The sequence below is a fragment of the Chiloscyllium punctatum genome, chromosome 19, assembly GCF_047496795.1.
Source record: "Chiloscyllium punctatum isolate Juve2018m chromosome 19, sChiPun1.3, whole genome shotgun sequence".
Taxonomy (NCBI): domain Eukaryota; kingdom Metazoa; phylum Chordata; class Chondrichthyes; order Orectolobiformes; family Hemiscylliidae; genus Chiloscyllium; species Chiloscyllium punctatum.
Genome location: NC_092757.1, coordinates 31,813,479 through 31,881,009, shown reverse-complemented (window position 1 = coordinate 31,881,009; position 67,531 = coordinate 31,813,479). Strand labels below are relative to the sequence as shown.

At 43.9% G+C, this 67,531-nt stretch overlaps 1 protein-coding gene across 1 annotated transcript; it reads right to left on the bottom strand.

Annotated features, from left to right (window-relative positions):
• Positions 1-20,236: 20,236 nt before the first annotated feature.
• Positions 20,237-34,015, bottom strand: LOC140491268 (NACHT, LRR and PYD domains-containing protein 3-like). Its single transcript, XM_072589239.1, has 3 exons — positions 32,109-34,015; positions 26,418-26,755; positions 20,237-24,435 (listed from the first exon to the last, which is right to left on the bottom strand). Exons 2-3 carry the CDS (start codon positions 26,500-26,502, stop codon positions 23,126-23,128), a joined length of 1,395 nt encoding a protein of 464 aa, XP_072445340.1. The 5' UTR covers positions 26,503-26,755; positions 32,109-34,015; the 3' UTR covers positions 20,237-23,125.
• Between the last annotated feature and the right edge of the window lie 33,516 nt (positions 34,016-67,531).

Genomic DNA, 67,531 nt, shown 5'->3' with positions numbered 1-67,531 from the left:
AGATCCTTATCCTCAGAATTCTCAAATGACAGAATCACATTGAACAGAAGAGGCCCTTTGGACCATTGTGTTTGTCCCACCAAAATGACACTAAATCTACATCAGTTCCAATTATATAGCACTTGGCCCATAGCCTTGAATGTTATGACATTTCAAGTGCTCTTCCAAGTACTTTCATGAGGTTTCCGATTTCAATTGCAGGCCCCTCGCCAACCACTAGGTGGGAAGAATTTTCCTCATGTCCCCTCTAAACCTCCTGCCTTTCAGCTTAAAATTATAGTATCCTGTTATAGACCCTTTGACTAAGGGGAACAACTGCTTTCTATTCACCCTGTCGATGGTCTTCATAGATACTCCGATCTCTGTTCTTAGTGAAGCAACCCGAGCTTATACAGCCTCCCTCTTCACAGCTAAATTGCTACAGCCTAAGCAACACTCTGCTGAACCTCCTTTGCACTCCCTCCAATGCAAACACATCCTTCCCATGCTGCAGTGACCAGAACTACACACAATAGTCCAACTATGGCCTAAACAAAGTCCAACAGCACTTCCCTGCTCTTATAACCGACGTTTTGACTAGTAAAGGCACATATCCTCTACGCCTTCTTAACTACCCTATTAGCCAGACCTGCCACCTTCGGGTGACCATCCTCCAAGGTGGACTTCGGGACAGGCAGCAGAGGAAAGTGGCCGAGCAGAGGCTAATAGCTAAGTTCGGTACCCATAGGGAGGGCCTCAACCAGGACCGTGGGCTCATGTCACATTACAGGTGATCACCATTGCGCTACACACACACACAGATATTCCTACACACACACACAGACACACACACACACATTCTCTCACATACACATGGACACAGGTACACACAGACGCGCACACGACACCCACACACACCCTTATAGACACACCCACTCCCACACTCACATGCACCCCCTCGCAGACTTAAGACAATCTGCACTCACTACACACATACACATTCTCACACTCACAACCCCCACCCCAGACAGACAGACACACACACACACAGACAGACAAAGACCCACATGCACACATATATTTTGTGGGGTGAATTTGTACTTGCAGAGTTACATTGCAATTTGCTCAAAAACTGCATACATTGATGTAGAACTCTGAGCTCAAAACTGAATGAATTTATGTAAAACTCTGATCTTACTTTTTAGATTGGAATCAATCTAAACATCAGGTCATAGACAGAGAACACAGGGGGCTAACACTTTCAACATATTGTCTAGCTATCAACATTGTTAACAGCTAACCCGAGAATGCAACTTTAAAAAAAAGGTTTTGTGATTTACACATGAAAGAAGTGAAACTATCACTTTATTCTAACAGATGAAAGGCTTAACAGACAATCAATTTTTCAATGTATAATTTCAGTTACATCACACTGTAAATTTTTGCTATAAATTCTGTGTTACGATTGAGCCCTCCACAATCACCTGATGAAGGAGCAACGCTCCGAAAGCTGGTGTGCTTCCAATTAAACCTGTTGGACTATAACCTGGTGTTGTGTGATTTTTAATTTTATTCTAATTGCAGTAGTAATGTTTTCCTTAATTAAATATACCATTCCCTCTCCTCTCTTACTATCCCTCCTTTAACACCTAAAGCCTGAAATGTTGAGCTGCCTCTCTTGTCAATTCCTCAGCCAAGCTTCTGTAGTAGCTTTGACATCCCAAACCCACATTCCCATACATGCGCTGAGCTTATCAGCCTTACCTGAGAGTTAAATCATTCTCTGACCACTCATGTCTGTCTTTTTGAATTAACTTGTTCTTTTCTGATTCAGAACCATCCTCATATTTCTGTCTATGTACTGTTACTTAGAAGCTCCCACCTCACCACTCAAAATGTTGACAGGATCCGAAACTAGAACTAGCAAGTCTCCCCAGTCGGATATTGGTCCGTTTCCAGTTCAGGTGAAACCCATCCTTTATGAACAGATCTTTTATGTCTCAGAAGAGATCCCAACGATCCAAGAAACTGAATCCCTGCACATTGCACCACCTTTTCAGCCATTGATTTATCAATCCTATCCTTCCCTCAAGCGAAACCCCAAAAACGCAGAAATTCTGTGCCGTCCACAGTTCGGAAATAAGCCCTTCATCAGGAATGTGACTTGTTTTCAATAGATTCCAGTATCTGCAGTAATCTGCTCCTACATTTTCCCCTGTATCAGCTTTTATTTCTCCCTGTCTCACAATTATCCATCCCCTTTATATCTGCGTCTCTTCTCTCTCTCTCTGGGCTCTATCGCCACCTATTGCAGGAGTGAGAGCCACTAACTGCACATTTTTTCCGAGATACTTTCAGTCCTGATGAAGGGTCACTGAATCTGAAACGTTACCTTTGTTTTAACTCCACAGAAGCTGCCAAACCCGCCGAGTTTCTCCAGCAATTTCTCTTTTCATCCACATTCACTTCCAGATGACGTCCCCACGCGGGACCGCACTTCTATTGGCTATAAGCACGAGATTGACAGATGTTCTGATCAATCAGAGCTGGATGTGAGTAAAGGCCCGCCCTCAGGGCTCACGCGGGGTCTCGAGGCGCGGCCGTTTAACCGACTCTGCGCGAGTTTATTTTTAAATCTTTCCAGTGAAGGTGAGAAAACAGCGATGATACTAATCAGTAAATTGTTAATGTGCGGATACACTGAGGAGGAAAGGTTTTCTATCCAATTACCTGTCCAAATGATGTTGGCACTCGGGGTTAACAGGACACCAGATCAGGATGAGATCCATCCAAGGATCCTGATTGAAGTGAGAGGGGGCACTGGCCACAACATTACAGTCTCCTCTGGACTGAGATGAGGTGTCAGGAGACTGGAGGGTTATCAACATTATGACCTTGTTCTGTGAAGATTTGTAAATTAATCCTGGAATTGACAGCCTTGTCAGTTTAACACTGGTGTTGGGAGAGCTTCTGGAAACAACTATTGTGATAAAACTGATAATCACATGGATAAAGGTGGGTTGGTTTAAAAATGTCAAGGGGAAATTGTGTAAACTATCTTGCTAAAGTTTTCTGATGACTTAACAGAATGGGTCGATGAGGGCAATGTTACTGATGAGATTAACATGGATTTCCAGAAGATAGCATACAACAAATTGTGCGGAAGATTATAAATTATGGTACAAGAGGCACGGGCAACATGGATACAACATTAACTGAGTGATAGGAAAGAGAGAGTCAATGGTCAGTGGATATTTTTTGGCTGGAGGAAGGTTTGGAGTGGAGTTCCCAACGGGTCAATATTGGGACCGGCATATTCCAGTCAGGAGAAAGGATAAGGATAGCAAGGTAAGGGCACCATGGACAAAGAGGGAGGTTGTGAATTTACTCAAAAAGAAAAAAATAGCAAATTGAAGGTTTAGGAAGCTAAAATTGGACAAGGACTGTAAAGAATATAAAGAAAGCAGGAAAGAATTCAAGCAGGGAATTAGTCGAGCAAGAAGGGACCATGAAATTGACAAATAGGTTTAAAGAGAATTCCAAGGCATTCTAGGCATACATTAAAAAATAAAAACAAGAGGATAATGAGGGAGAAGGTAGGACCATTTGAGAATAAAGGAGTAACTTGTGCTTGGAGGCTTGCAAAATCCTAAATGAGTACTTTGTGTCAGTATTGACCCAGAAGAAGGATTTAGAGGATAGTGAGATTAGTGTGGAGCATGCTAATATGCAAGGGCATTTTGAGATCAAGAAAGAAGCGTTATTGGGTTTTTTGAAGACCATTAAGGTTGATAAGTCGCAAGGGCTTGATGCTATCTACACCAGGTTTTTGAGTGAGGCAAGAAAGAAGATTACTGGGACCTTGACCAAGTCATTTGTATCTTCACTAGCCACTGGAGAGGTACTGTAGGACTGGCAAGCATCTAATGTTGTTCCTCTGTTCCAGACTGCAATTAGGGATAATCCAGGAAATTATACACTAGTGAGTCTTTCATCAGTCATTGGGAAGCTATTGACAGAATTCTCCAGGATCAGATTTAAGCATATTTGGAAAAGCACTGCCTAATTAGGGACAGTGAGCATGGTTTTGTGTAGGGCATGTCGTGTCATACTAACTTGGTTGAATTGTTTGAGGAGGTGATCGATGAGGGTAGAGCGGGTGGATATTGTCTCCATGGATTTTAGTAAGGCTTTTGACAAGGTCCCTGATGGTAGGCTCATCCAGAAGGGTATAATGCATGGGATCCACAGTAATGGATGGATTCAGAATTGGTTTGCCCATAGAAGGCAGAGAGTAGTTGTGGAAGGGTGTTTTTCAGGCTGGAGAATGGTGACTAGTGGTGTTCTGCAGGGAATCAGACTGGGGCCTCTGCTTTTGTAACAGATATAAATGACTTGGATGAAGTTGTAGATGGGTGGGTTAGTGAGTTTGTAGATGATGCAAAGATCAGTAGAGTTGTGGATATCGTAGAAGGTTGTGAGAGGATGGAGCGGCATATAGATCAGATATGGTCGGAGAAGTGGCAGAGGGCGTTTAATTTGTCTAAGTGTGAGGTGCTCCTCTTTAGGAGATCAAATGTTAAGGAAAAGTATACAGTTAAGGGCAGAACCCTGAACATATCGATGTACAGTGGGATATTAGGGTTCAAGTTTGTAGCTCCCTGAAAGTGGCCACACATGTAGATCGGGTGTTAAGAAGGTGTGTGTCATACTTCCAGTATTGGTCAGGACATTGAGTCCAAGAGTCAGGATGTCATGTTGCAGCTTTATATTATGTTGGTTAAGCCATACTTAGAATATTGCATTTGGTTTGAAGTTAAAAATCACACAACACCAGGATATAGTCCAACAGGTTTATTTCGAAGCACTAGCCTTCGCAGTGCTTTCAATGGTCATGGAATATAAAATCGTAAGACACAGAATTTATAGCAAAAGTTGACAGTGTGATGTAACTGAAATGATATATTGAAAAAGACCTGTGTCTTATAATCTTATACACCACAACCACCTGATGGAGGAGCAGCACTCCAAAAGCTAGTGCTTCCAAATAAACCTGTTCGATTATAACTTGGTGTTGTCTGATTTTTAACTTTCTCTTCCATCATTGTATAATTTGCTCTAGAAATAGACTTGCCTTACCTATGAGATAGAATGCTTTCTCGCATAACTCATGAACTGCCTTATCTGGAGACTGTCGCTAATGAGCATGTGAATACAGAGTATTGACACAAGTCCTGAGAATAATGCACCATTAATACCCACTCTTGGCAAGGTCTCAACTCTGCTGCATGCAAGTGTAAGTCGGCCATCTAGTGGCTAATTTGTGGTACTGAGTCTAGTTAAGCAAATTGTCGTTGGGCCATTTATAAATCCCCACTGAACTGGAGCTTTTCGGCGCAGTCGCGATCCATTTGTTTTATGGACTGGCTGCTACCCATGACATATTATGAGATGTAATAAGCTTGGTCAATTTCCAAGGTCTGCATCTGAGATTTTCTTCAACACCGTCCGATGAAGGAAAGCATGCCGTACGCCTTCTTGATCACCTGGTCGACCTGCATTGCCACCTTCAGGGCCTGAACACTCTGTACGTCAATTTTCCCAAGGGCATTTCCATTTACCGTGTAGTTTGCTCTCAAATTGGATCTTCCAAATTGCATCATCTCACATTTTGCCCAGATTGAACTACATCTGCCATTTCTCTGCCCAACTCTCCAATCTATTTATATTCTGCTGCATTCTCTGACAGTCTCCTTCATCATCTGCTAACTCACCAATCTCAGTGTCATCTGCAAATCAGACCACCTGTACATCACTCCGGATCATTGATGTATATAACAAACAACAGTGGTCTCAACACAGATCCCTGTGGAACACCACTAGTCACAGTTCTCCATTTTGAGAAACTCCCTTCACTGTTCCTCTGTCTCCTGTTGCCCAGCCAGATCTCCATCATCTAGCTAATACACCCTGGAGCCCCAGCAACTTCACTTTCTCCATCAGCCTACCTTGGGGAACCTTATCAAATGTCTTACTGAAGTCCATGAGTATGACATCTGCAGCCCTTCCCTCATCAATCAACTTTGTCACTTTATTTTTAGATTAGATTAGATTTCTCAAAGAATTGTCTTCAGTTTTAAATAAAAAGCCAAGCATTAAAACCCCTGTTACTCTTTCTTTCGTCAAAGCTTCCAATGGAAGTATTTCAAAATACAAACTATATTGCACCACTATTACTTTAACTTGAAGTAGTTAAAACTCTCTTTGCTCAAGGTTTTTTTGAAAAGGAACAAGCATTTGGAAAGGTCTTGGACATAAAGATGCAGGTTAGACGGAGATCTAAATGAAGACAGAATATACTCAAAATGAATTTCAGTTCTGGTGAGAATCCAGAAGTCACTCAGGAAGGGCACTGCAAAACATCATTTATTTTTTCCAAATCACTGCATAGTCAGTTGCTCAAAACAGAAGAGACCTTTGAGATGATATTGTAAAATCAGGCAGTCAGTGGAAGCGCTGCTGACATTGATGTGTCTGGAAAATTCTAACTAAAAGCAGCAAAGCATTAATCAATTTTAAAAGTTTTTAGTACAGGACATTTTTACATCATCCAGGAGAAAGTGAGGACTGCAGATGCTGGAGATCAGAGCTGAAGATGTGTCCATTCCTGAAGAAGGGCACATGCCCGAAACATCGATTCTCCTGATCCTTGGATGCTGCCTGACCTGCTGCGCTTTTCCAGCAACACATTTTCAGCATTTTTACATCATCCTCAGCTGCAAAATGCAGTCCAATTACTGCGCATGGGGAGAAGGCAGAAAGGTTTCATATTTAGTATGATTTTTATTGCTTTTGTAGGATGTTTCAGACAAACTGACCAACCAATTTAGTTTTGAAACCTGTTGTGTCTTATGAAAAGTTGTCGGAGTTGTAAGATGTTTACCTGTTTTAAGGACGTTCCTAGAACAGCTCCAATTATCATGCTCTGCTCCCAAGGCAAAACGTTTACTTCCCTCTACAGGAACTAAATAGCGCATCTACAGACCGAGTTATAACATAGATTAGACAATCAATCCAAAATTGCACTCATAAATCCATAATTTGAAGGTCTCTTATGGTAAAATGTGTGTGTCTTGTCAAGGAGGCCTGGGATCAAATCCCACCTGCTCCAGAGATGTGCAATAACTTTGAACATAGAACATATCTACAAACAATGCACCTGAAATGGAGCTCCATTTGTGTTGACAGGTTATGGATACATGATTTTCCAGCAATCTTGTTTTTAACTTACAGTTTTGCAACAGAGCCAACACTAGCAAGACTTGTCATTCACTTCCATTGAGACAGTGCTGGTGAGTTGCTGACTTGAACAACTGGTCTTTCCAGTGAAGATGCGTCTATACTGATGTTAGGCAGGGATTTTCATGACTTTGATTCAGTGACAATGTAGGAATACCAATCTAGTTCCAAATTAAGGTAGGACATGAATGTGAATGCACCTGTCAACTTTGTCCTTTTCAATGATGGAGATTCAAGAATTGGAAGGAACAGTTTGACAAGTGGCTCCAGGATACAGTAAGGACAGGAGCTGCACATGGTGCTTAACATTGTACGGTCATCAGTAAATATTCTCACCTCTGACATTATGAAGGAGCAAATAGATGCAAAGATTACAATGAAGCAAAAGATTTTCTCCCGATTTTGAAAAATCATTGGTTAAGTCCCAGTCAGAGAACTCTGCTCAACACTGGGTAACATAATATAGGACAAATGGCAACGCACAAAAAGGGGATTCACTGAAATGGTATTGAGGATAAAGGATGATAGCAAGAATAGTTGGAATCAAGAGAAGCTAGGAATATACTTCTTACAGCAGAGTAGGTGAAGGGAAGATTTGATAGAAACTGTTTATAGAAAAAGAAACAGGCTCCACTGACAGCAGGATGAATGGCCAGTGCATGTATTTGATGGACGAATGATAGTTGATAAAAGGTGGTTTGGCTCTACATGGGACTTCCCTCCAAGTGTCCATCTTCTCCATCTCCATTTACCTTTTCCCCAGGCAGAATTCAGCCCCATTCCCTATTCTCCCTCCCCTCCCTGCCCCCACCCCCCACCCCCAACCATCATTCACCAATCCTTCCATTTCCCCTGCTTCCTATAGTTCCTTGACCTCCACATCTCCCCCCAGTCTCCCTCAAGCCCTCCAACCTCCCCTTTGCTCCACCCTCAGTGAATGGAAGTTGGTTTCTCTTGCTCTGTGACTGCATGGATAGAGCGTGCAAAAGCAGATAAGTTAGGAATACCATGCAAGCAACAAGAGAAATTACTTACCTATGCAGGGGCTATCACCAATCTGGCCGACCAAGGTGTTGGTTAGGCCTCCAGTGGAGGTGGTACAGGCCACATTCCCAAAACTGTCTCATGCAATAGCACATGGTCACTATGTTAGCAAAAAATGAAGCTTAAGAAATTGGAAATCATATATGAAGTATCAGTGCACAGCTCTTCAGTATTAAACTACTTTAACCAATTAAGCACAGCAACTAGGTTAAAATTACCTCTACTTGCTTCAGTTTAAGAGGACAAGTGTTAATGCTCCAATTATGATGTAATATTATTCGCAGACAGTCAAACTTTGGGACATGAAGTTAGTGCATGGTGTACTGAAGTTATGCTCACGTTTCTGTACAGCATTTGTCACAAAGATAAAATCTTTTATGAGTGACGGCAGAAATTGAACTCCCCCTCCCACTCTGACAAGGTGATGCAGGTCCTGGGCCTCCTCCACTGCCACTCCCTCACCCCCCGACGCCTGGAGGAAGAATGCCTAATCTTCCGTCTCAGAACACTGATGCCCTGGGATTGAAATGTGGGCTTCACCATTTCCTCATTTCCCCTCCCCCCACCTTACCCCAGTTCCAACCTTCCAGCTCAGCACCTTCCTCATGACCTGTCCCACCTGCCAATCTTCCTTCCTGCCTATCCACTCCACCCTCCTCTCTGACCTATTGCATGCTTAGCTACCTTCTCCCCATCCCCACACCCCTCCCATTTATCTCTCCACCTTGGAGGCTCCCAGCATCATTCCTGATGAAGGGCTCCTACCCGAAACATCGATTTTCCTGCTCTTCAGATGCTGCCTGACCTGCTGTGCTTTTCCAGCACCACTCTAATCTTGACTCTGATCTCCAGCATCTGCAGTCCTCACTTTCACCTAAAACTTTAACATAGCAGAAGGAAACTGCTGGTTACTGCAAGTAGAAGTGATTAACTCTGATATCACATGCCCGGTGACCGTATTCTGACGATCTGTGTACAATGTGATAAACACTATTGCGAATGTGACTATTTTAGGCAAATGGAGAGTGAATGAATAACATCCAAGTGTAAAAGTAGCTCTGGCCATAATCCAGGCTCGTGTTTCTTTCTACATTTTGGCTCAGATTCTGCAGATATGGAAATTCAGAAAATCATGCTCAACTCCAGCTCCACATCTAACACTACAGTAAAACAGGGAAGGTAACAGGCAACTTGATTCAAACAAGTACCATATTGTAAGAAATGCTAATTATATCAAATGAGCCCTCACTAAAACCCCATAACCGTAATGATACTGAGGTCAATAAAAATCATTGTACAGGATTCTGTACAAGGTATAGTTTAATGAACAAAATAAGATAGAATTAAATACTCTCCCATTTGCGAATCCACTGGGGTGGAAGCTGCTTGGACGTTTCGCTGCCATCAATCCCCTAAACGTTCTGTAATCAAAGCCTCCATTGGGACTACGAGAAACCCCAGTGTTTCAGCAAATCGCGATGCCCCTCGGTCACTGAGCATTACATGATTGGTCTGGAACAGCAACAGCTTCCAATCAGCATTTAATTAAACAAATCACAACATATCACCAACAAAAACAGAATTAGGTTGCCCTTATTTTCCCTCAAAACTGGTTGAACGGTGGGGTTTGGGGTCAGGCTTTCCACCCCTTTCCCTGTAAATTGCTGTTTCTCATACACGGCTGTTCATGTTAAAAAAGAAAAAAAAAGAAGAAAAAAAACAGAATTTGGTGGAAGACTTTAGCAAGTCTGGGCGGTATGGTGGCACAATGGTTAGCACTGTTGCCTCACAGTGCTAGAGACCCAGGTTCAATTCCCGCCTCAGGTGACTGTCTGTGTGGATTTTGCACATTCTCCCCATGTCTGTGTGGGTTTGCTCCGGTTTCCTCCCACAGTCCAAAAATGTGCAGGTTAGGTGAATTGGCCATGCTAAATTGCCTGTAGTATGAGGTGAAGTGGGCGGGGGGAATGAGTCCGGGTGGGTTGTGCTTTGATGGGTCGAGAGAAATCAAGATTTAACATTTTGGGTCTAGTGACTCTTCCACAGAGCTGCTAGTCACTAGGAAAGCATTGTTTTTTTTATGCAGAAGATAGAGTGGGTTGGGGGTGGGGGTAGGGGAGGGAAGGAGTAAAGTGGAGATGGAGCCCAGAGAGAAGAGATAAACAGTCGGGCAGACGGCGAAGTGGAGCAGCCTGGGAAATCAAATAGCTAATAGGGGGATAAATTAATGGCTAATAATGGGTTGTATGTAATAGCAGACCATGCAAGGACAAGGCTTGGGGTTGGGGCAAGGAATGGGAGAAGGTGTTTCAAGTTCTAAAATTGTTAAACTCAGAGTCTGGAAGGCTCTAGAGCTCTCAAATAGAAAATGAGGCACTGTTCTGGAACAATGCAGCAAGCCTGACACAGTGATGTAGGCCAGAGAGCAAGATGGGATGCTGAAGTTTCAAGCAACTTGAAGCTCAGGGACATTTTTTTGCACACAGAACATGGATGTTCTGCAAAGCAGTCACCCAGTCTATGCTTTGTTTCCCCAGTTTAGTAGAGACCACATTTTGAGCTGGGATTGCAGTAAACTAAATCGAGTGAAGTATAGATTAAGTATGACTTCATCTAGAAGGTGTGATTAGCCGCTGAGATATTGATGATGGAGGAAATAAATGGGCAGATATTCCACCTTCTGGGGTTGCAGAATGAAGGAGAAGTGCACCAGAGTCTCCCAGAGGGAATGGTCCTTGCAGAAGGCTGACACAGGAGGAGAGGAGATGGAAGGACATATTTATTGATGACATTTGGAGGTGGCAGAAATGGGGCTTATGGAGTGTAGAGAGACCTAACTCCATTCTGCTTTTCTTCCCTTCTCCACATACCCCACAAAGAGGCAACATAACTGGGCTCTATGTGGGTATCCATGGCCACCTCTCTGACCTGAAGAAGGTGAGTGCCATGAAGAGAAGCTGTTCAGGTGAGGATAAGCTCAGCCAGGTGGAGGAGGGTGGTGGTGGGTAGGGCCCATCAAGCCATTTTTCCAGGAAGAATCAGAGAGCCCTGAGACCACCCTGATGGGGATGGATGGGGAAAGGATTGCTTGTCCACGGTAAAGGGGAGGTGGCTAGAGCCTGCAAACTGAAAATTCTGAAACTGACGTAAAATATCAGAGAAATTATAGATGTAAGTGGGAAGGGACTGGTCAATGGAAGAAAACCAGAATTGAGTTAGGTATCTCTACACAGCATAAGCCCCATTTCTGCCACCTCCAAATGCCATCAACAAACTGGTAACTGTTTGTGTGGAGTTTGCACGTTCTCCTTGTGTCTGTGTGGCTTTCTTCAGGATGCTCCAGTTTCATCCCACATTCCAAAGATGTGCAGGTTCGGTGAACTGGCCAAGCCTCCCATGAGAGGAAACATCCTCCCTGCATTCTCCCTGTCAAAGCCTATGTTTCAATGAGATCACGGCTCATTCTTCTGAATCCTGGTAAGTACAGTCCCAAACTGTCCGTAAGACAATCCATCCATTCTCGGGACCATCCGAACGAATCTTCACTGAACTGCCTGCAATGGAATGATGCCTCTCCTTAAATAAAGGGACTGAAACTGTTCACAGTACTCCAGATGTCGTCTCACCAGCACCTTGTACAGTTACAGGAAGACTTCCCTACTCTTATACTCCAACCTCCTTGAAATAAGGGCCAACAATCACAATTGCCTTTTTTTTCCAGAATCCCTACAATGTGGAAACAGGCCCTTCGGCCCAACAAGTCCACACTGAGCCTCTGAAGAGTAACCCACCCAGACCCATTCCCTTACCCTACTACTCTACGTTTACCCCAATCTAATGCACCTAACCTGCACAGTGCTGAACACTATGAGCCATTGGTTTAGCTCAGTTGGCAGGGCAGCTGGCTTGTAATACTAATAGCAGAAGTTCAAATGGCACCCTGGCTGAGGTTACCAAGAAGGACTCTCCTTCTCAACCTTTCCCTTTGTCTGAGATGTTGTGATCTTCAGGTTAAACCACCACCAGTGACCTCTGTCTAATGAGAGATCAGGACTATGGTCACTTTGCCTTTTCTGTTTTGTATGATTTGAAATGGACTTTAATGGACTGTATTGCACATATTATTTCATAAAGTGCTGCATACTTTTGCAACAAAAAAAATCATTGATTCACATAAATTATCCAGTTGTATTACTCAACAATTCAGTATCATCATATTCTCCCTCATCAGTGTTCTGATGTGGATAGCTGCCAGAATTTGTTTATCCAATTTGTGAAGGGCAGATCGTGCCTCACAAACCTTATTGAATTCTTTGAGAAGGTGACTAAGGAGGTGGACAAGAGTAAAGCGGTAGATGTGGTGTATATGGATTTCAATAAGGTGTTTGATAAGGTTCCCCATGGTAGGCTACTGCAAAAAATACGGAGGTATGGCATTGAGGGTGAGTTAGAGGTTTGGATTAGGAATTGGCTGGCTGGAAGAAGACAGAGGGTAGTAGTTGATGGTAAAGGTTCATCTTGGAGTGCAGTTACTAGCGGTGTTCCGCAAGGATCTGTTTTGGGACTATTGCTGTTTGTCATTTTTATAAATGACCTGGAGGAGGGGCTAGAAGGTTGGATGAGCAAGTTTGCGGATGATACGAAAGTCGGTGGAGTTGTTGACAGTGAGGCAGGATGTGTCAGGTTACAGCGGTATATAGATAAGCTGCAGAGCTGGGCAGAAAGGTGGCAAATGGAGTTCAATGTGGGTAAGTGTGAGGTGATTCACTTTGGTATGAGTAACAAAAAGATGGATTACTGGGCTAATGGTAGACTACTTGGTAGTGTAGCTGAGTAGAGGGATCTTGGTGTCCATGTACACAGATCTCTGAAAGTTGCCACCCAGGTAAATAGTGCTGTGAAGAAGGCATATGGTGTACTGGCTTTTAATGGTAGAGGAATTGAGTTCCGGAGTCCTGAGGTCATGTTGCAGTTGTATAAGATTCTGGTGCAGCCGCATCTGGAGTATTGTGTGCAGTTTTGGTCGCCATACTATAGGAAGGATGTGGAGGCACTGGAACAGGTGCAGAGGAGGTTTACCAGTATGTTGCATGGTATGGTAGGAAGATCGTATGAGGAAAGGCTGAGGCACTTGGGGCTGTTTTCATTGGAGAAAAGAAGGTTTAGGGGTGACTTGACAGAGGTGTACAAGATGATTAGGGGTTTAGATAGGGTTGACCATGAGAACCTTTTTCCATGTATGGAGTCAGCTATTACGAGGGGGCATAGCTTTAAATTAAGGGGTGGTAGGTATAGGACAGATGTTAGGGGTAGATTCTTTACTCAGTGAGTCGTGAGTTCATGGAATGCCCTGCCAGTAGCAGTGGTGGACTCTCCCTCTTTATGGGCATTTAAGCGGGCATTGGATAGGCATATGGAGGATAGTGGGCTAGTGTAGGTTAGGTGGGCTTGGATCGGCGCAACATCAAGGGCCAAAGGGCCTGTACTGCGCTGTATTTTTCTATGTTCTAAACTGTACTCAAAATCTTTGAAAATCTGAATGTCCCTGTGGAGATTTCCAGAGAATATAGATAATTGGCTTCATTGACTCCAAGTTTAATTCAGTCGGGTTGCTCGAGGCAGAGTAATGCAGTCAGAAAATGCACGGAATTATTCGCAATGTCAACAAAATATATGACATGATCCTGGCCATCATTGGTATTCCGGGTAAGTGGGTTTGTACAGAAACTGTGTAAATATGCTGGTTTTACTGTGGGACTGATACTACTGACCGTCTTTCTGCAGATACCAGGTCACTTTTTATCATATATTTTCAAACTGGTCGGTTTAGTACAATGATATCTGAACCAGCAATGCCTGCAAAAGAAAAATTGATATTATCGAATCAGAAACAGAAATTGCTGGAGAAACTCTGCAGGTCTGGCAGCATCTGTGGAGAGAAAGCAAAGTCAACGTTTTGAGCCTGGTGACCCTTCTACAGAATTGAATCTGTTCCAAAAGCTTTGGTTTTGTTTCTATTTGCTTCATCGTCCCAGCTCATCTTGCTCTCCTGCTCCCACCCCTACCCAAACGGGGAATCCAGAGCAAACTGAGGTCCAGCTGCATTTGGTCCACTTTGGTGACTGAGATCACTGCTCATGATATAGTTCTTTGGCAATGTGTTTAAACTTTGGTCAGAAGGCAACTCTTCCGTATTTGGACCTTCTGATACTCATCTGCAAGAGGCCACTCAACTCATCATCCAGAGGTGTGATGGGAAATGGGGTAACGTGGTGGAATCTGGAGTGGAATTCTGGTCCAGGTAATGTCTAAAATGAGGAATGTATGACCAAACTTAAATTGACCAAGTCCCAGTACGATCCGAAGTTACAACCGGAATGGGATCCGATCTTCAACATTGTGCAGCTTTAGCTTCTCGTGACTCTAAAATAGGTGAGCTAAGTCAAAGAAAACCATTCCCATTTGTCCAGCCTGACAAGAAGTGTGCTTACATTTTCACTGATTCTGGGTTTGCCTTCTTTCAGCTTCATGATTTCCCACACCAGTCTGGGAAATGCTCAAACTGTAAAGTCAGTTAAATCAAGGTTCAAAAATCTCATTGAAACTTACAAAGATGTCAATCAGCTTTCAGGAAGTGGACTAAGGTTTATCCCATAAACTCTGTGTATTAAACTTTGGAATAGGCATGTCTGAGATTAAATTAGATCACAGTTGTGATGTTTAACCATTTGCTTAATTCAAAGTCCATGTCTTTTTGTATCAAAATACAGATATGATAGCCTGGACTCGGACAGTATGTTTGCTTCAAACTATTTTGGTCTATTTTCTTTTCTCTCCCAAGCAACAGTGAATTTAGTGGCACTTAATATTTTGTCTCTGGAAAGTGTGGCCTGTCTTCCTGCACCTCTTGCTACCTGGTGGCCATGGCAGCATCTGATCTGATGGTTGTTATCACTGAGGTCATACTGAGGCAGATCAATGTTTATTATTTCCCTTTCCTTTCTTGGATAAAACTCCTGTGTGAAGCATAAACTATGTCCTGTCAATAACAGCCACTTCTTGCTCTGTTTGGTTCAATGTCACTTTCAGCTTTGATCGTTTTGTCACTATTTGCTTCCAGAAAATGAAAAACTAAATATTGCACAAAGAGAAATGCTGTTGTAGTTCTAACAACAACCTACCATGGTTTTGTATTTCAAAGCCGAGCTATTATAGTGAATCCCAGCTGGGTGGGATTTAAATGGCTCCTTACAGTTCTTAATCCATTGTTGCCATTTGATCTAATTCTGCTGCTCAACGCTCTGACAGTTAGACATATTATAATAGCCAGTCGAGTCCGTAAGGGACTGAGGGGTCAGAACAAAGAAGAGAATTACAGTGATCCAGAGATGGAGAGCAGAAGGAGGTCTATAATTTTACTCTACCATTTCTGGCAGCTTTGTTATTTTGTGATCCACATATGTGATAAATTTCATTTGCAATACTATTCCTCGAACTTATCCCATCGATGGAAATCATTCTTTACACGTATTTGAACAAGTCGGAGTTATTTTGGTGAATTTAAGTGGTTGCACAAATGCATTTATTTGTGGGGCAACACAGTCCAAATTCAGGCACCAGATTAAGAAAGCAGTGAAATGTTCTTTTCCATAAATCAGCATTGTAATGAACAAATAGAGTGTCCAAATACAGATCCTAGTGTTTCCAAAGCATGGAAGGTTTATTAATATCTTAACTTGACATTTGCATTTCTCTATTGGCTGATTTTGTGGGTGGATAAATGAGATGCTGCTGGGGAATGGTGTGTAGGGGGATGCAGGTAGTGTTGTAGATGGTAAAATAATTGTGATTCTGAAAACACTGCACAGAGCTGGTATCCCATTATCAGGTCACCTTTTATCTACATGTGCACAGTACACTGGCTGTGGGTAGCCAGCTCAGAATCAGCCCCTGAAGTGAGGAGACTGAATTTTTTTTTTTCTTTTCTCTTAAACTATTTCAGATGGTGGTAATTCTGTGTGAAGTTGTGCTCTGTTATTATTCTTATGCAGCCTGTTTCGGAAGTCAATTGCTCATTCATTCTCTTTGCCCAATCTTTCGAAATCATAGAATCCCTACAATGCAGAAGGTGGTGATTAGGACCATTGGGTCTGCCCTAACCCTTCAAACAGCATCCCACCTAAATTCAGTGCATCAACCTACCACTGTAACCCCAATTTACCACGGTCAATTCACCGAGCATTGTACACCCCTGGACACTACTGCATAGTGAATCCACCTAACCTCTACACCTTTGGAATGAAGGAGGAAACCCACATGGACACAGAGAGAACATGCAACCTCTACACAGACAGAGGGTGGAATTGAACCCAGGTCCCTGACACTGTGAAGCAGTCATGCTAACCACTGAGCCACCATGCCAACTTTCCCACAGATGGAAGAAACTGGAATCAAATCAATGAAAACAGAGGAGTAGTTGTGGCTATATCTTCACCCCAATATTGTATAATGTTGCAGAACCATTGGCATTACCTCAGTGTCCCTTAGCTTGTTGTCAAGGAAGAGCTGAATCTCATGGTCATTTGTACAATTAATAAACTTGTACAACAAATCTGTGTAATCACTGGATGGCCGTCTGTGAAAAGGATTGATGTTTACCCTCAGAAACTCAATAAAAAAGTAAAACTTGCTGACTTTACAGGTTCATGTCAATCTCATTCATACCTTCTGTTGATCCCGTGGGAATTGTGTGAAATAATTGCTGGAATAGGGAAGGGTCCAGCAATTCCTTTCCCTCCAGCTCAGTCTGAACAGCATCAAGAAGCTGTGACTCTGGGACTGGAACAGATCTGCAGCAATCTCGGCTGGTTCTAACAAGTTAGTCTGACAGAGAGAGAAGTTTGTGTGTGGATGTGTGGATGGCACGGGCTGGGTCCTGGTCACTGGATATCCCACACTTAGTCTAGGTTCAACCCTCCCTGTTCCACTAAGCTGCCATCACCTGACTGGTCGCACTGTATACTGCAAAGGTTGTGCATCCTGACAACATCAGTCTCTAAAAATTGTCACATGCCTAATAAAGGTGTGCCAGTACAGCTACAGTGCTGGCGTGGAATACAATGTCTACACTGTGAGATAACTGATGTATGGACAGTCCACAGTGTGCAATGTATGCACTGTCTACAGTAATACAATATCTACAGTAATGCAACATCTATAATATTTGATAACTAATATACGGACACTCTGTAGTGTGCAAAATGTGAACTTCCAACAGTGATATGCTGTCTACAGTGTGTGACAATGACATGTGGACAGTTAGCAGAGTGCACGTTTTGTATTTGTCTACAGTAATACATAGTCAACAGTGTGGGAGACTAATGTCTGAACATTTAGCTGAGTGCAGCCTGAATTGAACACACGGGTGCACAATGAAATGCTGGGTCCTTTCCAGTCTTTACCATTGGACGATGCACCATTTGTTGAACTCTAAGACTGAATGGAGCCTTGTGGAGATCTGCGTTAGAGGCAAATATTTAACAGACAAATTGACAAAATTGCCGTTGGACACTGACAAGTCGACCCGACCCTGCAACCCGACATGAGATAGGGACCAGAGATGGTCAAAGTGAAGTCACAGTGAATGCAGTGGGAGCATCAAAAAATGGTCTTTTAGGGACTGGGAGGGAGATTACTTAATTAATCCTCCCTTACAAATGTGATTTCTTTCAGAGTTTTGTTAGCGGGGTCTCCAGTGTATTTGATGAGAGTGGGACAGGCACACGTGCAGATGGTCACTGGTTCCAAACTACGACCTGATCCCGACTGATTTTACACACACTGTTGATGCTGACCCTGTCATTCCCACAGGGGAACAGTTACAGCGCTGACCAATCTCTGACCCAGTGTCAAACACAGACTGTCACTAAAGTCGAACGCTGGGAATAATTACACACTTAAACATATGACTGTTTGTGTAATAAACATATGTTTATGACAAGTTGAATATCGCTTTATGTACAACTGAAGACAGGTAATAATAAGAAATAATTAATAACTAACCGGTTTATTGTACAATTGAACAAATTGCAGAGAATGGAGTACAGGAGTTGGAATGCCTTGTTGCAGGTATACAAGAGTTCTTTGAAGAAGTAACAAAGAGGGTTGATGAGGACAGAGCAGTAGATGTGATCTATATAGACTTCAGTAAGGCTTTGACAAGGTTCCCCATGGGAGACTGATTAGCAAGGTTAGATCTCATGGAATACAGGAAGAACTGGCCATCTGGATACAGAACTGGCTCAAAGGTAGAAGACAGTGGTGGTGGAGGGTTGTTTTTCAGACTGGAGGCCTGTGACCACTGGAGTGCCACATGGATCCTCTACTTTTTGTCATTTATGCTCACGTCCAAATTATTTATGTAAGAGGTACAGTTAGTAAGCTTGCAAATGACACCAAAATTGGAGGTGTAGTGGACAGAGAAGAGGGTTACCTCAGATTACAACAGTATCTGGACCAGATGGGCTAATGGGCTGAGAAGTGGCAGATGGAATTTAATTCAGACAAATGCGAATTCGTACATTTTGGGAAAGCAAATCTTAGCAGAACTTAATAGTAAGGTCCTAGGGAGCGTGGCTGAACAAAGAGACCTTGGAGTGCAGGTTCATAGCTCCTTGAAAGTGGAGTCGTAGGTAGATAGTGAAGAAGGGGTTTGGTATGCTTTCCTTTATTGGTCAGAGTATTGAGTACAGGAGTTGGGAGGTCATGTTGCAGCTGTGCAGGACATTGATTAGGCCACTGTTGGATGCAATTCTAGTCTCCTTCCTATTGGAAAGATGTTGTGAAACTTGAAAGGGTTAAGAAAAGATTTACAAGGATGTTGCCTGGGTTGGAGGATTTGAGCTGTAGGGAGAGACTGAACAGGCTCAGGCTGTTTTCCTTGGAGTGTCGGAGGCTGAGGGGTGACCTTATAGAGGTTTACAAAATTATGAGGGGCATGGATAGGCTAAATAGACAAAGTCTTTTCCCTGGGGTTGAGTAGTCCAGAACTAGAGGGCATAGGTTTAGGGTGAGAGGGGAAAGATATAAAAGAGACCTAAGGGGCAACTTTTTCACGCAGAGGGTGGTACGTGTATGGAATGAGCTGCCAGAGGATGTGGTGGAGGCTGGTACAATTGCAACATTTAAGAGGCATTTGAATGGGTATATGATCAGGAAGGGTTTGGAGGGATATGGGCTGGGTGCTGGCAGGTGGGACTAGGTTGGGTTGGAATATCTGGTCGGCGTGGACAGGTTGGACCGAAGGGTCTGTTTCCGTGCTGTACATCTCTATGACTCTATGACTCTAAAAGATATTTTGATAAATACATGAGAAGGAAAGGTTTGGAGGGATATGGGCTTGGAGCAGGCAGGTGGGACTATTTTAGTTTGGGATTACGTTCAGCATGGACTGGTTGGACCAAAGGGTCTCTCTTCATGTTATTTGACTCTCTGAACAGTTGAACGCAATTGATTGTCTTATATCCAATTTTTTTAAACATTTATGCAATTATATTCCATTGAACTCATCCATATGTAATCCAGCAAAGAGTAAAAACAATGGTTAATTGTGAGGCATTATTGTCCTGCTTGGATAACACAACAAAGAAAAAGACTTATAGACATCAATCAATCAATAAATTCCTCCTTCTGTGATGTATTTAACAATACACAAGCCATGTTTTCAGTTCCAAACAGAATGGATAATAGTTCATCCCAACAGTCATGTAAAATATGTGGTGATGAGCTGCCCAATCTCCCTGCTGCTGAGGTGAATGGTGAATCTTGTGCTACCACAAAGGGCAGATCATGCCTCCTGTAAATCACAGACTGTTGAACCTCTATTTCAAACCCACCCTGACCCTCCCCTGTAACAGTTTCAGATACATGAATGGCAGCCTTGCTGTTAGCAACGTATTCTGCATTGAACTAGGTACAGCATTCACTTACTATTTATCTAGTGAATGGTTGGGTCAAATACAATATCAGATTAGCTTTGGTTTGTAAAAGTAAACTACAAACGATGATATTCATCTCTGCAATGGCACACAATTGGTGACAGAGGTTGGGTTCAACAGTTTGATTTGCCACCTGATCTCCATTGCTATTCTCTGTCAGTGAACTGTGTTCAGTCACACACCAGGTCTGTTCATTTAATTGAGGGCCTCTTAGGATTAGTGTTCAAACCTTCGCCAACTTTTCGTTTAATTTATTATTTCATCAATATTGCTTTGTAGCTGTGAACTGCAATGAGCTGGAAATGATTTTTGGATTGTGGACAGCAACTTATGTTTCAACAAAACAAACAAACAAGCTGCTGTTTGTTCGCGAGGTGGGGCTTCACAGTTAATGGCAGGTTAGCTCTTGATCAATAGGATCCTGTAGATGTTTCAGCACAGTGGGAGAGCAGCACATTGAACCAGAGAAGAAATGTTTGGGAATTGATCAGGCCAGTACCTGGGAATTGTTGTGAACAAGCCTGGGATAGAACATAAAATCAAAAGAACTGTGGATACTGGACATAAGAAACAAAAACAAAAATTGAGGGAAAAGCGCAGCAGGTCTGGCAGCATCTGTGGATAGATATAATTTGGTCCAATGAGCTTTCCTTAGAACAGCAATTTCCATTTGTTTCTGGGAGAGAATGAGATGGTCAATCATAGGCATAGATCATGATTTAAGTTGGTTTTTGGGACTGTGCTTTTGAGAGAATGAACTTAGCTATTGACATTACAGCATGAAGATTTAAATGCTCCCTGCCTAAACTTCCACTTTATTTCAGAATTTGAGTTCTCAGAGTGAATTCAAAGGTGGCACAGATTGATATCTTCAGAAAATTAACAAAGAAACCATTAAATATACATTGAGAATAAGATATGAAAACCACTTAATCTGGCCAGTTTTGTTACTTTATTTTAATTATCCCTTCACTGTGTTTATTTGTCTGTCTGTCTGTCTTTTGTGTGAATTGCCCTGAAAACAAGGCTATTGGTTTCAAACTTTGTTGTTTAATTTTGCTCTGCTAAAGTTCCTATATTGGTAATAAATTGCTTTTTTTTTGTTGTTTCAGTTATTAACCTACCGCCTAGGTTTCATTTATCAACAGAGTCTGCGATTGGTTATAAAGTCTAGTTAGGAATTGTTGAGGTTAAAATCTTTGAAGGTTTTCATTTTACTCTGTTGTGAACACAGAGGTACGATGATTTGGCTCAGTTCTTTGTTTCCTTGTCATAGCACTAGTTAAAGACTCTGCCAGACTCCTTGTGGCTTTGAATGTCCCACAGTGTAAGACCAACTAAGTTAGCCTGGTGCTTTTTTTTTGTTATAGTTAAGAGTACTCAGTATCAAGGTCAATGCGGTAGTAGCGTTAAAAATAAATAAAAAGCATGGAAAACTCATTGACTCTCCTTGAAAAAAAAACGATAGTAATTGTGATTCAGCTACTATAGTGACAAGTGGCTCAACAGTTAGCACTGTTTCCTCACAGCACCAGGGATCTGGGTTTGATTCCACCCCTGGGTGACTGTCTGTGTGGAGTTTGCACATTCGCCCAGTGTCTGCAGGGGGTTGCCTTTGGGTATTCTGGTTTCCTCCCACAGTCAACTATGTGCAGGTTAGATGGACTGATTGTGCTAAATTGCCCATAGTGTCCAGGGATGTGCAGACTAGATGGGTTATAGAGTCATAGAGATGTACAACAAGGAAACAGACCCTTTGGTCCAACTCGTCCATGCCGACCAGATATCCTTAATTAATCTAATCAAATTTGCCAGCATTTGGCCCATATCCCTCGAAATGATTCCTATTCATATACCCATCCAGATGCCTTTTAAATGTTGTAATTGCACCAGCCTCCACCATTTCCTCTGGCAGCTCATTCCATACGCACACCATCCTTTGTGTGAAGAAATTGCCCCTTAAGTACCTTTTTAAATCTTTCCCCTCTCACTTACAGATCCCAAGGAAAAGACCTTGCCTATTTACCCTAAACATGTTCCTCATGACTTTATAAACTCTTATATATAAGGTCACCCTCAGCCTTCAATGCTCCAGGGAAAACAGTCCCAGTCCATTCAGCCTCTCCCTATAGGTCAAATGCTCCAACCCTGGCAACATCCTTCTAAATCTTTTCTGTAGCCTTTCATGTCCCTTGGGAAATGCAGGGATAGGGGAGGGGTCTGGATGGGATGCACTTCAGAGGGTTGATGTAGACGAGATGGTCCAAATGACAGTTTTCTGCTCTGTAGAGATTCTGTGATCCTATGAAATTCATATCAGGTGGAATTTATAAGAGAAAATCAATGGGTCATTGCTGACATGTTATCTAATTTCACCCGGATCAAACCTATCTTAGAACTTTGCACTTGTGGATTGCAGGGGCCAATCGTTTGATTCCCTCCTCCTGAATATAACATTTCTCCAAATTCAACTCCATCACTGATTCACAACGTTGTCCAACATGAGACATTACAAAACAGTCCATTGGGTTCAATCTCAGTGCATTCTTTGGATTGGAGTCCCCAAAGTTCAAATGTTCCACAGATCCAATGGTCTTCTGAACTAAAGCTCAATTCTGAGACTCTGACAAATAATGGAATGTGTTCAGCAGTTTCCTCTTTCCAGTGACTCTGTCCATGTTTTTGATTTCTGCCTGAACATTGGCCTGCAGCCAATCTATTACCTGACAGGTCGTGTGATCAGACAGTGGACCCAGGAATGGTTCCAGATTTCGGGATGAAGTGGGTGTTGAAAGACCAACTAAAAATCAAATAAAAATCTCAAACCGACCATCATCATTCTTAAAAGCACAGTGAAGCATTTCCACCACATTCTGAGCCAGGGCGGCCAAGAATTCCTGGATGGTAAGGTGGAGAAATGTGTACACAATGTTTTTAGCTGTGTCATCCCTTTCAAGGATCTCCATCATGAATCCTGAAATTAATTTGCTGGACTTCAGCTGATGCTGAATGAAGTGATTCTCATTAAAAACAATTCTCCTTTTCGAAACTCCCTGGTAAGCCAACTCCCTGAGTCGCTGTAAAACCATCCGCTGGTCCTCAACATCTCGCTTGTGGTTGTCCAAGAGATTGGAAAGGTAGATGGAGAAAAGTTGAGTTATGGTTTTGGGAAGAGGTTGCTTGCACTTCTGCTGTGTAAAGAGCGGGCCTAAGGTTGAGCAAATGATCCAGCAATATGAAGGGTTGTAGCACATGGTGTACAGGATCTCATTCTCCTTGACGTGTTTGAAGACATTGGTAGCGAGTTGCTCACTGCCAAAAAACTTTCTGACAAACTCTTTTCTTTCATCAGCAAGAAAACCCAGGATCTCAGCCCAAAGGTTGACATTGGCCTTTTCCAATGAGTCAAGGGCAGTCGGCCGGCTGGTAACCAGCACAGAACAACCTCTGAGCAGCTGTTGCTGTACCAGGGAGTGCACCATTTCAAAAATTTCACATCTGCAGTCAGGTGCAACACAGTGATTCGCAGAGACATCACCAGCCACGCGGCCAGTGAAATCAATCTGGTGTTTGTACTCATCTAATCCATCAAAAACCAAGAGAAGATATTCAGGTTTCATCCAGATATCTTCAATTATCTTTTCTAAATAAGGGTACTGATCCAATACCATTTCAGTCAGAGAAACGGCTCTGTTGATGACATTAAGATTTCGAAATGTGAAATGTAGAACAAATTGGAACTGAGGATAGATGTTTCCTGATGCCCATTCATGGACCATCCTCTGCACCATTGTTGTCTTACCAATGCCAGCCACTCCGCTAACCACCGTGGTGCCAGACAGGCTGGAGTGGCCAAAACTGCTCCTGAATAATTGATCAATCCGATTTTTTTCAAGTTCGCTGGTGATGTACTTCCGCTGCCATTCTTCATGTTCCCTACCTCTCGAAAGGAGCTCATGTTCCACTAGTCTCCGTTCAGGCAGAGTGGAAATAATGATAAGCTCTGTATATCGATCAGTGAAGGAAATGATCGTTATTTTGCTGTCTCCTTTGATGGTGTGTTTGACCACATGCTCGGTTTGGTGGAGGAGGTGTTGCTTATGTTGATCTTGTATACCTTTCATGACAATGATCAAAATTATGTTGGCATTGTTCTTATTTGTTAATTAACTACATTAAAACAATTAACGAGAAGCAAGGAGGAGTTTGAGTTGGGTAGCAATACAAAATATGTGAGTCGAATCCAAATTTTACTACGCCGTGCTAGAAATTAATCTTGCCGGATAAATACTGAATTAAATTAAATATAAACCAGGGAGAATCAGATGGATTATAGTAGATTTTACGTTATAACAGACAAGCCCCTCCACTCTTTCATCTTCTCCATCTCCATTTGAGGAGAATTTACCATTGGAATATCTGAAAAGCCAAATATTATCACATTGTTCACTTATTATTATTTACTGTATTCATTTTTGTTTTGTCTGTTGTCCTCAGTGGAGATAGTATCAGAGTGTTTATAAGATTGATGTCTGCTTCAATCTCAGACAACTTATACCTAATGTAAACATATGGCCCACTGGCTGAATAGGGACTGTGCATAACACTCACTTTTTCAATGCTGAATGTTGGGAACAGGATGACAAACCAGTGATACAATTAAATGTGCTATGTGAACCATAATTATAAAACAACACTGTCGATGTATAAGGATCACATTGGGATCTTCCACCAATTTTATCAACTCATTGTTCATTTCAGTGCGAAAGCTGAAGCCTCTCATTGTACAGTCTAAGATTGTATGTAAATGAACTCCCTATCTATTCTGAATCTTCATGTGAATCTACCTATACCCAGCTTGACCCCATATTTGATTTCATGTTTTAACAAGTTCGAGACATAGATACATAGATGAAGCAAATCTTACCCCATTATGAGCCTAAATATGTTTCCAAGTCAACTAACTACCTGGCCAGACAATTGAGTACAGTCTTTGACACAGCCACTCTATGTCAGTAAGATTTCAGCAAATATGTGCTCTTCACAAATCCAATGTTTCAGCACTGTGTGTAGAAATGTGTTTCAGGGATATGTGACTTATTGAAAAACAATTCCTTATCTAGTCCTGGTTGATCAATTAGGTCAAGCTAATATCATTGTAGCCCTATTTGTGCCTTCATTCAATGCCCAAACAACATGTGTGCAATCTGATACATGGTGAACTCTAGTACACATGCAATCGGTAGAAATATGACACTTGGATGTTTAAAGATTCTGTTTCTATACGTGACCCACATCCTCACCTTCTTTAGGTCAATGTGTGTTTCAAGTCACTGCCCAGGGTGGAGCCGACATATGAATCAAGACCTTCTTCAACCAGTACATACATATCAGTTCAGACTGTCCACACTATGAGACCACACTCTAACTTCTGTATTCACCAGATCTGACTTCATCAGTAACTAGTCTAGAACCAATTGTGATCCTATAAATGACATCATCTTTACTCAGTCTGTCATGTATTTGATTCAAGCTTTAACTGGGTCTCGAACTCTATGTGACTCCAGCCCAATACAGACTTTGTAGACTCCGAGACTCTGGCGATATTGAGGTTTACATTTGCATAAAGGCACCCTAAGGCCTTGTATTGACAGTAAAAGCAAGACTTCTATTCAGACCCTGATGTGACTGAAGGGAAAAGAAATAATGGCCTGACAAAGTACTAGGGAAGATTTTAAAACCAACTGACTTGCAAAACTGAATGTGACTTTGTGGTTCAGCATCTAAAACTGGAAAGTTGGGCTCAGTCTACTCCAGAGCAGCTGGGAAAATCAAAATGAGCATTCAGCAATTTCCAACAAAGCTCAATATCACACAAGTGGAATATAATTTGTGGCAGATGGAACACTGTCCATGCCCAAGTTCCAGTTCATTTGCTTCATGTTGTAACTTTGATTGCAGTTTATAGAAACAGTTCATGGTAATAATTTGGAGGGTTTGTTTCCTTTCAGTGGTGAAATGTGAGACACAAATAAAATGTTAGAACTTAATTAATGCGGTACGTTTTTATGATTAACGATTATTTTTATTTTGACTTACCTTTTGAGGTGATCTGATAGCTCTCCTTCCATCTCTCCGATGCTTGCATTATAAAGCAAGTCAAAACCTGGGAAAGATGTTTCATTTCATTAGTAGTGTATGGCAGCCTCACCCATTAAAGAGGCAACCATGTTTGATTGCTAGAAATACTTGGACTGTACAACACTTCTGCTCTGAATTTCTTTCAGAATGAGTTTCAGTTTTGGTTTTGATTCTTGCATTTTCACCAATGTTTCCCAAAATATTCGTTCTCCACAGCCATTGGTTTTGGTCACTGTGTTCAGAAAATGTTTTGTTGCTTCCTTTCTCTGTTGATGCTCTGACAGATTACGGATATACTGAAATAAAAGAGAAGAACAGGTAAAATAGAAAGGGAAAAGGGAAACAATAGATGAAGGAACGGAATGGAAGAATGAATTGATGGAGGAAATGAGGGAAAAAGAAAGATGGGAAAGAAAGAAACTAAGGAAGAGCAATGGAATAAACCAGAAAGAAACAAGAAAAAGAAGAAATAGAAAGGAAAACCATGAGAGAAAATGATAAACAGCAATGTCGTAATTATGAAAAGCTGTTACATTAATGATGTTCGATTGGTGAAGAATATTCATCTCAGCACACTGATGAGACCTTCCCTCCACTTGTGAAGAAGTACTATGAGGGAGACATTAGTAGTAGGCAAAAACAAGGGCTGCAGATGCTGGAAACCAGATTCTAGATTACAGTGGTGCTGGAAAAGCACAGCAATTCAGGCAGCATCCGAGAAGCAGGAAAATCGATGTTTTGGGCAAAAGCCCTTCATCAGGAATAGAGGAATCTATTGGATATGACATGAAACTTGCAGTTAACAAGTCATGTGATAAACAAAGCCAAACTCTACAATATTGGAAGTGGAAGTTTTGGGGTTTGGGTTTGAATCCATAACAGTTGAACTATGATGTGAACATGAGATCCATGTTGTCACTTTAATAGCCTTTGATGCTAGAACCACAACACCTTCAATGAATTCCTACATTAAAAGTGGACTAGTTTCACTGCTATATCCAAAGAAACAAAAAGGAAATCCAAAACAATAAATTGGAAATTTTGTAGGAAATATTGAAAAGTTTGTAATTGCCATGATTTTATTGCAGTAAGAATTGAAAGGATATCAACGGTCATTATGGTATTTGGGGCAATTTGGGTAACTAGTTCTGATAACATCATGAAACTCCAATAATTGAAGTCATAAATATCCTTCAGCTCACCAACAGACACAATATTAACATCACTGCAACTGCATGAAGTGTTGCCTTTTCAACTCGTGTGCTTACAAAGAACAAAGAACAAAGAACAAAGATAATTTACAGTCCAGGAACAGGACCTTTGGCCCTCCAAGCCTAAGCCAATCCAAATGTACTGTCTAAACCTGTCGCCCAATTCCTAAGCATCTGTATCCCTCTGCTCCCCACCTACTCATGCATCTTAAATAAATCTACTGTGCCTGCTTCTACCACCTCTGCTGGCAACGCGCTCCAGACACCCACCACCCTCTGTGTGAAGTACTTGCCGCGTGTATCCCCCTTAACCCTTCCATCTCTCACCTTGAAAGCGTGACCTCTTGTTATTGAATCCTTCACCCTGGGTAAAAGCTTATCTCTATCCACCCTGTCTATATCCTTTATGATTTTGTAAACCTCAATCAGGTCCCCCCTCAATCTCCTTTTTTCTAATGAAAATAAACCTAACCTACTCAACCTCCCTTCATAGCTAGCACTTTCCAGACCAGACAACACCCTCATAAACCTTCTCTGCAACCTCTCCAAAGCGTCCACATCATCCTTTTGGTAATGTGGCGACCAGAACTGTACACAGTATTCTAAATGTGGCCAAACCAATGTCTTGTACAATTTTAACATGATTTGCCAGCTCTTATATTCAATACCCTGTCCAATGAAGGCAAGCATACTGTATGTCTTCTTGACCAGTCTATCCACCTGTGCAGCAACCTTCAGGGTACAGTGGACCTGCACTCCCAGATCTCTCTGCTCATCAACTTTTCCCAAGGCTTTTCCATTCATTGTATAATTCACTCTTGAATTAGTCTCGCCTAAATGCATCACCTCACATTTATCTGGATCGAAAGCCATCTGCCACTTTTCCACTCAACTCTCCAGTCTATCTATACCCTCCTATATTCTCTGACAGTCCCTTTTGCTTTCTGCTACTCCACCAATCTTCGTGTCATCTGCAAACTTGCTGATCATACCAACAGTGCCCTCTTCCAGATCATTTATGTATATCACAAACAACAGTGGCCCCAACACTGACCCCTGTGGACCACCACTGGTCACGTTTCCCCATTTCAAGAAACTCCCTTCAACTACTGCTCTCTGTCTCCTGTTGCTCAACCAGTTCTTTATCCACCTAGCTAGAACACCCTGCACACCATGTGACTTCACTTTCTCCATTAGTCTACAATGGGGAACCTTATCAAATGCCTTACGAAAGTCCATGCAAACGCCATCAACAGCCCTTCTTTCATCTATCAACTTGGTCACTTCCTCGAAGAACTCTAATAAGTTGGTAAGGCACGATCTCCCCCGTACAAAACCATGTTGTCTACCACTGATAAGCTCATTATTTTCCAAATATAAATAGATCCTATCCCTCAGTACCTTCTCCAACAACTTTCCCACCAATGACGCCAGGCTCACTGGTCTATAGTTACCCGCAATATCCCTACTTCACTTCTTGTAAAGGGGGACAACATGAGCAACCTTCCAGTCGTCCGGCACCTCACCTGTATTTAAGGATGCTACAAAGATATCTGTCAGGCCCCAGCTATTTCCTCTCTCACCTCCCTCAGCAACCTGGGATAGATCCCATCTGGTCCTGGGGATTTGTCCACCTTAATAACCTCTAGCCTACCAAACACATCCTCCCTACTTGTGTCAGAGTGATCCACTCCACCACGGATATGCAAATCCTGGACCTCCTCCACCACCAAATCCTAACCACCTGATATCTAGAGGAAGAATGTCTCATCTTCTGCCTTGGGACCCACCAACCACCCAGAATCAATTTGGGTTTCACCATTTTCCTCATTTCCCCTTCCCCCGCCTTCTCCTAGATCCAACCTTCCATCTCAGCACTGCCCTCTTGAACTGTCCTACCTGTCCATTTACCTCCCACCAAGCTGCTCCACCCTCCTCTCCAACCTATCACCTTCACCTTTAACTACCTATTGCATTCCCAGCTACCTATACCCCACCCCACCCCCCCAGCCCAACCCTATCTCTCAGTCCCCTTGGGACTCCCCCATTCCTGATGATGAGCTTGTGCCTGAAACGTCGACTCTCCTGCTTCTCGGATGCTGCCTAACCTGCTGTGCTTTTCCAGCACCAGAGATTCTGATCTCCAGCATCTGCAGTCTCACTTTCTCATCCTTAAAATTAAATTGGGCGACTTTTCTTTTTCAATTTCTTTCTGGTTAGTGCAGACATGCTGCACTGAATTGCTTTATTCTGTATCTTTATGTATCTTTATATTCCTATCGTACCAAATCCACAACCCTGATATTCAACCTACAAACAATCTGGACTTGGAAATATTCTACCTTTCATTCACTGCAGCTGTTTAATAATCCTGGATCCCAATCCTATCGAGAATTCAGCTAGATCACATCAAATCGAGTGCAATGCTTCATGAAAGCATGTCATTCCCAACTTGGCAAGAATAATTAATGACTCAATGCAAATGCTCACTGAGCCACTGGGGAGGAAACTTAATGAAATGATAAATTTGCATGTTATTATATTTCACTGTGATGTCATAATCATTATCTGACTTAGCTTGATGGTTCATGTTTCTAAGGAAGCCTTTCTTCCACCAAGGAATAATTTGTTTTTGGAATCATGAAATATTTCCTTCACAGCTCTGGTCTTAATTTGTAAACATTTTCCCGAAGATTTTTTTTACTGTGGAATAGCTGGCATGATATACTTTTATAAATGTATGTCATCTGTCCAAACATGAAAGGCTCTTCCCTTCAATATGAATTGATAAATTTTCAAGCTGTGGTCATTCTTGGTGACAGGGATATTCACTATGGCAAAACTATTTACTGTATTCATTACATGTAACTTGTTTTTGTTTTGTTTAAAAATATTTTGTAGTTGTAAGAAACCATTTTGAATGAACTCTGCGTGTTAATTTCAAGTCACATTTACCAGTTTGTTTTGTACGTTTTACAATGTGACACATGAGCACGTGGAAAATCTATATTATGATTTGACTAGAGACCAATTACCTTCATCTAAAGAGTAGACACAGTGAGTTCAAGGAACTTAGTCAACGAAAAAAGCTGAATAATTCTCTAGCAACAAACAGCAACAGATTTTACTTAATACATTTATAACAGTGGGCCAGAATTTATGCACAGTTTATGTTCAACATCCAGAATTAACAAGAGGCAAATATGGGAACAGACTTTGATATAGCACACTATGGAGCACATTGATTAGCAAAAGTAATTAGTACAGTGACCAGAGATTTCTCAGCTAAACTCACCGGCCATGAATAACATGGAACACTACCAAGTCAAGAAAACTTCACAAGGGGTTGTAATTCCTCACTTTCAATGATCTGGACAGAACACTTCTTCAAGAGTCCCTCAATATTACCTGCCTCAGGGACATGAGTGGCACCTTACTGGTACTTGAACTTGAACTTCATAAGGTTTAAAACTTGACAACATATTTCTTAGATTCCCTACAGTGTGGGCACAGGCCCTTCAAAGAGTAACCTACCCAGGCCCATTTCCCTCTGACTAACACACCTAACCTATGGGCAATTTAACATGGCCAACTCACTTGACCTGCACATCTTTGGACTGTGGGAGGAAACCGGAGCACCCGGAGAGAAATGTGCAAACTCCACACAGATAGTTGCCTGAGGCTGGAATCGAACCTGGGACCTTGGTGCTGTGAGGCAGCAATGCTAACCACTGTGCTGCCCTGTGACAATGTTTCACTTATTTCTAGGTCAAGCCAAACTTAACTCTCTCAGTTCTGAATGACACAATGACCATAGTGTTAGAGCTTAAACCAAAAGCTGCGTACAACATAAACTGAAGAATTCCATCATAATCGATTTGGAAACTGAACTCACTGGGTATTCCAGCGTCACCCTTAAAACCGCTGACACCAATCCCTCCCCACCATGGTATTTTTATTTGTGCTCTCTGCTAGGATCTTGTTGCTTGCAGAGCACACACAAGCTATTCTTCCCAGTGAAATATTCATCATGGCATTTCTTCCATCTCGCTAAAACTAATCTGGTATCCTGACATTCTCTAACATGTGGTTTTCATCATCACATGGTTTCATCCACTAACCACTAAGCCATGGGGTCCCACCTCCCTAATTTCTATTTTGCTCTCAGTTCGTTATCGGTCCTTCAAGTAAACAACTTTTCATTATTTTTTTTATTTGAAAAAAATATTGTTTCAGTATTTTCTATTTTCTGGTGCATTTTTAGTTTTGTACCCCTGACCCTTACTTTTATTGTTTTTCATATCATTAATGAGATGCACAACCTTGTTACTTTTCCTTAAATTTCCAAAGGTTCCTTCAATTACATGCCCACTTCAATCAATTTACTGATATATTATAGAATTTTTCCATTATTCCATTATTCTATTGTTAAACTTACAGTGTAATTTCCATTGCTCAATGAATCAGTTGCTGTTAATGTCAGGGCAATGCTCTCCACCAAGTCTAATATTGCATCCTCCAATCTCTCACAGTAGAATTGGGTAATCAGGTTTAACTCCTTGTCGCTGTAACTATTCAGCAATTGACTAATTCCTTTTCCATCATTGTCTGTCAGAAGAAAGTGAACCAAACATGCAATTAAAAAATCTGATGTAAAAAGTTAAAGAAATATCACACCGAAAACCTTCTACTTTCAACCATAGATACAAAATATTAATTTGCAATAAATAATTGTGCGATTTTACTTGCAGACTCTTCCTGTCTCTATGTAGCAATTTCAAAAGGATTAATGGTCTCTTTCTCCTCCTACATGACAGTCAAAAACCTAAATTGTTTCAGTTCTCATTAGTTATTTCTAATCACTCTGCCCATAGATATTACACATTTAGGGTAGCAGGCTGAACTTGAACACACTTAAGAATTCTAACCCTGCACCATAGGAGTCCTTCATTGCTGTGTTTTATTAGTATATGTTTCTACCCAGAAGTGTTATCACACAAAAATGAGTTCTTTCCCACTGCAACTTCTTTTGTTGTTTTTGTATAACGAGCAGCCACCACCAGTAAAAACTCATGTGTATCCAATTGATGATTTACAAGCGCAGCCTTTTCTGGGCAATGCAATACCAAATATAAACATGGTAGGGGACGTAGTAGGAAGAGAGGGAAGGGATAAAATCGAAATGGAGTTGGACGGGAAATAAAGCACTGTATGCCTCTGTGGTGTTCCATCCCTCTAAAGGCATTGAGATGGACATTCTGCACCCCATCTCCAAGGATGCCCGGGCTTGAATGGAACCACAGAAGGACAGATAGTTACCTCCCTCCACAGCCACACTGCCAAGACCTGCTTACAACCAGCCTGACCATCCAATTGATGTTATGAGCTGGTTCAGTAAACTGAATTCTGTGTTTCCATGTAGCAGGATCGTGAGCCTAGATGATCTCTCCTGCTGCCACAGATCATGTATGAGGGGATAAAACAACTGTTTTTGTTCATAGGTGGTCTGCCCAGTGGCCAAGCACCAAATACCATTCATCTGCAAGTTGTGCTCAGGCTATGCAGTCTCCTGAGATGCTTGCCATGCTGTTTACCATTCTGATAGCCACAGTTACTTCTCAGCCTTTCCTGAAATTGTAACATTCTATCCTGGAGTGTCTGATACTCATCAGGGAATATTGCCAGTAACACAGCTGATCTTTGAACTTTATCTTTTCCATTTCTTCCTTTCACTGAAGTACATTGTATTTGTCCCACATTTACTCCGTCATAATTTTGCATTTGTTCACAAGCTAAACAAAAGAATATGTACCATTGTTAGACTGATCAAAATTTGGCGGAATTTTGTTGCTGCTGCTATTGAACAAATGTAAGCAAACTACATTCTAATAACAGCAAAATGATCATGTTGATATCAAAATGCAATGACACAAAAAATATTTAACTGTATTGATTTAAGATGAAAAGTCATCTAGACTCGAAACGTTAGCTTGTTCTCCCTCTGTGAATACTATCTGACCCGCTGTGATCTCCAGCATTTGTTGTTTTCAGTTCCGATTCCAGCATCTGCAGTCATTTGTTCCTGCACCTTGATTAAGATCTCAGTGTGTTATCTTCTGGTTATATGATTGTCGTAGAGATCGACAGCACAGAAGAAGGTGATTCCGATTTATCCCCTTTTTCACACCTCTCAGTGACAGGTTGATTAATATTTAATCGACACTGTCAACACCCAGCACAGTCCAGGCTTCCTGTGATCCGGCATGAAACGGTCTCACTCAGTGGGAGCTTCCAGATCAATCCCGAAGGAGCAGGGTCGGGTTTGAAGACACACCTTGAGGGGCTGAAGCAGCGGAAGGAGCTTCCGGGGCCAAACCTGGAGGAGAGTGACGTCACAATGCCAAAGTAACGTTTTGGACAGAAGGGCTGCTGATTGGTCAGTAACAGTCAGATGACTCACTATTCTTACCTGAAACCTCCATTCACCTTGCCCTCCCCATCAGGTTTAAGGGCAATGGGAGTCAGGCTGGTGGGGGAGCAGTACAGTCATGGGATTTAGAGTGGGATCTAGACTGCTATTTCTAGAATTAATTGCATATTTAATGTTCTTTAATAAGATTCTAACTCTACGGCTGTAAGTTAATTTTAATAGACATTAATTTTCAATGAAATAGTTGTGAGAAGATTAAAATGGGTAGTGTGCTTATCATGTCGAATGTAGGAAGTAAGAGACAGTTCGAACAGTCATGCCAACCAAACCTGTGGGAACTGTCCAATTGTAGCTTCTTACATGGGTCAGTTTGTGGATACACTTCGTGGCATTCAGGAAAGTGAGTGGAAAGCGTCATAGACAGGAGTTTTAGAGTCGTGGACGCTATCAAGGTTCAGGCAGGTAGCTGGAAGGGACAGGCAGTTGGAGACTGGGACACCCCTGTGGCTAAACCATCTCCAACAAGAATACTGTTTTGAATATTGAGAGGAGAGGAGTGGAGTGGTCGGTAGGGCCTGATCAGGGGATAACAACAGCAGCTGCCAGAACAGTGCTACCACAGCTGGCACTGTTGTTCAACAGGCAGGATCAAAGTGCAGAAAACCAGTACTAATAGGGGTCTCCACAGGCTATTCTGTGGCTGCAAAAGGGACCAAGATGGTGCATGGCCTCCCTTGTTCCAGGGTCAAGGATGTCTGTGAATGGACATAGAACATTGTCAAAAGGAGCAATGAGTTGAAGCTGTACAGGACATTGGTTAGGTCACTTTTGGAATATTGTGTGCAATTCTGGTCTCCCTCCTGTAGGAAGGATTTGTGAAACTTGAAACATTTCAGAAAAGATTTGCAGGAATGTTGCGAGGGTTGGAGGATTTGAGCTAGAGGGAGAGGCTGAACAGGCTGAGGGGTGATCTTATAAAAGTTTATAAAATCATGAAGGGGCATGGATGGGATCAATCGACAAAGTATTTTCCCTGGGGTGGGGGAGTCCAGAACTAGAGGACATAGGTTTAGGGTGAGAGGGGAAAGATAAAAAAAGGGACCTAAGGGGCAGCGTTTTCACATAGAGGGTGGTGCCTGCATGGAATGAGCTACCAGAGGAAGTGGTGGAGTCTGGTACAATTACAGCATTTAAAATGCATCTGGAATGGGTACATGAATAAAAAGGGTTCAGAAGGTTATGGACCAAGGTGCTGGCAAGTGGGACTAGATTAGGTTAGGATATCTAGTTAGCATAGATGAGTTGGACCAAAGGGTCTGTTTCCATGCTGTACATTTCTATGACTCTGAGTAGCCAAAGAGTGTGGCACAGGTTGGTATGAATAACATAGGCAACCCCTCTGGGTTCACATCTCAGGACTATTCCATGTGCCAGTGAGGCGAGGAATAAGAAGACAGTGCAGTGAAAAACATCACTAAAAGGCTGTCGGATGGAGGGCTTCCAATATGTGGATCATTGGAATGTCCTCCAGGGCGATTGGGACCTCAACAAGAGGGAAGGATTTAACGCAAATTGGAGAGGCACCAATATCCTGGCAGGGAGGTTTGCTGGTTTCACTCAGTAGGTGTTTAAAGCAGGGTGGGAGAAAGGGAGGACTGCAGATGCTGGAGATCAGAGTCGACTGTGGTGCTGGAAAAGCACAGCAGGTCAGGTAGCATCTGAGGAGTAAGAGAGTCAACGTTTCAGTCATAAGCTCATTATCAGGAATGGGGCTTGTGGGCCAGGGGTTTGAGAGATAAATGGGAGAAGGCTGGGGCTGGGGGGAAATGTACCTGGAAATGTGTTAGGTAGGTGAAAGTGGCAGGGAAAGGTGATAGGGTGGAGTGGATAGATGGGAAGGAAAATGGACAGGTCAAGAGGGTGGTGCTGAGTTGGAGGCAAGGGACTGGGATAAGGTAGAGGGAGAGGAAATGAGGAAACTGGTGAAATCCATATTGATCCTGTGTGTTTGCAGGGTCCCAAAGTGGAAGATGAGGTGTTCTTCCTCCAGGTGTCGGGTGGTTTGGGTTTGGTGATGGAGGAGGACCAGGACCTGCTTGTCCTTGGTGGAGTGAGAGGGGGAGTTAAAGTGTTCGGGGGGAGGGGGTTGGTTGGCGCTGGTGTCCCAGAGATATTCTCTGAAACAATCTGCAAGTTAGCGTCCTGTCTCCCCAATGTCAAGGAGGCCACATCGGGTGCAACGGATACAGCAGATGATGTGTGTGGAAGTACAGGTAAATCTCTGTCAGATGTGAAAGGATCCTTTTGGGGCCTGGGATAGAGGTGAGGGGGGAGATGTACGTGGGATCGATGTGGATTTCACCAGTTTCCTCATTTCCCCTCCCCTGCACATTATCACAGTCTCAACCCTCCAACTCGGCACCGCCCGCCTGACCTGTCCATCTTCCTTTTCACCTATCCGTTCCATCCTCCTCTCCGACTATCACCTTCCCCCACCTCCCCCAACCTTCACCTATTTATCATATTTCCCCACTCCCCCCAGCCCCACACCCCTCCCATTTATCTCTAAGCCCCCCTGAACTACAAGCCTGATTCTTGATGGAGGGCTTTTGCCTGAAACATCGAGTCTCCTGCTCTTTGAATGCTGCCTGACATGCTGTTCTTTTCCAGCAGCGCACTCTCAATGAAGTAGAAGAACAGACAGGAAGAGGTTACTGAACACTGCAGGACTGGCGATGTGAAGTGAATTTGTTCTAATGCAAGGATTATGGCACATTAAACAGATGAACTTAGGGCTTGGATTCATGCAAATAACTATGACATTGTAGCTATTACTTGGTTCAAAGAAGGAAAAGAATGGTAGCTTAATGTTCTATATTTTATCATGCAAAATAGAGAGGGATGTAAAAGATGTTGAGGATTATTGATTAGGGAGAATATCACCGGTTTACTGAGGGAGGACATCTTGGAGGGCTTATCCAGTGAGGTCATATGGGTAGAGCTCAGGAATAAGAGGGCTGCAAACCTTTCAATGGGTTTGTATTACAGGCTTCCCAACAGCCAGCGGGAGACAGAGGAACATATCCATGGAGAGACAATGGAAAAATGTGAAAACACCAGGGTTGTGGTGATGTGTGATTTTAACATTCTAGAAATTGACAAGGACTCTCTTAAGGAAAGTGGCTTTTGTGTGGGTGGGGGTAGAATGTGTTAGTTGAGTCCAAGAGGATTTCTTGAAGCAAAATGTCTCTAGTCCAATTGAGGAAGGGAAATACTTGACCCGGTATTAAGAATGAGCCCAGTCACGTGATCAAAGATTCAGTGGAAGAACATTTTGGGAACACTGACCATAATTCTGCAAGTTATACATTACTTACGATGAGGATAAAAGTGGTTCCTGGCGAAATTGGGAGAAGCTAGCGATGGCGATATTAGTCACAAACTGGAGCATATATATGGGAGTAGCTGTTTGCGGATAATAAGGACTGTTTTAAAGGCTAGTGAATTCCAGACCAGCGTTTCCTGTGAAAGCGAAGGATAATGATGGCTAGTTTCAAGTGCTTTTGATGACAATTGGTTAAGCTACTTTTGGAATACTGTGTGCAATTCTGGTCTCTCTCAATATGTTGTGAAACTTCAAAGGGTGCAGTAAAGATTTACAAGGATGTTGTCAGGGTTGGAGGCTTTGAGCTACAGGGAGAAGCTGAATAAATGGAAGCTATTTTCCCGCTAGCATTGGAGGCTGACGGGTGACTTTATAGAGTTTTATGAAATCATGAGGTACATGTATAGGGTGAATAGTCAATGTCTTTTTCCCAGGGTATGAGAGTCCAGTGTCAGAAGGCATAGGTTTAAGATGAGAGAGGAAAGGTATAAAAGGGACCTAAGGGGCAACGCTTTCACACAGAGGGTGGTGCATGTCTGGAATGAACTGCCATTGGAAGGGATGGAGGCTGGGACAATTACAATATTTAAAAGGCATCTGGATAGGTACATGTATAGGAAGGGTTTAGAGGGATATTGGCCAAAGCTGAAAAATGTGTTGCTGAAAAAGCGCAGCACATCTGGCAGCATCCAAGGAGCAGGAGAATCGACGTTTCGGGCATAAGCCTTCTTCAGGAATGAGGAGGGTGTGCCAAGCAGGCTAAGATAAAAGGTAGGGAGGAGAGACTTTGGAGAGGGAGGAGGGAATGCGATACGTGGAAGGAGGTTAAGGTGAGGGTGATAGGCCGGAGAGGGGGTGGAGGCGGAGTGGTCGGGCAGAAGATTGCAGGTCAAGAAGGTGGTGCTGAGTCCGAGGGTTGGGACTGAGATAAGGTGGGGGGAGGGGAAATGAGAAAGTTGGAGAAATCTGCATTCATCCCTTGTGGTTGGAGGGTTCCTAGGCGAAAGATGAGGCGCTCTTCCTCCAGGCATCGTGTTGCCATGGTCTGGCGATGGAGGAGGCCAAGGACCTTCATGTCCTTGGCGGAGTGGGAGAGGGAGTTAAGGTGTTCAGCCACGGGGCGGTGGGTTGGTTGGTGCGGGTGAGGGAAAAGCCAGGTCCAGTTGAGGACAAAGAAGGAAATTTCTGCATGAAGCCAGAGGATGTGGGTGAGGACCTTAGTGAATAATTTGCATGGGTATTCAATAGAAATGGACATGGTAAATAGTGAGTCTAGTCAAGGGTATGTTGATAATTCTATGGCATGTCTATATAAAAAAAGCAGGAAATGTTGGGCTTTTCAAAAAACCATGAGGTTACAAGTTCCCAGGAGCTATTCTAGGGAGGAAATTGCTGGGGCCTTGTACAAAATCTTTAAATCCTCTTTAGTTACAGGAGAGGTCCAAGAGGACTGGAGAATAGCCAATGTTGTTCCCTTGTTTCAGAAGGGCAACACGGATAATATGGGAAATCCAGTGAGCCTTATGTCAGTGGTAATTTAACATACCTGGTCAGTATGGATGGGTTGGATCGAAGGGCCTGTTTCCTTGCTGTACAACTCCATGACTCTATACCGCCAAGCCAAGAGATCTTGGAGAAGATTCTTAGGGCCAGGATTTACTCACATTTGGAAAAAAAAGGACTAATTAGTGACAGGCAGCAAGGCTTTGTGTGGGGAAGGTCATGTCTGACATACTTGATTGAGATTTTTGAGGAAGTGTCAAAGATGCCTGAAGAGAGCAGAGTGGCAGATATTGTCTCACTGGACTTTAGCAAGGCCTTTGTCAAGGTCTGTCATGGTAAGCAGATACTGGGGGTGAAGTCATATGGCCATATGACCAGTATTGTTGCACAGGGATCAGTATTGAGACCCCTCATTTGTTAAAAAATAATTTGGAGGAGAATATCCATTGTCTGATCAGTACGTTTGCCGATAACACAAACATTGAGGGAGCTATGGATAATGTGGAGAATTGCCAGAGGATACAGCAAGATTATAGATAATCTGGAGATTTGGGTGAAGAAATGGCAGATGGACTTTAATCTGGAAAAATATGAGCTGATACATTTGGAAGTCCAATGCATAAGGGAAGTTACACAGTAATTGGCAGAACCCTTAGAAGCATTAAAGTACAGGGGCTTGAAGCATACAGGTCCACAGTTCCCAGAAAGGGACAATGTCAATGGATGAGGTAGTCTAGAAGGCATATGGCATGCTTGCCTTCATTGTTTAGGACACAGAGTATAAAAATTGGCAAGCCATGGTGCAGAGCGTTAGCAAGGTCGCATTTGGAATATAGTGTACAGTTCTGGTCATTGCATCATGACCAGAAACATGTGAGAGCATTGGAGAGGGTACAGAAAATGTTCTCCAGGATTTTGTCTGGTTTGGGAGATATTATCTGTGAAGGAGATTGGACAAGATTGGTTTTTACTTGAACACCAGAGGCTGAAAGGCGGCCTGATAGAGATTTACAAAATTATGAAAGGCATGGATAGAATGCATAGTTTTCTTTTTCCCAGGATAGAAATCTCATTTACGAGAGGACATAGATTTAAGGGTAAAGGGGGAATGATTAAAGGAGGTGAGAGGGGCAATTTCTTTTTTCCACAGAGGCAACTTCCTGAGGAAGTGGTGGATGTGAGTATAATTACAATGTTTAGAAAGAGATGAGAGAAGTACATGAATAGAAAAGGTTTGGAGAGTTGTAGGCCAGGAGCAGGCAGGTGGGACGAGTTTAGTTTGGGATTATGCTCGGCATGGACAGGTTGAACTGAAGGGTCTGTTTCCATGCTGTATGACAATATGACTGACTCAATGTGCCTGGAATGCGCTTTCAGAGGATGTGGTCGAAGCAGACACAATAGCAATGTCTATTGGCATTTTGACAGACATGATTGGCAGGAAATAAAAGGATACAGACAATACAATATACAATACTGTTCACCTTCATCAACATCGACCTGGCAAAGGAAACACTGACCACACTTTTAGAAGAGACCATCACACACACCTCAACCACCATCCAATCACATTACCAATGAAAACATCATGAAGCTAGTGGACATGTGTCTCACCACCCACTTCACCTTCAACAACATAATCTACAAACACACCAACGGCACATCCATGGGATCTCCGCTATCAGGATTCATAGCGGAAGCGGTAATGCAAAGACTACAACAGACAGCCCTACCAACCATCAAACCAAAAATCTGGGTCCGCTACACAGATGACACCTTTGTCATCACAAAACAAAACAAGATAGAAGAGATATTTAACATCATCAACAACACCCTCACAGGCATAAAGTTCACCAAGGAGGAAGAAACCGACAACAAACTCGCATTCCTGGACGTCACAGTCGAAAGAACAGACCTGCCTATACAGAAAACCAATAAACACTGACCAATTACTTAACTATACCAGCAACCATCCCAACACACAAAAAACGAAACTATTCCAACGAGCCGCCACACACTGCAGCACAGATGAACTTCAGAAAACAGAGGAGAACCACCTATACAACGTATTCAAGAAGAACGGATACTCAAAAAATACAGTCCGCAGATTCCTCAAGAACAAACCATGACAAGCAGACCAATAACAACCAGAAAGCCTAACCACCTTACCATACATCAAAGAAGTTTCAGAAATGACAGCCAAACTACTAAGACCCTTCGGACTCCTAGTAGCACACAAACCCACCAACACTCTCAAACAAAAACTGACAAACTTAAAAGACCCAGTACAAGCCATGGACAAAACCAACGTCATCTTCAAAATTCCATGCAAGGACTGCCACAAACACTACGTAGGACAAACAGGAAGAAAGTTAGCCACCAGGATCCACGAACACCAGCTAGCTACAAAAAGCCACGACCCTCTCTCCCTTGTAGCCCTACACACGGATGAAAGAAACCACCAATTCGACTGGGACAACACATCTATCCTGGGAGAGGCTAAGCAAAGACATGCCAGAGAATTCCTAGAGGCCTGGCACTCCAAACACAACGCCATAAACAAACACATAGATCTAGATACAATCTATCAATCCCTCAGAAACACAACAGGAAATGACATCACCACAAACACCAGGAACCCCATCCATGACAAACATATAAATAGAAAGCAGGAGACAACAGCTTCGCTTCACTTGGAGGTCACCACTGATGATGTTACCTAGCCAGGTAATGAAACATCTGGATATCAAACCTACAGGTCAGCGAGCAAACCTACTTCCTAAACCTCAACCTGAGCTACAAACCTTCACAAACCTTGCACATACAATACTAGTCCGATTAAAACATCCCTTTGATTAAGATTTACAAAAAAAAACAAAACTTCTTATCTCAAAATCAGGCAGCTTTTGTTTTTCTCTGTATTTCAGTCTTCTTTCCTTCTCCTTGGGGATATTGCGTCACAGGTTACTGATCAATAAAGTTTGGTTTTTTTTGGGATACAATTTAAACTGATTGACCTAATTCGATTCTGTTTTGTCGTTTCCTGGCAACCAGGCTACCCTAGCTACACCAGTAGCTGGGGCACGTTACATTATCTTTTTTTTTTCTGTCAGGTAGTTCTGTAGCTTTTAACTCTCTTAAAGGTACAGTACACCCCACATCTTCACAACACTCACCCAAAATTAACTTGTAGGATAAATTAATTTTGTACTTATGGATGCTTCTTAAACTCGCATTCAGATGCGTTGTGGCACAGCTCTGAAGTAGATGGGTTTTAAACAGAGGTCTCTGGGCTAGGGGAAGCAATGGCCTAGTGGTATTGTCACTAAACTGTTAACCCAGGGATGCTGGTAATGAGCCTGGTCCCCAAGTTCAAATTCCACCGTAGCAGCTGGTGGAGTTTGCATCCGATACAAAATCAGGAATGAAGAGTCTCACAATGACCATGAATCCATTGTTGACTTTTGGGAAAAGCCCTCCTGGTTCACTGATGTTCTTTAGGGAAGGAAACTGCCATCCTTACCTGGTTTGGTCTACATGTGACTCCAGACCACCTAGCCAATGTGACTCAATCACAACTGGCCTCTGGGCAATTAGGGATGTGAATTAAATGCTTCCTGAGCCAGCAAAGCCTTTCTCCTGTGAATGAGTACAAAATCCCAGCCACAAGAGTCTCTAAATATTTCAATCAATCTGTTCAGACCCATCTTTAGAGAAGCTGGGTCTTGAACCCAGGACTCCTGGGCCAGAGCACCGCAAGAGCCCAATTTTGCTCTCGTGTTGAATATTGGGAGTAGCAATCTAAATTTTTCACAAATACTTAAAGGTTGAGTGCAATGTTACTAAGCGTAATGTGCCTTCAGAGGCATATTGTGCAGTAGTAATGTCCCATCTCTGAGTCAGGTGGCCAGAGTCCGAGTCTTGCCTACGCAATAACATTTCTGAACAAGTTGCTTTGCGGAAAATAAAATGAACAGAATGGTTAGTTTTCAACCATCATTTATTGGTGCGCTGTTGCTCAGAATTTGAAATGCCCATTTTTAGGATGGTGCTTTTGCCTCCGAGGCAGAAACATATGGGATCCTACTCCCAAGACCTGCTCCAGGTGGATGCTTGTTGCATAATAATAATGGAAAGTCACTCATCATCTGTGACATTCTCTAGTGTAAATTTAAAACTCCATTACAGGAGCCAGAAAACATCACACCACTGCTAGTTCAGTTTGGGAAAGCTGGGCGGCATCGACAAGTTGAACCCAAAGGTCTGTTTCTATGCTGTATAATTCTATGACTGCAAGATTAGAAGAATTTTGAGCTGAGTTCTGTTCCTCAACTAACAACCTGGAGGTCGCAGACATTTCATGTGATGTCTCTTTATAAATTTAGACGTTTAAGCGGTAGTCTGATCAAACTCTTTGGGATATTAACAGGAAAAGACAGGGTAGGTAGGGATCAACTCTTTTCACTGATTCGAGAACTAGGTGATATAGTCTGTGTATAGGACAAAAGGTGTTAGGAAGCACATCTATGCATAAGGCAGGTAGATATTTAACATCCTCTTCCACAAATAGCTGTGGATGCTGTATCAGTTCTAATTTCAAATCTGAGGTTGATAACTTTTTGTTAAGCAGAGATATTAAGGGATCTGCGTCAAAAGCAAGTAAATGAGGTTAGGCCGCAGATCAGCCATGATCGCATTGAATGGAGAAGAGTCTTGAGGGGTTGATCGGCCTATTCCTGTTCCTATGTTTCCTTTCATTTTAGTGTTTATTGGTTTGTCAGTGAAACTTGTCAATTTGCCCACCTCTTGACCTCAGCAGGCTTGCGAAGCATGGCAGAGAGTATTTACCAGTCAATCACACTGTGGGTCTGCGAAAACAAAAAATGGGATGGCAGATTTTCTTCCCAAATGTAAGTTGCTGAAAAAATAATTAGCTTTGATTAAAATAGCTGTTACATTCACTGTCATTGGTATTCCACGTGATTTCATAGATTTCAAATTCAATCAGCCAACACAGCAGAATTGGTACACTGTCTAGAGCTTTCATCCTATTAGTTCAAGAACTCCAATACAACAATACTGCATCTGTGCGAAATAAATGTTCTTTACTTCTATTCGTTACAATAATGTGAAAGAATTTCAAAGTCTGTGAAAAGATTTTAGCTTGTGTGCTTGTTGTTGTGGTTCTGTTCGTCGAGCTGGGAATTTGTGTTGCAGACATTTCGTCCCCTGTCTAGGTGACATCCTCAGTGCTTGGGAGCCTCCTGTGAAGCGCTTCTGTGATCTTTCCTCCGGCAATTGTAGTGGTTTGAATCTGCCGCTTCCGGTTGTCAGTTCCAGCTGTCCGCTGTAGTGGTCGGTATATTGGGTCCAGGTCAATGCGCTTATTGATTGAATCTGTGGCTGAATGCCATGCCTCTAGGAATTCCCTGGCTGTTCTCTTGTTTGGCTTGTCCTATAATAGTAGTGTTGTCCCAGTCGAATTCATGTTGCTTGTCATCTGCGTGTGTGGCTACTAAGGATAGCTGGTCGTGTCGTTTCGTGGCTAGTTGGTGTTCATGGATGCGGATCGTTAGCTGTCTTCCTGTTTGTCCTATGTAGTGTTTTGTGCAGTCCTTGCATGGGATTTTGTACACTACATAGACAGCTAATGATCCGCTATCCTTAGTAGCCAGTGTCGTGTTTAGAGATGACAAAAGATTAGGTATAGCAGCTTAGGAATTGGGTTTTGTTTGGCTTATCGACAAACAGAAGTGCCGTGGCAATGTATGCTCCAAGTGCAGCCATGTTTATAGTTGTTTGAAGTAGTCACTATCAAATAAAAATTGAAAGAACTAGGGATGCTGGAAACAAAAACAGAAATTGCTGGAAAAGCTCAGCAGGCCTGGTCACATCTGTGGAGCGAAATCAGACTTAATGTTTGGGATTCAGTGACCTGTCCTCAGAACTATTCTCTACTTCTCTTTGTTCCAATAATTTCAAAAGGATCCCTTATACAATGTAAAACATTCTGAGGGAGGATCACTAGACCCGAACAGTTAACTCTGATTTCTCTGCACAGTTGTTGCCAGACCTGCTGAGCTTTTCCAGCAATTTCTGTTTGTTTCAGTCACTATCAAATATCCTTCCATTTAACACTGAGACTCCGGTAATAGCTGCAGATTCAACCACATCAATATCTGGCTTGGGAAATTAATGTGATCATTTTTCCACCTTCTCTGCTGAGCTTTTTCTGACAACTTGCTTAGGAAGGAGGCTGCAAAGAGCAGAGGACAAGTCTGAACGTCTGTGAAAATACCCGAAATAGATAACATTCACATTTAATCTTATTTCGAAACAAAGTGACGCAGTAATCAGACTGATGCCTCAGATTGTTGTTTTTTACTCAAATTAGTGGGACAAGTCGAATTTCACTGGAATCATGGTGTTTAGAGCCATGCTTCATTGATTGATTTTGTTCCTACCCTATAATGAGCACTGTGCAAAGTGACACAATTGGATGCATACAGTATCATGTTAACCACACAGCCTAACCAAAGTCCACTGATTGAGAGTCTTCTTTCTGTCCTTACAGTGAATTTGTCCCACTCCCTGGTCAAAGTTGAGATTCTGATTACAATTACCAAGGGTGACTCAATCTGATAAGCACTAGTTTTTATTGATTTGTAATTATACTTGTTGATAGGAAGTCATCAGTTTATGATCTATCATTGCAAGTCCCGAACAAAGGTTACACAAACGGGCTTCAATCTTTCAACTTTGAGGGCAGGTTACATGCAAAGGAAAAAGAATAATGATTGATCAGGTCCACGTGAGAAGGTTGTGGTGACAACTATTTTTCTGCAGTCAAGAATTATTTCTAGATGCCTGATACGGTTACGGACAGTTAAAAACAAATGTTTCTGTGGCAGCAATCGAGACACCAAAATGGTGTGTTGCCTTCCTGGTGCCAGGGTCAGGGACATCCCTGAGTGGTTGCATGAAATTCTTAAGGGGAGGGTGAGCAGTCATTGTACATATTGGTACCAACTGCATGGGTAGGAAAAGAGATTAGGTCCTGACCAGTGATAATAGGGAGTTAGACAGAAGGTTAAAATGTGGGACCTCAAGGGCAGTAATTTCTGGACTACTTCCGGTGCCATGTGGAAGCGAGAGTAGGAATAGGGGGATTTGGCTGTTGAGTGCGTGACTTGAGAGATGGGGCAGGTATTCAGGTACATGGATCACTGGGATCTCTCCTGGCATAGAGATGATCGGAACTGGAGGTTGGGAGACCTGCTAGAGTCACAAGAGATGGATGAGATCCTAATGAATATGTCTTGTCAGTATCTACTGTTGAGAAAGGCATGGATGCGAGGGAATTTGGGGAAATAAATTGTGATGTCTTAAAGACAGTTTAAAGTACAGAAGAGTAAGTGCTTGAAGTCTTAACGTGAATTAAGGTTCAATCCCCAGGACCTGATGAAATGTCTTCCTGGACTGTGAGAGGCTAGGGAGGATACTGAGAGGTCCCTGGTGGAGATATTTGTATCATTGACTGCCAGGGATGGAATGCCCGAAGATTGAAGAGTGACTAATGTTGTACCATTATTTAAGAAAGGCTGCAGGGAAATGCGTGGGAACTTTCCACCATTGAGTCTACCATCTGTGGTAGGTAAGTTGCTACCGGGGATTCTGAGAGACAGGATTGAAGGTATTTGTAAAGGCAACGATAGTCTGGGATAGTCAGCATAGCTTTTTGCATAGGAAATCGTGTCTCATGAATTTGACTGAGTTTTCGAAGAGGTGATCAAGAAAGTAGATGAGCGCAATGTAGGAGATGTTGTCTATATGGACTTTAGTGAGGCTTTTGACAAGGTACCACCTGGTAGATTGTTGAGTAAGGTTAAAGCTCATGTGATTCAGGGAGAGCTAGCCAACTGGATCCAAAATTGGTTTGACAGATGGTGGTGGAGGTTGTGTGTCCACTGTTATTCATCATTTATTTAAATGATTTGGATGTGAATTTAGTAGGAATGGTTAACCAATTTGTGAATAAGACCAATATCGATGGTATAGTGAATGGTAAAGAATGTTATCTGGGAAGTCAGCGAGATCTTGATGAACTGGTCCACTGAGCCGAGGAATGGCAGATGGAGTTTAATTTAGACAGGTGCAAGATGTTGCATCTTGGTCGGGAAAACCGGGGCAGGAATTACAGTCATAGGCCTCGGGGGAGCGTTATACAATAACAGGATCTGGGGATAAGGTTCATAGTTCCTTGAAAGTGGAGTCACAGGTAGACAGGGTGGTAAAGAAGGCTTTCGACATGCTAGCTTTCATTGGTCAGAACACTGAATACAGGGATTGGGGCGTTTTGTTGCAGCTGTACAAGACATTGGTGAGACCACATTTGGAGTACTCCATGCACTTCTGGTCACCCTGCTATAGAAAGGATATTATTAAACTAGAAAGAGTGCAGAAAAGATTTATGAGGATGTGACCTGGACTGGAAAGTTTGAGTTATACAGAAAGACTGGATAAGCTCAAACATTTCCTTTGGGGCATCGGAGAAGGAGGGGTCTCCTTGTAGAGGTCTATAAAATGAGAGGCACGGATAAGGTAGATAGCCAAATGCTTTTCCTCACGGTTGGGGAGTCTAAAACTAGACAGCATAAGTATAAGGTGAGAGGGGAGAGATACTAAAGGATCCAGCGGAGCAATTTTTTTTCACACCGAGATGGTGTCAGGAAGGAGCTGTCAGAGGTCATGGTGGAAGTGAGAACAATTTCACTATTTGAGAAACATTTGGGCAGGTACGTGAATGGGTAGGTATGGAGGGATATGGACTAAACGGCCTGTTTCTATGCTGTAAAACTCAGTAACTAGGAATGGCAGATGTGCACAATTTCCTCATGACTTTTCCTAACCATCCCATATTTTTTCCATATGACTTTATCCCAAATAATTGTTCCCCAGAGTTAAACTGACAAGGTTGTAATCGCCAGGGTTAGCCTTAGGTTTTCAACCCTTTTTAAAACAAAGCTGTAATGCTGGCAACCCTCCAGTCTCCTGACACTTCCTCCCAGTTCAGGGGAGACTGTAATGTTATAATGTTTATGGGCGGCATGGTGGCACAGTGGTTAGCACTGCCGCCTCACAGTGCCAGTGTCAATTCCCGCCTCAGGCGACTGACTGTGTGGAGTTTGCACATTCTCCCCGTGTCTGCGTGGGTTTCCTCCAGGTGCTCCGGTTTCCTCCCACAGTCCAAAAATGTGCAGGTTAGGTGAATTGGCCATGTTAAATTGCTGTAGTGTTAGGGGCAGGGGTAAATGTAGGGGAATGGGTCTGGGTGGATTGCGCTTCGGTGGGTCAGTGTGGACTTGTTGGGCTAAAGGGCTTGTTTCCACACTGTAAGTAATCTAATCTAACCATAAGAAGTAGGAGTGGAAGTAAGGCCATTCGGCCCATCGACGCCACTCCACCATTCAATCATGGCTGATGGGCATTTCAACGCCACTTACCCGCACACTCCCTGTATCCCTAATTCCCTGCAAAATTAACAATTTATCAGTCTCTGTCTTGAAGACATTTAACGTCCTGGCCTCCACTGCACTCTGTGGCAATGAATTCCACAGGCCCATCACTCTCTGGCTGAAGAAATGTCTCCTCATTTCTGTTCTAAATTGACCCTCTCTAATTTTAAGGCGGTGCCCATGAGTCCTAGTATCCCCGCCTGACAGAAACAATTTCCCAGCATCCACTCTTTCTAAGCCATGCATTATTTTGTAAGTTTCCATTAGATCTCCCTTCGACCTTCGAAACGCTAATGAATACAATCCCAGAATCCTCACCCATTCATCGTACATTAGGCCTACCATTCCAGGGATTATCTGTGTGAATCTCCATTGGACATGCTGCAGTGCCAGTATCTCCTTCCTGAGGTGTGGGGCCCAAACTTGGACACAGTATTATAAATCGGGCCTAACCAGAGCTTTATAAAGTCCCAGTAGCACATCACTGCTTTTACATTCCAACCCTTTTGAGATAAATGACAACATTACATATGCTTTCTTAACCACGGACTTAACCTGCAAGTCAACCTTTAGAGAATCCTACACTAGCACTCTCAGATCCCTTTGTACTTTGGCTTTTTGAATTTTCTCACTGTTTAGAAAATAGTCCATGCCTGTGTTCTTTTTCCCAAAGTGCAAGATCTCACATTTGCTCAGATTGAATTTCATCAGCCATTTCTTGGACCATTCACCTAAACTGTCTAAATCTTTCTGTAGCCTCCCCACCTCCTCAGAACTACCTGCCTGTCCACCTAACTTCATGTCATCAGCAAACTTCACCAGAATGCCCCCAGTTTCTTTGTCTGGATCATTTATGTAGAAAGTGAACAGCTACAGCCCCAGTACTGAACCCTGTGGGACACCACTTGTCACCGGTTGCCATTCTGAAAAAGAACCTTTTATCCAAACTCTCTGCCTTCTGTCAGACAGCCAATCCTCAATCCATGCCAGTAGCTCACCTTGAACACCATGGGCCTTCACCTTACTCAGCAGCCTCCTGTGAGGTACCTGATCAAAGGTCTTTTGGAAGTCTAGGCAGATAACATCCATTGGGTTTCCCTGGTCTAACCTGCTTGTTACCTCTTCAAAGAATTCTAACAGGTTTGTCAGGCATGACCTCCCCTTACTAAATCCATGCTGACTTGTTCTAATCGATACTACACTTCCAAGAATTTAGAAATCTCATCCTTAACGATGGATTCTAGAATTTTACCTCCAACCATGGTTAGGCTAATCATCTATAATTTTCCATCTTTGTCTTGATCCTTTCTTGAACAAGGGGGTTACAACAGCGATTTTCCGTTCACCTGGGACTTTCTCTGACTCCAGTGATTTTTGAAAGATTATAACCAATGCCTCCACTATTTCTTCAGCCACCTCCCTCAGAACTCAAGGATGTAGCCCATCCGGGCCAGGAGATTTATCAGTTTTTAGACCTTTTAGCTTTTCAAGTATTTTCTCTTTTGTAATGGCTACCATACTCAACTCTGCCCCTTGACTATTGTTGGGATATTACTCATGTTTTCCACTGTGAAGACTGACACAAAGTATTTATTAGGTTCTTCAGCTATTTTCTTATCTCCTAGCACTCACCTTCCTGCTTCAATTTGGAGCAGCCCGATCTCTAATTTTGCTTCTCATTTGTTTCTTATGTATTGAAAGAAACTTTCATTCACATTTCTAATATTACTGGCTCGCTTACCTTCAGATTTGATCCCCTCCTTCCTTATTTTTCTCTTTGTTATCCTGTTTGTTTTTGTAGTCTTCCCAATCTTCTGATGTCCCCATGCTCTTGGCCACTTTATAGGCTCTCTCTTTTTCTGAGTTCCTTCATCAGCCATGGATGTCTAATGTTGAGGGCAGAGGTGCAGGACATGGCTGAGATGCATTGGAGGGCATTTTCAACCACGTAGGAGGGTACATTACAGTTTTTAAAGAAGGAGGACATCTGGTGTGTTCTCTGGTGGAACTGGTTTCTATTTCCCCTCCCCCCACCTTATCCCAGTTCCAACCTTCCAGTCAGCACTGTCCCCATGACCTGTCCCACCTGTCAATCTTCCTTCCCACCTACCTGCTCCACCCTTCTCTCTGACCTATCACCTTTATCCTCACCTCCATCCACCGATTGCACTCTCAGCTACCCACCCCTCTTCCATTTATCTCTCCACCCCTGAGGCTCCCAGCCTCATTCCTAAACGAAGGAACTCCTGCTCGAAATGTCGATTTTCCTGCTCCTTGGATGCTGCCTGACCTGCTGTGCTTTTCCAACACCACTCTAATCTTGACACCGTGAGAGTCCTCAGGGCGGGCCTTGGTTCTCCATCCCACTCTGATTGGTTAGAAAGTCTGTCCATCGCGAGCTTATAGCCAATAGGAAGTGTGGTCCCACTTTGGGAACGTCATCTGGATGTGAAAGTGATTGAAAAGAGAAATCGCTTGAGAAACCCAGCAGGTTTGGCAGATTCTGTGGAGTTAAAGCAGAGTTAACGTTTCAGATCCAGTAATCCTTCATCATAACTGATAGGAGCGAGGAAAAGGTGCAGATGGGGGTGTGAGGCATCTCACTGCTGCAATAGGTGGAGATGGAGCCCAGAAAGAGACAGAAGAGCAGTCAGACAGATAAAGGGGACCGATAATTGTGAGGCAGGGAGAAAGGAAAAGCTGATCACGGGGCGACAGATGAAAATGGAGTTGGCTGTGCCTCCATTTTGACAGAGCGGCGAGGAGAGAAGGTGGAGTGAAGCAAGGGCTGCTGGGAAGGTCAAGGCTTAATTTATATTTGGGCAGTGGCTAAACCCGAGATACTACACAGGTAATATCTCCCTCCTGCACACCCCCCCACCCCCCACCTCAAACCGGAAGAAAAAGATTCTGTAAGATAAAGCTTTTATTTTTTCTTTATCTTTCTTTTTCATATATTTAAGGGCATTGTTAGGTTTTCGTTAGTTGATATAAAGCTAAGCCTACAATGGCAGGGGACCTCAGACCCATGCCCTGTGCCTCTTGCTTGACATTAGAGCTCAGGGATGTGTCTGATGTTCCTGACCCTTACACTTACAAGAAGTATGTCCAGCTGCAGCTCTTGTTTGACCGTATAACGGCTCTGGAGCTGTGGATAGACTCACTGTGGAGCATCTGCAATGCTGGGGAGGTCGTGGATAGCACATTCAGTGAACTGGTCACACGCAGGTTAGGATTGCTGAGGGAGACAGTAAATGGGTGACCAAAAGGCAGAGAAAGAGTAGGAAGGCAGTGCAGGTGTCCCCTGAGCTCATCTCCCTCCAAAACAGGTATACCATTTTGGATACTGTTAGGGGAGATGGCCGACCAGGGTAAGGCAGCAGTTGCCAAGATCATGGCACCGTAGTTGGCACTGCTGTTCAGAATGGCGGGAAAAAGACTCATAGGGCCATAGTCATTGGGGATTCTATTGTGAGGGGTGTAGATTGGCGGTTCTGTGGCCGAAAACGGGACTCCCAGATGGTATGTTGCCTCCCAGGTGCTCGGGTCAGGGAAGTTACCGATTGGCTGCAGCGCATTCTAAAAGGGGAGGGTGAACAGCCAGTTGTCTTGGTGCATACAAGCACCAATGATATAAGTAAAAAACACGATGAGGTCCTGAAAGCAGAATTCAGGGAGTGAGGAGAGAAGTTAAAGAGAAGGACCTCAAAGGTAGTGATCTCAGCATTACTACCAGTGCCACGTGCTAGCCAGCGTAGAAATGAAAAAATAGGCAGGATGAACACATGGCTAGAGGGATGGTGTAGGAGGGAGGGGTTCAGATTTGTTGGACATTGGGACCGGTTCTGGGGAAGGTGGGACTATTACAAAATGGACGGTCAATGTCTGAACCAGACTGGAACCAATGTCCTTGGTGGACGTTTTGCTCCCGCTGTTGGGGAGGTTTTAAACTATTGTGGCAGGGGACTGGGAACCGAAAGAGAAAACAAGTAGGCAGTGAGGTGGAGACTGGAGATGGTAAGAATAATGAAGATAGCATTAATAAAGGGAAGAATAGGCAGAGACCAAATGAATGCAAAAGAACTGGTGGCCTGAAATGCATCTACTTTAATGCAAGGTGTATAGTGTATAAGGCAGGTGAACTTAAGGGCTTGGATTGGAGCCTGGGAGTATGACGTTATTGCAATCACAGAGACTTGGTTGAAGGAAGGGCATGATTGGCATGTTCCAGGATATAGTTGCTTCAGACAAGACAGCGAGGGAAGTCAAAGTGGGGGTGGGGCGGAGTTGCATTGTTGGTCAGGGATGATACCACGGTTGTGCAAAAGGAGGACACTATGGAGGGCTTGAGTAGTGAGGCAAGATGGGTGGAGCTAAGAAATAAGAAGGGTGCAGTTACATTGTTGGGGCTGTATTCCAGGCCTCCCAACAGTGAGCGTGAGGTAGAAAACAACTAGGTAAACAGATTATGGAAAGATGTAGAGGCAATAGGGTAGTAGTGATGGGAGATTTTAATTTCCCCAACATTGACTGGGATACACTTAGCATCAGAGGACTAGATGGAGTAGAATTTGTACAAAGCATCCAGGAAAGTTTTCTAGAGCAGTATGTCAATAGTCCGGCGATAGAAGAGGCCATATTGGACCTGGTACTGGGCAACAAGCCAGGACAGGTGGTAGAAGTTGCGGTGGGGGATTTCTTTGGGTACAGTGACCACAATTCTGTAAGTTTTAGAATACTTGTAGATAAAGAGGAGAGTGGTCCTAAGGAATGAGTACTAAACTGGGCCAAGGCCAAGTAGATCAAAATTAGTCAGGAGCTGGGAAATGTGGATTGGACACAGCTATTTGAAGAGAAAATCACATTTGAGGTGTGGGAGGCTTTCAAAGAGAGGTTGAAGATAGTGCAGGGTAGGCACGTCCTGTTGAAGGCAAAGGATAGGAAGGGCAAGATTGGTGAACCATGGATGACAGGAGAAATTGTACAACTAGGAAAAGGGAAGTGTACATAAGGTCTAGGCAGCTAAGAACAGAATGGGCCCTGGAGGAATATCGGAAGAGTAAGACCAGTCTTAAATGAGGAATCAAGCAGGCTAAAAGGGGTCATGACATAGCTTTAGCGAGCAGAATTAAGGAGAATCCCAAAGCATTTTATTCTCATATAAGAAGCAAGCCAGTAACTAGAGAAAGGATTGATCCACTACAGGATAATGAAGGAAGGCTGTGTGTCGAACCTGAGAGAATGGGTTAGATTCTGAATGATTACTTTATATCAGTGTTCACTGAGGAGAGGGACATGATGAATGTTGAGACAGAAGTTTGATTAGTCTGGATCACATTGACATAAGTAGGGAAGATGTGTTGGGCAGGCTAGAGGTTTGTAAGGTGGACAAATCCCCAGGACCACATAGGATTTATCCCACGTTGCTGTGGGAGGTGAGACAGGAAATAGCTGGGGCCCTGACAGATATCTTTTTGGCATCCTTAAATACAGGTGAAGTGCCGGAGGACTGGAGGGTTGCTCATGTTGTCCTCCTGTGCAAGAAGGGTAGTAGGGATATTCCAGGTAACTACAGAACAGTGAGCCTGACATCAATGGTGGGAACGTTGCTGGAGAAGGTGCTGAGGGATCGGATCTATTTATATTTAGAAAAGAATGGGCTTATCAGTGATAGACAACATGGTTTTGTGCAGGGGATGTCGTGCCTTACCAACATAATAGAGTTCTTTGAGGAAGTGACCAAGTTGATAGATGAAGGAAGGGCTGTTGATGTCATATACATGGACTTTAGTAAGGTGTTTGATAAGGTTCCCCATGGAAAAATTAATAGAGAAAGTGAAGTCACATGGTGTGCAGGGTGTTCTAGCTCGGTGGATAAATAACTGGTTGAGCAATAGGAGACAGAGAGTAGTAGTTGAAGAGAGTTTCTCAAAATGGAGAAAGGTGACCAGTGGTCCACAGGGGTCAGTGTTGGGGCCACTGTTGTTTGTAATATACATAAATGATCTGGAAGAGGGCACTGTTGATCTGACCAGCAAGTTTGCAGATGACACAAAGATTGGTGGAGTAGCAGAAAGCATAAGAGACTGTCAAAGAATACAGGAGAATATAGATAGACTGGAGAGTTGGATGGGAAAGTGGCAGATGGAGTTCAATCTAGCCAAATGTGAGGTGATGCATTTAGGCAAGACTAATTCTCGAGTGAATTGTACAATGAATGGAAGATCCTGAGGAAAAGTTGATGGGCAGAGAGATCTGGGAGTGCCCTGAAGTTTGCTGCACAGGTGGATAGAGTAGTCAAGAAGGCATACAGTATTCTTGCCTTCATTGGATGGGGTATTCAGTATAAGAGCTGGCAAGTCATGTTAAAATTACCAAAAGGATGTGGACGCTTTAGAGAGGTTGCAGAGAAGGTTTACGAGGATGTTGTCTGGTCTGGAAGGTGCTAGCTATGAAGGGAGGTTGAGTAGGTGAGGTTTGTTTTCATTAGAATAAAGGAGATTGAGGGGGATCCTGATTGAGGTTTACAAAATCATAAAGGATATAGACAGGGTGGATAGAGATAAGGTTTTACCCGGGGTGAAGGATTCAATAACAAGAGGTCATGCTTTGAAGGTGAGAGGTGAAAAGTTTAAGGGGGATACACACGGCAAGTACCTCACACAGAGGGTGGTGGGTGTCTGGAATGTGTTGCCAGCAGAGGTGGTAGAGACAGGCATGGTAGATTCATTTAAGATGCATCTGGACAGATGCATGAGTAGGTGGGGAGCAGAGGGATACAGATGCTTATCAATTAGGCGACAGGTTTAGACGTAGATTTGTATCGGCTCAGGCTTGGAGGGCCGAAGGGTCTGTTCCTGGGCTGTAAATTTTCTTTGTTCTTTGACTATGAAATGTGTCTGCAAGAAGTTAAAAATCACACTACACCAGGTTATAGTCCAACAGAATTGTTTGGAAGCACTAGCTTTTGAAGTGCTGCTCCTTTATCACAACCACCTGATGAGGAACGGTGCTTCGAAAGCTAGTGCTTCAAAATAAACCTGTTGGACTATAAACTGGTGTTATGCGATTTATAATTTTGTCCACTCACCCCAGTCCAACACCGGCACCTCCAAATCAAGTCTGCAGGATGAGAAACAAGAGAAAGTGCAGATTTTCAAATCCATGGCAACTTCCATCCAATTAAATAACAAATCTCAAGATTAAGATCAAACATCTTTTTTAAATCTAATGAGGATTATTGGGCATTATGGCCACATGCTGAGAATGGTTTGCATCTCTGCAAACTCTTGAGGTTGGCACCCTTGGTAATTTTGGTGGAATTGAGGGCAATGATGATGTGAAGCAGGGCATCATCTCTCCACAATGCCCTCCCCTCTAATCCCACGATCAGACACCTCTCCCACCCTACTCTCTCACAGGGAGCTCCCCTTCAATCAATCTCTCTCCAACTCAATTTCTGACCTGTCTTCCTCCCAGTCACATGCATTGTCTCTGGGATCTCCTCAAATTGTTCGCACATCAGTTCTCTACTGAACAATTTTTACCACCCTTAATGCTTTTCAAAAGGATGAACATAGGGATCGGCCTAAGTCCATTCGGGACAGCTTCTGTCCCTCGTTAAGAATCAGTTCTGTGTATCTCGCCGGTTTCAATAAGCCCTAAACTTTCTCAGAATAAATCTCTAGAGCATTATTCTGCAATTACTCCCAAATCCTCAGTCAGTGCAAGGGGAAGAATTTTACACTAACCTTTTTTAGGGCAGCACATTGACTCAGTGGTTAGCACTGCTTCCTCACAGTACCAGTCCCAGGTTCAATTCCAGCCTTTGGCAACTGTCTGTGTGGAGTTTACACATTCTCCCTGTGTCTGCGTGGGTTTCCTTCGGGTGCCCCGTTTCCTCCCACAGTCCAAAGATGTGTGGGTCAGGTGAATTGGCCATGCTAAATTGCCTATAGTGTTAGGTGCATTAGTCAGAGGGAAATGAGACTGGGTGGGTTACTCTCCGGAGGGTCGGTGTGGACTTGTTGGGCCGAAGGGCCTATTTCCACACTGTAGGGAATCTAATCTAATATCTAAAAAAAAACTTTCAAAGTTCCCCATCTTCTGCCTGATCAGATTGCTGATGGTGTTTTCAAAGCTTTGTTTTCTCTTTGTAAAGTCCAGCTGTTTTGATGATCTCTCTGATCACATTCACTCCCAGACAGATCAGCCAGAGACACGGTCAGTGCAGTGATCTAGCCTTCCCTGTGTTTCTTGGAGCAGCCTCGTGTCTCCGATGAAGCCAGTTTATAAACCAATTGTGATGTCTGAGCTCTCTCTGTGATGTACATGGTGAGGTCACATTTGTTCTGTGAGGTCACACTTTGACCTGTCCAGTTCAAGTGGCCTCACTGCGATCAAACAGGGAGTAAGTCCTCACCTTTCTCAGGTTACAATGTGTTCATATTCCAGAATATACAAAGCAGTTCTAGACATAGACATTAGGGTGTATGGGTGATGCTCAATGACACGGAGTCAGAGACACACAGATACAGATTGAGGCTGCCCAGGAGATGTCTCAGAGCTGACTCTGAGACACACACGATCTGTACGGCAGCAAATAGGGGTGAATCACATTCTTTGTTCCCTGCAGTGTTCTGGGCATGCTCAGTGATGAAACCCAAAACAGCTGACTGATGATGGAGCAGTTTGAAGGGAGATGGAGGGGTGAGGCCAGGGAGGGTATGGGTCTGGGCCCACTATACAGAGAGGTGTGGGTTTCACTCCTTATCTGTCATATCCTCTTGCTTCACTGTCTACATCAGTCTGCAGCCTTGTCCACTGTGGCATTTCAAAATATCATTCATATAATTCCGAATTGTCTTTAGGGTTCACACCTCTCACACCATTTAGGCTGCGCTTTCCAGCTCTTTCTCTTATCCTCCAGCCATTTAGTTGTTGACACGCTACACCCTCAACTAAAGGGTTCAGTTTCCTTCACTTAAATCTACACCCCGGTCCTTAATCCCCCCATCCATGGGAAATGTTCTCTTCCTGTATACCCTACGCCCATCATAGTTTTATACATCTCAGTCATGTCTCCTCTCCATCACCTCTGCTTTAATGAAAACAATCCCAGTCTGTCCAAACTCTCTTCAGAACTAAAACTCTCCAGCCCAGGGAACGTCCTGGTCAATCTCCTCTGCACCCTCTCCAAGCACTCACATCCCTTCTAGAATGTACAGAACTCTGTTGGCCAATATTTCAAGTGAGTTTGAGAATGGTCATGTTGAACCTTAGACATCGCTGGTAGCATCATGGACAGTCCTAGAGTGTTCTGTACTGGATGGAATTCGATGGGTCAGAATGTTGAGCTTTCCACAAAACACACATTTCTTATACCACAATTAAAATGCAAACAATGAAAAAAAAACAACTTGAACCTGTCGGAATACAGAACAAAATAATATATTATTTAATTCTACCCATCAACTGTTCCATTACAGCCACATCCTATAAACAGACCCATAGTCAAGGCAAATTCAGCAAAACAGATTTCCCTCACTTCCTATCTCCTCCAATCCAAAAGATGGGAACACCAAAACAAACAATCTCACAGCAGAGAGAGAGTTCAAGCTTTTATCCTACAGCAGAGAGAGGTGACAGCTGTGACTAATAGCTTCAACACCAAATAATGCAACTTCAATAACTGAGAGCAGCACTGAGCCCCTGGATCGGTGAGAGCCAGACTCCACTTCCTCATGCTGCTTTGGTCGTAATTTAAGAAAACCCAAAGTTATTTACTCTGCTTTCCATGGAACATACACCTTGGCACCAGGTTGATAACATCCCTCATCAAGAGAAACAGAACACATCCTTCTTAAAGGGACAAGGTTCAGTCTGCTCTCCTTAGAGTCAGTGATACAGACACAGTGGGGTCAGCCTTCCCTCCCTGGGGTCAGTGACACAGACACAGTGGGGTCAGCCTTCCCTCCCTGGGGTCAGGGACACAACACAGTGGGGTCAGCCTTCCCTCCCTGGGGTCAGTGATACCTCCACAGTGGGGTCAGCCTTCCCTCCCTGGGGTCAGTGATACAGACACAGTGGGGTCAGCCTTCCCTCCCTGGGGTCAGTGACACAGACACAGTGGGGTCAGCCTTCCCTCCCTGGGGTCAGTGACACAGACACAGTGGGGTCAGCCTTCCCTCCCTGGGGTCAGTGACACAGACACAGTGGGGTCAGCCTTCTCTCCCTGGGGTCAGTGATACGGACACAGTGGGGTCAGCCTTTCCTCCCTGGGGTCAGAGATACCTACACAGTGGGGTCAGCCTTCCCTCCCTGGGGTCAGTGATACAGACACAGTGGGGTCAGCCTTCCCTCCCTGGGGTCAGTGACACAGACACAGTGGGGTCAGCCTTCCCTCCCTGGGGTCAGTGGTACAGACACAGTGGGGTCAGCCTTCCCTCCCTGGGGTCAGTGATACACACACAGTGGGGTCAGCCTTCCCTCCCTGGGGTCAGTGACACAGACACAGTGGGGTCAGCCTTCCCTCCCTGGGGTCAGTGACACAGACACAGTGGGGTCAGCCTCCCCTCCCTGGGGTCAGTGATACACACACAGTGGGGTCAGCCTTCCCTCCCTGGGGTCAGTGATACCGACACAGTGGGGTCAGCCTTCCCTCCCTGGGGTCAGTGATACCAACACAGTGGGGTCAGCCTTCCCTCCATGGGGTCAGTGATATACACACAGTGGGGTCAGCCTTCTCTCCCTGGGGTCAGTGACACAGACACAGTGGGGTCAGCCTTCCCTCCCTGGGGTCAGGGACACAGACACAGTGGGGTCAGCCTTCCCTCCCTGGGGTCAGTGGTACAGACACAGTGGGGTCAGCCTTCCCTCCCTGGGGTCAGTGACACAGACACAGTGGGGTCAGCCTTCCCTCCCTGGGGTCAGTGATACCGACACAGTGGGGTCAGCCTTCCCTCCCTGGGGTCAGTGATACCAACACAGTGGGGTCAGCCTTCCCTCCCTGGGGTCAGTGATACACACACAGTGGGGTCAGCCTTCTCTCCCTGGGGTCAGTGACACAGACACAGTGGGGTCAGCCTTCCCTCCCTGGGGTCAGTGACACAGATACAGTGGGGTCAGCCTTCTCTCCCTGGGGTCAGTGACACAGACACAGTGGGGTCAGCCTTCCCTCCCTGGGGTCAGTGATACAGACACAGTGGGGTCAGCCTTCCCTCCCTGGGGTCAGTGATACAGACACAGTGGGGTCAGCCTTCCCTCCCTGGGGTCAGTGATACCTACACAGTGGGGTCAGCCTTCCCTCCCTGTGGTCAGTGACACATACACAGTGGGGTCAGCCTTCCCTCCCTGGAGTCAGTGATACAGACACAGTGGGGGCAGCCTTCCCTCCCTGGGGTCAGTGACACAGACACAGTGGGGTCAGTCTTCCCTCCCTGGGGTCAGTGACACAGACACAGTGGGGTCAGTGTACTCCCCCTGGGTCAGTGAAACAGAGTGGGGTCAGTTTGCTCTCCCCTGGGTCAGTCACAGATACGCAGTGGGGTCAGTCTGCTCCCCCTACATCAGTGACCCAGACACAGTGGGGTCAGTCTGCTCCCCCTACATCAGTGACCCAGACACAGTGGGGTCAGTCTGCTCCCCCTACATCAGTGACCCAGACACAGTGGGGTCAGTCTGCTCCCCCTACATCAGTGACCCAGACACAGTGGGGTCAGTCTGCTCCCCTACATCAGTGACCCAGACACAGTGGGGTCAGTGTGCTCTCCCCTGGGTCAGTGACCCAGACACAGTGGGGTCAGTCTGCTCCCCCTACATCAGTGACCCAGACACAGTGGGGTCAGTGTGCTCTCCCCTGGGTCAGTGACCCAGACACAGTGGGGCCAGTCTGCTCTCCCCTGGGTCAGTGACCCAGACACAGTGGGGTCAGTCTGCTCCCCCTACATCAGTGACCCAGACACAGTGGGGTCAGTCTGCTCTCCCCTGGGTCAGTGACCCAGACACAGTGGGGCCAGTCTGCTCTCCCCTGGGTCAGTGACCCAGACACAGATCGGTCTCCACCTGAACCGATCAGGTACCAATGTTCTGGCGAAGAGGATAAACAGGGTGGTCAGTAGGACTTTAAACTTCTGAGTTGGGGGGAAGGGAAAGTGAAAGCAACAGGGAGTATGGAGGTAAATGGAAAGATAAGCAGCAGGATAGCATGTTTCCAGGCGGATTTAAAATTGAGGCAGACTGAGAATGCAGAAAAAAGCAAGGATAACTTAGGACATATGACTTACAACATCTCTAATAAGGAAGTTAGCATTAAGGCACTTTACCTGAATGCTCGTAGCATTCATAACAAAGCCGATGAATTAATGGCACAGATAATAGTGAATGATTATGATGTAGTAGGCATCACAGAGACTTGGTTACAGGGGGGTCAGGACTGGCAGTTAAACCTCCATGGTTTTTCGACTTATCGAAAAGACAGAGAGGTGGGCAGAGGGGGTGGAGTTGCCTTGTTAGTTAAGAACAAAATTAAATCTATGGTATTGAATGACATAGCGTCGGATGATGTGGAGTCTGTGTGGGTGGAATTGAGGAACCACAAAGGCAAAAAAAACCATAATTGGAGTTGTGTACAGACCTCCTAACAGTGGTCAGGACCAGGGACGCAACATGTACCGGGAAATAGAGAAGGCATGTCAGAAAGGCAAGGTTACATTGATCATGGGTGACTTCAATATGCAGGTGGACTGGGTAAATAATGTTGCTAGTGGATCTAAAGAAAGGGAATTCATGGAATGCTTACAGGATGGCTTTTTGGAACAGCTAGTCATGGAGCCCACAAGAGAGCAGGCTATTCTGGACCTAGTGCTTTGCAATGAACCAGACTCTATAAAAGATCTTAAAGTAAGGGAACCCTTAGGAAGTAGCGACCATAATATGGTAGAGTTCAGTCTGGAGTTTGAAAGGGAGAAGGTGAAATCTGATGTAATGGTGTTACAGTTGAATAAAGGTAATTATGAGGGCATGAGAGAGGAACTGACTAAAATAGACTGGAAGCAGAGGCTAACCGGGAAGACACTAGAGCAAAAATGGCAGGAGTTTGTAGGTATAATTGAGGACACTGTACAGAGGTTCATTCCCAAGAAAAGAAAGATTAACCGGGGAGGGATTAGACAACCTTGGCTGACAAAGGAAGTCAGGAAATGTATTAAAGAAAAAGAGAGATCCTATAAAGTGGCTAAGAACAGTGGGAAATCAGAAGATTGGGAAGGATACAAAAGCCAACAGAGGATAACAAAGAGTGTAATAAGAAATGAGAGGATCAAATATGAAGGTAGGCTAGCCAGTAATATTAGAAATAATAGTAAAAGTTTCTTTCAGTACATAAGAAACAAACGACAGGCAAAAGTAGACATTGGGCCACTTCAAACTGATGCAGGGAGCCTAGTGATGGGAGATAAGGAAATAGCAGGAGAACTTAACAAGTACTTTGCGTCAGTTTTCACAGTGGAAGACAGGAGTAATATCCCAAAAATTAAAGGGTGTCACGGGGCTGAGTTGAGTATGGTTGCCATTACGAAAGAGATAGTGCTAGAAAAGTTAAAAAGTCTTAAAATTGATAAATCTCCTGGCCCCGATGGGATACACCCTAGAGTTCTGAGAGAGGTTGCTGAGGAAATAGCAGAGGCATTGGTTGAGATCTTTCAAGAGTCACTGGAGTCAGGAAAGGTCCCGGACGATTGGAAGATGGCTGTAGTAACCCCCTTGTTCAAGAAAGGATCAAGGCAAAAGATGGAAAATTATAGGCCAATCAGCTTAACCTCGGTTGTTGGTAAAATTCTAGAATCCATCATTAAGGATGAGGTTTCTAAATTCTTGGAAGAGCAGAGTCTGATTAGAACAAGTCAACATGGATTTAGTAAAGGGAGGTCATGCCTGACAAACCTGTTGGAATTTTTTGAAGAGGTAACAAGTAGGTTAGACCAGGGGAACCCAGTGGATGTGGTCTATCTGGACTTTCAAAAGGCCTTTGATAAGGTGCCACACGGGAGACTGCTGAGCAAGGTGAGGGCCCATGGTGTTCGAGGTGAGCTGCTGGGATGGATTGAGGATTGGCTATCTAACAGAAGGCAGAGAGTTGGGATAAAAGGTTCTTTTTCAGAATGGCAGCCGGTGACGAGCGGTGTCCCGCAGGGTTCGGTGCTGGGGCCACAGCTGTTCGCATTATATATTAATGATTTGGATGAGGGAACCGGGGGCATTCTAGCGAAGTTTGCCGATGATACAAAGTTAGGTAGACAGGCAGGTAGTACTGAGGAAGTGGGGAGGCTACAGAAGGATCTAGACAGGTTGGGAGAGTGGTCCAGGAAATGGCTGATGGAATTTAACGTGAGCAAGTGCGAGGTCTTGCACTTTGGCAAAAAGAATATAGGAATGGACTACTTTCTAAATGGTGAGAAACTTAATAAAGCCAAAGCACAAAGGGATCTGGGAGTGCTAGTCGAGGATTCTCTAAAGGTAAACATGCAGGTTGAGTCTGTGATTAAGAAAGCGAATGCAATGTTGTCTCTTATCTCAAGAGGGTTGGAATATAAAAGCAGAGATGTACTACTAAGACTTTATAAAGCTCTGGTTAGGCCCCATTTGGAGTACTGTGTCCAGTTTTGGTCCCCACACCTCAGGAAGGACATACTGGCACTGGAACGTGTCCAGCGGAGATTCACACGGATGATCCCTGGAATGACAGGTCTAGCATATGAGGAACGGCTGAGGATACTGGGATTGTATTCGTTGGAGTTTAGAAGATTAAGGGGAGATCTAATAGAGACGTACAAAATAATACATGGCTTTGAAAAGGTGGATGCTAGAAAATTGTTTCTGTTAGGCGAGGAGACTAGGACCCGTGGACACAGCCTTAGAATTAGAGGGGGTCATTTCAGAACGGAAATGCGGAGACATTTCTTCAGCCAGAGAGTGGTGGGCCTGTGGAATTCATTGCCACGGAGTGCAGTGGAAGCCGGGACGCTAAATGTCTTCAAGGCCGAGATTGATAGGTTCTTGTTGTCTAGAGGAATTAAGGGCTACGGGGAGAATGCTGGCAAGTGGAGCTGAAATGCACATCAGCCATGATTGAATGGCGGAGTGGACTCGATGGGCCGAATGGCCTTACTTCCACTCCTATGTCTTATGGTCTTATGGTCTTATGGGTCAGTCTGCTCCCCCTACATCAGTGACCCAAACACAGTGGGGTCAGTCTGCTCCCCCTACATCAGTGACCCAGACACAGTGGGGTCAGTCTGCTCCCCCTACATCAGTGACCCAAACACAGTGGGGTCAGTCTGCTCCCCCGACATCAGTGGCCCAGACACAGTGGGGTCAGTCTGCTCTCCACTGGATCACTTTCATCTGGAAGGAAAAGGGCAGCAGCTATATCCGAACACCATCTCCTACAAGTTCCCCTCCAGAACACTCTCAATTCTGACTTGGAAACATATCGCTGTTCCTTCAGTGTCATTGAGTCAAAGTCCTGGAACTCCCTCCCTAAGGGGCACATTGTGGGTCAATCTACATCACATGGAGTGCAGCAAGTTCAAGAAGACAGCTCCTTCTTCTTGAGGAGCTTCTCAAGGGGCAACTAGGGACAGGCAGAAAACACTGGCCCAGCCAGTTCTGCCCATATCCCACGGGTCAATGAAAAATATCATTCCACAGTCTGGGAACAATGGGACTGTCCCTTTGGCTTCAATGAAGAGTTTTATTTATTCAGAACGTAATGATTTTGTGCAGCCAGAGGTTTTACTGTGTTACTGATCTTCCCTCTGAAGATAGACAATGTTGCTGCATAAATAAATCTGTTTGTACAACAACGTAACCTCTGCAGCATGTAACCAACAACACTGAACACTAACAGAAACGGTGGGTAATCATCAGGATTGATGCCTCGATTGACATAATATCAGAAATCTACAACATTGATGAACCACGGGAGGGTGAAGCTCCCAGAGATGGTGAAGGGCAGAAGCACAGCCTTCCTTCTGCTCTCCATCTCTGGGTCTCTGCGGGTCTCTCCTTTGCTCTCACCCTTCAGACTTTTAATGATCAACTGGTCACTAAACTAGAACATCGCACATTACAGCACAGTACAGGCCCTTCGGCCCTCGATGTTGCGCTGACCTGTGGAACCAATCTGAAGCCCATTGATCCAACACTATTCCATTTTCATCCATATGTTTGTCCAACCACCATCAAATGCCCTTAAAGTTGGTGAGTCTCTAACTGTTGTAGGCAGGGTGTTCCATACCCCAACTACTCTGACATCTGTCCTGTATCTATCACCCCTCAATTTAAAGCTATGTCCCCTCGTGCACGCCATCACCATCCAAGGAAAAAGGCTCTCACTGTCCACCCTATTGAACCCCTGATTATCTTGTATGTCTCAATTAAGTTGCCTCTCAGCCTTCTCTCTAGGATTGTGACAGAGGGGTACCGAAGGAATTGCACAATTCAAAAGACTGTTCTGTCTTGGAGAGAGGTAGAGAAACAATTGATGGTGAGTTTAACCAAAGTACCACCTCACTTCTCTACATCTCACATCAACCATCCAGCCAACTGTGCTAACTGAGCCCCTGCAGCACTGGGGGCTGGACGGCTGGTTTGTGATGTAGAGTGATACCAACATCTAAAGTTGGATTTGGTGCTTGGCAATGAACCAGGCCGGGTGTCAGATCTCTCTGTAAGAGAGCATTTCGGTGATAATGATCATAACTCCATGACCTTCACTCTACTCATGGAGAGGGATAGGAGCAGATGGTCTGGGAAAGTATTTAATTGGGGGAGGGTGAATTATAACACTATTAGGCAGAAACTGGGGTATCTAAATTGGGAACAGATGTTCTCAGGGAACTTCTCAACAGAAATGTGGAGGTTGTTTAGGAGGACAGGTTTGTCAAACTGAGGCAAGGAAGGGATGGTAGGGTGAAAGAACCTTGGGTGACAAGGGATGTGGAACACCTAGTCAAGAGGAAGAAGGAAGCTTACTGAATGTTGAGGGGGCAAGCATCAGACAGGGCTCGAGAGGGTTACAAGATCGCCGGGAAGGAACTGAAGAATGGATTTAGGACATCTAGGAGGGGGCATGTAAAGGCTTTGGGAGGCAGGATGAAGGAAAACCCCAAGGCGTTCTATACTGATGTGAGGAACAAGAGGATGGTCAGAGTGAGGGTAGGTAAAAACAATGACTGCAGATGCTGAAAACCAAATACTGGATTAGTGGTGCTGGAAGAGCACAGCAGTTCAGGCTGCATCCAACGAGCAGCGAAATCAACGTATTCCTTCATCAGGAATAAAGGCAGTGAGCCTGAAGCATGGAGAGATAAGCTAGAGGAGGGTGGGGGTGGGGAGAGAGTAGCATGGAGTACAATGGGTGAGTGGGGGAGGAGATGAAGGTGATAGGTCAAGGAGGAGAGGGTGGAGTGGATAGGTGGAAAAGAAGATAGGCAGGTCGGACAAGTCAAGGAGACAGTAACTGAGCTGGAAGTTTGAATGCCTGGAGGAAGAACGCCTCATCTTCCGCCTCAGAACACTTCAACCCCAGGGCATCAATGTGGACTTCAACAGCTTCCTCATTTCCCGTTCCCCCACCTCATCCTAGTTTCAAACTTCCAGCTCAGTTACTGTCTCCTTGACTTGTCCGACCTGCCTATCTTTCTTCCACCCTCTCCTCCTTGACCTATCACCTTCATCTCCTCCCCCACTCACCCATTGTACTCCATGCTACTCTCTCCCCACCCCCACCCTCCTCTAGCATATCTCTCCATGCTTCAGGCTCACTGCCTTTATTCCTGATGAAGGGCTTTTGCCCGAAACATTGATTTCGCTGCTCGTTGGATGCTGCCTGAACTGCTGTGCTCTTCCAGCACCACTAATCCAGAGTGAGGGTAGGGCCAATCAGGGACAGTGGAGGGAACTTGTGCCTGGAGTCGGAGTAGGAGGTAGTGTTGGTCCTCAATGAATACTTTGCTTCATTATTCACTACTGAGAGGGAACTTGATGTTTGTGAGGACAGAATAAAACCGGCTGACATGCTCAAACAGGTTGGTGTTAAAAAGGAGGATGAGCTGAAAGTTTTAAGGATAGCTAACTCTCCTGGGCAGGAAGGAATATACGCAAGGTTACGACAGGAAGCAAGGGAAGAGATTGCTGTGCCTTTGATGATGATCTTTGGGTCCTCATTGTCCACTGGAGTGGTGCCAAATAATTCAAGGATGGCAAATGTTATTAATCCCTTATTCATGATAGGGAATAGGGAAATCTTAGGAATTACAGACCAGTCAGTTTTACATATGCTTTGGGCAAATTATTGCAGAGGATTCTGAGACACAGGATTTATGCTTAGTTGGAAAACCATAACTTGGTTAGAGATAGTCAGCATGGCTTTGTGAGGGCAGGTCATGCCTCACAAACGTTATTGAATCCTTTGAAGATGTGACAAAATGCACTGAGGAAGGTAGAGCAGTGGATGTGGTGCACATGGATTTTAGCAAGGCATTTGCCCATGGGATTTGCCCATAAGGTTGCCCATGGGAGGCTCATTCAGAAAGTAAGGAGGCAAGGAATACTGGGAAATTTGGCTGTTTGAATACAGAACAGGCTGGTCCATAGAAGACAGAGGCTGACAGTAGATGGGAAGTATTCAGCCTGGAGCTTGGTGACCAGTGATTTGGACAGAGATCGGTTCTGGGACCTCTGCTCTCTGTGTATTTTTTATAAATGACCTGTATGAGGAAGTGGAAGGTTGGGTTAGTAAGTTTGCCAATGACATGAAGGTTGGTGGAGTGGTGGACAGTGTGGAGGACTGCCCTAGGTTGCAACAGGACATTGACAGGATGCAGAACTGGGCTGATAAGTGTCAGATGGAGTTCAACCTGGAAAAGCATGAAGTGATTCATTTTGGAAGGTCAAATTGAAATGCAAAATGCAGGGTTGAAGGCAGCATTCTTGGCAGTGTGGAGGAACAGAGGGATCTTGGGGTC

Excerpts from the sequence above, each read along its gene's own strand:
- LOC140491268 (XM_072589239.1), bottom strand. The coding sequence starts at position 26,502 with ATGAAACATCTTTCCCAGGTTTTGACTTGCTTTATAATGCAAGCATCG. Across the intron at positions 24,436-26,417 it reads CTATCAGATCACCTCAAAAG|GTATACAAGATCAACATAAG; the intron begins GTAAGTCAAAAT and ends TTGTCATGAAAG.